The sequence below is a fragment of the Lactuca serriola genome, chromosome 1, assembly GCF_051521515.1.
Source record: "Lactuca serriola cultivar US96UC23 chromosome 1, Lser_US96UC23_V15, whole genome shotgun sequence".
Taxonomy (NCBI): Eukaryota; Viridiplantae; Streptophyta; class Magnoliopsida; order Asterales; family Asteraceae; genus Lactuca; species Lactuca serriola.
The window spans coordinates 93,469,779-93,541,867 of record NC_136408.1 but is presented as its reverse complement, the minus strand read 5'-3'; the positions used below and the strand labels follow the sequence as shown (position 1 = coordinate 93,541,867).

Sequence of the window (72,089 nt, the reverse complement as noted above, 5' to 3'; positions counted from 1 at the left end):
TATATATATATATATATATATATATATATATATATATATATATATATATATATATATATATATATATGGAGATATAGAATATACATTACAGCCCCACCTAAGCTTATGTACTAAACCTCTAAACTATGTCGTTTTAACTTAATAAATATACATGGTTCGGTTTTTACTTGGAAAATATATCATCCCATAGAATATTTTTTTCTTCCATTATTGTTTAACCATCTCCGTTTTCTTTCATCCATTATCGTTTATTACTCGGTTTGTACCCAATAACGAATAATGAAAAGAAAATCTTTTGGAAAAAAATTGTTTCCATGAAATCGCGTAGTGTTTTTGGAAGGATATAATTTGTTAGGAAATCACATAGTATTTTTTTTGTTTAGGAAAATCATTTGCTATTAAAATGACATAGTTTCATGAGCTTTAGTACCTAAGCTTAGGTGGGGCTGTAATGTAGATTCACTTTTCCATATATATATATATATATATATATATATATATATATATATATATATATATATATATATATATATATATATATATATATATATATATATATATATATATCATTACCTATATGTTAAAGAGTTGCATTCATGTCCACGTCGATGTGCTGATTTCGTCCCCCAATAAAAAGGCTTGGAGACCATTCTTAACGTATACGACCATTTGCAACAGTTTCACACTGCCTCATCATCATCTTCAACTCTTCGTCATACTTTTCTCATGCTTGCGTCTACATACCACCGCCTCACCATCATCTTTACTGGCCTCATACTTCACTGTTGGGTTTTCTTCCTTCTCGACATTTCCTCCAAAGCTGCTCGCCAGCGCTTGCTTGGTTTCAGGCGCCTAAGTCAAAACGTGTTGATTTCTCAATAAATCTAGGTTACACCACTTTTCCTACATACGACACCTCTCTGTCCTTGACTTTCTTTATCTATACCCTTACATCCTCTGCTTATCTCTTCATCTTCACACCTCCACCATGACTCTTAATTTTTTACCAAACCATGATTCCTTCTTCAAACACGAACCCTTTTTTGGGTCGATTTGCGCTAGAGACGGCTCTCTGGGAATTCTGATATCCCTCTACCTGTGTTTTGTTTGAAGTGTCCGCTTTTAATTTTAGGGGTTTTTCAATTCTTTCACTATCAAGTACAGGTAACAATTCATCTATTAATTTTCTCAGTTTTTATTTTTTCTTGATGCTTGATTGAGGTTTTCACCGTCTTCCTTCTCAATTGGGATTATCGTCGACAACAAAATAGATGTTGGAGGGGAAAGAAGAATCAGGGGAAGACGAGATAACAAGAAGGGGGAGGTGGGGTCAAAATGTTGCGCCTTCAGGTCAACTGAAATTCTAAAGTTTCTTGAGAATTTGAATAAAGGAACGTATATGTTTGTCTTTGACAATATCAATTTCAAATTATTTGTAGGTACAGTTTTTTTTTTTCATTTTTATATTTTGCATAACGTTCTTATTGGATGGTAGACATCTTATGTGGATGTGTAGTAACTAGCTTTAATTGATTTAATGTTTGTCATTTGTTGATTTTGATTTCTTGTTTTTTATTACTTATGTCAATAGAAATTGAAGCAGTTGCATGGCTTTTGCCACCTGTTGATTGATCAAGAGGGATCCTGTTTCTTTTCACCAAATGTAAGGTGTGTATCTAATTCTTTAAAGTATGGTAATTTATTATTTCATTCTTTGGAAGAGATGCCTTTACTCGAACCATCAAGAAAAATTTAATCCCACCTATCTTCATCTATAACAAATTCAATCAAATTACGAACACTTCCTCAATCCAACTCCTAAAACAATAATAATAAAAATAATAATAACACTCCATTTTGTGCTCTGTTTCATTAGAATGTATATATTTTATTTCGTAAATTGATAACACATTACACTTTTTGTATTTTGATTGCATAAGCCGATCAGATTTCTTTGTGGAAGTTGATAAACTTATATAATTATTTTGAAGATACTTGATATCTGTTTGTCAAGCATTAGTTTTTTATGTTATTTTTTAATTCTGGAGTTTAATGGAAATTAGATGTTGGAGTAGCATTACAATTTCATTGTTTCACACCTGAACAAGCATCACCAAGGTGTTTCCGTTGATTCTTCATAATAAAGAAACAACCAAGCAACCTTTTTCTAAGTTGATTATAAGGCATGATACTTTTTTTAGTTTCCTTTATCATTGCTGAGTTTTATTTTTTATTTTTTATTCATAATTTATTATTTTTATTTTTATTTTTTTACTTTGGTGTCGTCTTTTTTTGTCGGTCTTGCTACAAAAGTAATTGATCGGGCTAAAACTATCGAATGTATACAAAGATTTCTACGATTTTTCCTAAATTCTCAAGTCCAATGTATATTAATTTAATTATTTAGTAATACTTATCAATGGTTAAATGCATATAGACGCAGCCACATTTCACATTTTTTTGACAATCTATGCAAGAAAATGATTTTTGACATGAATTATGACCATTGGATGTTACAGGTCGAGATGAATGATCCTAATGCCGTTACAGGTTGACATGAATGATCCAAATTCCAAAACAATCACCAGGATAGAAGCAATTTACAAACTTTGCAAGGAATCTATCACCCTTACCAAGATATATTTTGAACTTTTGTCTTTCTCTTTCATTATTTCATCAGGCTAAATGTAAGAAATAGCAACATACTTTAGTTGACTTGTGTATTATAGCATTCTACTTTCATTTCTTTTCAGGTTCTTTAGAAACAATAACTAAAAAACCTAATTAGAGGTTATATTCTCGGTGAAATCGTGTCTTCCATGGAATCACTTAAAACTAGCTTATTGATAAATTCTCTAGGGTCGTGATTATCACAGCCAGCCTAAGTTTCCTCGGTTTTAAATTTAGGGTTCAAGCTCTAAATTTTACTCTTGAAATTGATTTTGGATTTTTTTTTTCTTTGTATAGATTTCAAATCAATGGTGAATGATCAATAGAAGATCTCTCCTGGTTTGTTTTTGCTCCTCTTCGTCGCTCCTTGTTTCAGACATATCACGTCTTCCCGTTCTTTCTCTCCTACAAATTGCATGTATGTTTTTGGTTTCTCTACTGCTACTTCTGATTTAACTCTCGCTCTACTTTATAAAAATAAATGACAATGATTTAAAAAGGGTTTAATCGAAGGGTAATGAGGTAAAAAAAAGAAAGAGGACAATAATTTTGTGTTCTTCACTTTTTGTGGGCTTTGTTGGTTATGAAGGAATTAAAAGGAGTTTTGAATAACAGGAGTATAAAACAACAATTATTCATCATGAAAGTATTTGCACTTCTAATATAAAAACTTCATAATTTATTAGGTTAAAGCATCTACCACAATACCACACTAAACATAAATATGTAAGTTATTTATCTCGATAATTATTTATCTTACACCAAGTTCCATGCCTACTTGCTTCTCCAAATTTTATTTCTATAATCCTTAGTAATCAAAATTAGCTTCTGCCAAACCCTACCAATAATCAGTTTAAACAAACATCCGAAAACCCCTTAGTTGTTGGTTGCACATGAATAAAATGAAACTGAATGTGGTTTAAATATATTGAATTCCATTATGTTAACATCCTAAAATAGAAGATAAACCCATTTAGGTTGTTTTACCCATAACTTATTCGAAGGATACTAACTTGGCTTAATCTCTACAAATTTGATTTGATCAACAATTAGATTTGAGTGATTTCACAACAGTCATAGTACAAATTTTGACATCCAGGTGCATAATTTTTTCTTTTGGATACAGGGGGCTCTTGAGGATAACATGGTTTTCTAATGTTGCTAAAAAAGCCGTGAATGCTTGAGTTTTTGGTGGCTATAGCATCACCTGACAATTTCAAGGTGTAGGGTGATCCCTCATAGTCTCATATATGACATGCTTTTCTAATGTAATTATGATTATTTTATATTAACCTTTTAAAAAAAATTACCAACGGTTTTTAAGTTTTAAAAATATTTCATTTACTTGTGTTCTTGAATAATAGAATCTATGCTCTGTGCCTCTGTTCTCAAATAATCATGTGCAATAATTTGTGTATTGTTTTTTGGTTCATACTTTAGTTATTCAGATCTTGTTACTTGTCTTTTGTGGTGAAGAAATATTGTTTTTTCCTTATCTTTTTATTTCCTTTTATATCTTTTAAGACGAAGCAAATTCATGTAATCACGTATTTCCTTTTAACTGCAAGAAGAAAGGATGCACGCCCCATGAAAATCAAAAGGAACAAGGACGTGGTCAGTTTAAAGTCTGTTGGTCAAAGTATCTTTACACTTTATGTAGCTCAACTCTCTTGGATATGCAATTATTTATTAGTTATATTAAGATATTTAAAAAAAATACTTTATACAGGTGACGTCAACATTTGGTTAACCAAAAGGACTACTTGTTGATGAGATCAAAGCATGAGCAATTGAAACAATAATTGAAATTATAGAAAACGAGATCAACAAAAAAGATGGAAATTTATCCCATGACATTATCGAGATTCCAAATGACAAAACACCTAAAGATTAAAGAAGAAAAGTGTTTTTAAGATTTAAGAACAAGAGAGACTGAATGTGCTGGGGAACATAGTTATGGCATGCTTTCAAGATGCAAGAACAAGGGAGTTATGTTTTCAAGCTATAATTTTCTTCCTAATGCATCACAACCAAGTTTGGGTCGGAAAAAATTGATATTGTTTACATCTGCACATCAGGCTTGGTTTCTCAGTTACTTTATTTGGATATGATCAAAGAATCTTATTTATGTAATGAAATTAAATAGTCCATGATAAAATGTATCTATAAAGTACAGTGCTTTTCTAGCATTCACCACTTTATTTTTTGTCAATAGTTTAATAAAAACATCTCTACCTGTATAATTTTGTGCCATATGTTTACCATGATTCTTGTATTTAATGCGGGAATGAGATCCTTTCAAGAGCTCAGTTGCAGTGGTTCTATATATATACGGAAGACTATAATTCAATAAAAATTAATTTGGTTAATGAAATCTTCAGAAAACAAAAATATAAGTGTAAAGACGGTATTATTACAAACGTATGCATATAAATGTTCACAAATAACATTATGTGATGAAGATTGTTTTGAAATTTCAATTTGTATTTTCCCGTGTCATATAGAGGAAAATAATATAAATTTTCTATAACATCAAAAGATCTTTAAGTAATTATCATGGATTTTGGTTGCAGTAATTAGTTTAAATGCAGAAATAGCAAACCTTTGGTCCATGTTCCCATTCCTTATATGTGATAGTTGTTTTGCCTTCATGTCAATGTTGGAGACAACAATTTCCAAAAGTATAAAGAATTAGAAATCATATGGAGGGCCGAGAATAAATAAAAGCACCTACATATATACGTATATAGGAAGACCTTCATGTGAATCCCATTATTCAAAAAATCTACCATAAGCTTTAATCTCAAGTTCTATAGTCTTGAATACTACATGTATGGCTAAACAGCCATAGGAAGACCTTCAATTTGAATCGCCACATAACATCTAAAATCAAGCAATTAAGAAGTGTTGAATATATACTAATAAACTTGATTTTATGGACCTGAAACATGCTTTAAAAAAGAAATAAACTCTTTCCTATGTAATATTTCAAATGAATACATGACCGTTTTACCCTTGCTTCCTATTTGTACAATCTAGGTATTTAACAATAGACTAATGGCATGCAAGGATATTTAACAATAAGTGCAGATGTTCAAAGTATAAATATATGCTTTAAAAATTATAATTATTTACTATATAAGTAATATGAAACATTCCATTTATAAAGTATAAATATCTTCCATTCTATTATTCTGAGCAACAAAAGAAAGCTAACTAAAAACTCAAAATGTCATTAAAAACGTATTTTACCTAAAATCACATAAAAATAGCTTATTGATTAATTCACTAGGGTTGTGATTATCACGGCCCAAATAAGTTTCCTAGTATATATATATATATATATATATATATATATATATATATATATATATATATATATATATATATATATATATATATATATAAAGAGAGTAATTTACTGAAATCGTCCCTATGGTTTGGTCAAAATTGCACGTTTGGTCCCTAACTATCTTTTTGCACTCGGATCGTCCCTATTGTTTGATTTTGTTGCGTTTTTCGTCCCTTACATACATAAAGTTAGGGACCAAACGTGCAATTTTGACCAAACCATCGGGACGAAAAACGCAACAAAATCAAACCACAAGGACTATCCGAGTGCAAAAAAAAAAGTTAGGGACCAAACATGCAATTTTGACCAAACCATAGGGACGATTTCAGTAATTTACTCATATATATATATATATATATATATATATATATATATATATATATATATATATATATATATATATATATATATCAAGGTTGTAAAAAACGTTTGACGTTAGCTAGTCAGTAGACTAGGGTTAAGGGATTATTCGACTCGGCGGGGATTAATCGCAGATCATTAATTGCTAATTCGTTGAATTTTAAAAAAAATTATATATGACTAATATCATAACAAAGCTCGTAAATATCATTAATATCATAATAAAATAAGTTAATATGATTAATACGACAATAATCATTCGTCAAATAGTTTCTATTGTGTTAGAACTTATTCAAAGTGTTAAAATTCCATCATTTTCTACTATTTCACACATTTTGTAGGTAGGGATTAATCGTTACGCGCCCTCTAATCAGTCGCCTAGTGCCTAGGGATTAATCGAAGATTAATCGGGAGCTAGTCGGGATTTTTACAACAGTGATATATATATATATATATATATATATATATATATATATATATATATATATATATATATATATATATATATATAGCTTCCATTGAGATTACTGGGGAAAAAAAAAAGACATCTTCAGATACCTCAGCCACATATTTTTCATTTGTTGCTCCAGCGCTCCGGCGTTCTCGCACGGCAGGAGAGTTATAATTATAAATGATTATTCAGCGCCGTTTGTTTATTTTTCCCCACCACTACCTACAACTCTACCACCAACCGACCCCACCACTGCTACCTCCAACACCTATACCACCGCCTCCTCTACCACCACCACCTTCTCTACTGCCAACCACCATAATCATATATGATTACTTAATATGTGAGCATACATATATTTATAATCATTAATGATTAGACATATATGTATAAACATCTATAATCATATATGGTTATATTGTTGGATTAGGTATCTAAACCCAGAACTGTAATTGGTATGTACTTGAATTGATAGTAGCACAGTCATTTTCGGTCGCCCTCAAACCTAGCAACTGGACAAGGAAATTATGAAAGAAGAGAGATTAATTTATTATAAGATTAATAAATTAATATAAATAATTTATTAATATGTTATGAGATTAATATATTAACTAGAAATCATAATTTTTGATTAATAGTTAGCCAGAAATTAATTGGAATTAATTTTGGGGTTAATTGTATTAATTATAAAGTACAAGGACTAGTTTGCAATTATTATATAGTTTGATGGAAGGTTCCAGAACCTCCGTGGAGGAGGTGGACGAAATCTATAGGGGGGAGCCTAATGATTTCGTCCAAGGGCCTTGGATAAGACTTCTAGATAAGCTTGGGCCCTAAGCAAAGGAACATTAGGGGTTTCCCTTAAACCCTAGCTGCCTCAGCTATATAAGGAGCCTCCTTGCTCCTAAATTTCATCCATCCCTACACCTGGAGAAACCCTGGCCGAAAATTGCATACTCTTTCCTCCTCTCTTTGTATAGTTTCCTTCTTGCTAGTTCTTGGGTGTGATTCCATTAGAGGCATTGCATTTGTGGTGCTAAGCTTCCAAGAAGATCAAGATCAAGGATTACCAATTGTTTATTATAACGACTGAGAGGTATGTGTAACCTCCTTAGGGTTCTTGTTTTGCAATTCAATGTTATATGTTCAATTGTTAAAACATAGATCCAAAGTAGGTTGCATGTGAACTTAAGAATTGTTTTTCTAGTTTATTTGTTTTACATAAAACCCATCGGTGGCATCAAAGCCATTGGTTTTCTTTTAAATTGAATTACTATAATAGTTGAATTGCAAATTAGGGTTTATAGCTATTAAACCCAAAAGGCCATGTTTTTCCGTTTTAGGGTTTTGGTTTGAGGGATTTTCGAAAAACCCTAGCCTCCATAAACCCCAATCAAAATTAGGGTTACGGTTTTGAAAACCCCTAGCCACCTTCCTTAATTTCAAAATTGCCTTAGTTTTTTTAGGGTTTCTTGTTTGGATAATTATTACTTAATTGGATTAATTGGATAATTATCCTATACTCTAAATTTTTGAAATTTAGAGGGTTTAGGATTAGGATTAAATTAATTGTTTAGTTTAATTAGATAATCCTCCCAAGATTTAATAAATTAACTAAAAGCTAATTAATAGATACTTATTAACTCTAGTTTTTGGTTTATTTTGAATTTAAAATTAATAGTCTAATTTTTCGAAAATTCATATAAACGTTAAAGTTTTAAAAGGTTTAAAACACACCTTATATATATATATATATATATATATATATATATATATATTAAAAGTTAAATATTATATATGTATAAGAATTGGTCAGTCGAATCGCTAGTATGCCTCATTCACGCAGCTAGTCTATAAGGGGGTATAAATAAATTGCCTATAAAATGGTAGTTGAATGGGTGTACACTCTCATCCACCGCTTCCTTGATTAGTGGAGGGTCCTTAGCAGAACGGATTTGATGGAACAAGTTAATCTCATTAAGAGTATAATGTTATTAATAAAGTACTAGAACATTATTTTTACAAAAATCCCAACTCTAGTTAACCAATGAAATTGCACATTACACTTTATACGTCGTTAGTGGAGCGTGTGTGGTTAACCAACACACTAATAGGGACTAATAAAGAGTCGTAATGGATATCTCATAAGTATCATTGTTGATTAAGCATGTGTGGTTTACCAGCGCATCAATAGAAGATGATAAAGACAATGAGGTTACCAAGCACATTCGCATGGTTATTCACATCTTGTTTGTGATCCTCGGTATCCCAGTCACAAATAGAAGAGCATAATCCGAGATTAAAACATGCCATTGAATAGTTTCAATGTATCTCAAAAGAATTAAGAATTTCACTTCATTTCATTTCGTCTAATGGTGGAGTTGGTGAATTGTCATTCACCTACCTTTATGAAATTTACACTAGGATCTCAACATCCCATTTCTAAGTTGTGAATTCTCATAGGTGGATCCTAACCTTAATATCGCATATTTGGATTATTATATTGAGGTATCTTGAAATCTAAATAAAACTATCTTTCTTTTTAGATGTCTATTCCTGGAAACACTTCCGCTTCATCATCCACCAAACAAGGTTTCTCTTTGCTCTCCATTTTCTCCAAAGTCGTTATGGATGGCACAAACTATAAAGACTGGATGTGTAACATAAAAATGGTGCTTCTCTTTAAGGACAAAGAGTATGTCCTCGAGAAGGAGCTCAAAGAGATTGATGAAACCAAAGCCACTCTCGAAGAATATGATGCCTACAAGAAGCATTATGATGATGCAACCAAAGTGGCTTGCATCATGGTCGCAACCATGTCTCCCGAATTGCAAGGGTACTATGAGGACTACTGGCCCTTTAAGATGAACAAGGCCCTTATGGAAAAGTACCATAAATGAGCTCGTCAAGAGAAGTTCGAGGTAGTCAAATCACGCATGGCTTGAAAAATGAAGGATGGGGAGTCGGTTGTCAGTCATGTGCAAGGAATGCAACGCTACATAGAACGTTTGGTCAAGCTCAACGTACAATTTGCTGAGGAATGGGCCATTGATAAGGTCTTGAACTCATTGCCTGATTGTTATGGTCAGTTCATCCTAACTTACCATTTAAACAACACTGAGCAGACATTGACCCAATTGCACAATTTGTTGCAAACAGCTGAGGCGGGAATGAAGGGTAAAGCATAGCCTCTACTCCTACTAGTGCTCCCATCATGGCTATTGGACAGGGAAAGGGGAAAAAGAGGAAAGGTCCTCCTAAGCAAAACTGGAAGGGCAAGGCCTAAGCTAAGTCATGTAGTAGTTGCCCAAAGGCCAAGCCCAATGTTGTCATTCCCCATGCTTCTGATCCAAAGGATGCTGATTGCTTTTATTGCAATGATAAGGGGAACTGGAAACGAAGTTGCCTAAAGTATCTGCATGACATTAAAGATGGCAAGGTGAAGCCATCTTCAGTAGGTATTTATACTATTTCCTCTAATAACTCATTATCTTCTCATTCTTGGGTCCTTGATACAGGATGTGGTTTTCACATTTGTTCTGATTTGCACGGGCTAAAAGAAAGTGAGGAGGTGGAGTGAGGAAGGATAAACTTGATCATGGGAAATAAAAAGTCTTCACCGGTAACCAAGATCGAAGTTTATCAAATTTTGCTTAATAATGATGTTATATTAGATTTATTGAATTGTTGCTATTCGTCAAAAATAACGAGAAACATTATTTCATTTCATGCATTGTTCAAATAAGGTTTTAAGTATTCTTTTAATGATTTGAATGGTTCAATTTTGTTTATAAGAATGGCAGTTTGTGTTTTAAGCTTTACCTTGTGATGGTGTGTATGAAACAGTGACTTGTGTTGATAGCTTAGGTAATAGTGTGTTTAATATTGACTTGTCTAATAGTGTAGACAAGGCATGCTTGTGGAATTGTTGTCTTGGGAACATTAACAAGAAATGCATAGCTCAACTCCAAAATGATGGAGTGTTGGAATCATTTGATCTAAAATCAGATGATATGTGTGAATCTTGTCTTTTGGGAAAGATGACAAAATCACCTTTTCACGGGATTTTGTGAAAAAGGGGAAGGTTTGTTGGACCTCATACATACAGATGTGTGTGGACCCTTTAGATCAACCACACAGGATGCTAATCGATTCTATGTGACTTTCACTAATGATTATAACTGATATGGTTATATCTACTTAATCAAGAATACGTCAGAAACCTTTGAAAGTTTCAAAGAATTTAAACATGAGGTCGAGAATCAATTCGGCAGAAAGATAAAGGTACTTAGATCTGATAGAGGTGGAATAATTTCATAATTAACTCCTCCTAGGACACCACAGTTAAATGGTGTGGCTGAGAGGCGTAATCGCACCTTGTTAGACATGGTTTGTTCTATGATGAGTCTTGCTTCACTTCCTATTCATTTTTTGGGGTATGTATTAGAGACTGTCGCCCACATCCTCAATCTTGTCCCTACAAAGAAGGTTTCCGAAACACCTCATGAAATGTGGATAGGGAAAATTCCCTCGTTAGCACATATTAAATTATGGGGTTGTGAAGCTTTCGTGAGACGAGAGAATCACGACAAGCTAGAAACTAGAAGTGAGAAATGTGTTTTCATTGGTTACCCAAAACAATCATTTGGATATTTGTTCTACAGACCTAGTGCAAATGTGGTCTTTGTAGCACAAAGAGGAGTCTTTATAGAAAGAGAGATCATATTCAAAGAGGACAGTGGGAGTACCATTGACCTTGAACAAACTCAAGAGTTAGCCAATGAAGGAACCTTAGCTGACACTAGCACTTAACGAGAGGAAACAATTCATGTTGAACCAGCTGATAACTCATTACCTCTTCGAATATCCACTATGGTTAGTGTGCCACCTGAGTTATATGGTTTCTATATTACTTCAAAAGGTAACACATTTATTAGTGATAGGACACTGGTAAATCTGGATGAACCAGCTACTTACAACGAAGCAATGGCATGCCCAGAGGCTTCCAAGTGGAAAGAGGCAATGGACAGCGAGATAAAGTCCATGTATGACAACCAAGTTTGGAATTTGGTTGATAATGTAACAGGTCATAAGACAGTTAGGTGAAAATGGATCTTTAAAAAGAAGACAAACATGGATGGAAATGTGCACACATTCAATGCTCGACTGGTTACAAAAGGTTTCACTCAAACCCTAGGGGTTGACTATGATGAGACCTTCTCGCCAGTAGCTAAGATTAAATCTTTTAGGATATTGCTCGCCATAGCTGCCTTTCATGACTATGAAATCTGGCAGATGGATATCAAAACTGCTTTCCTTAACGGGAAGTTGGCTTAAGATGTTTACATGAATCAGCCAGAGTGTTTTGTTGATGCAAAGTTTCCCAATATAGTGTGAAAGCTTGAGAAATCCATTTAAGGGTTGAAACAAGCATCTCGCAACTGGAATCTTTGCTTCCATGAGAAATTCAAAGAGTTTGGTTTCTCTAGGAGTGAAGATGAGTTATGTGTGTATATCAAGGCTATTGGGAGTATAGTGACTTTTCTGGTGTTATATGTCGATGACATATTACTCATTGGTAACGACGTTCCAACCTTGAAAGATGTTAAGTCTAGGGTTGGAAAGTGTTTTTCCATGAAAGACTTTGGAGAAGTTGCCTATATTCTTGGGATTAGAATATTGAGAGATAGAAAGAATAGACTAATTGAACTTAGTCAGAGCACATACTTGGACAAGGTACTAAAGAGGTTTAGTATGGAAAATTCCAAGAAGGGAGAGCTACCTATCTAGAGAAATACCAAATTGAGTAAGACCCAATGCTCGAGTACAGATAAGGAAATATCTAACATGAGTCATGTACCTTATGCTTCCGCTGTCGGATCGATCATGTATGTTATGACATGTACTCACCCTGATGTGGCCTTTGCTTTAAGCATGGTCAGCCGTTATCATGGAAATCTAGTTAGAGCTTATTCGATAGCGGTTAAGAATATACTAAAGTATTTGCGAAGGACAAAGGACTGGGTCCTTGTACTCGGTGGCAATGATACTTTGAGAGTAGATGGTTACAATGATGCCATCTTTCAAACGGATAGGGACAACTTCCGTTCTCAATCTTGCTTGGTATTTCTACTGAACGGAGGAGTAGTTAGTTGGAAAAGTTCCAAGCAAGATATGGTGGCTGATTCTACTTGTGAATCAGAATACATAGCAGCAAGTGAAGCGTCGAAAGAAGCAGCTTGGTTGAGGAACTTCATGGAGATCTCAAAGGCGTTCCAACCATTCAGGAGCCGATGGAACTGTTTTGCAATAATGAAGGGGCGGTTGCCTTAATAAAGGAACCTAGAGATCATGGTAAAACTAGTCATATCGACAGAAAGTATCATTTCATCAGACATAGAGTAGAAGAAGGCCATCTTGTTGTAAAGAGTGTATCATCTGAGGATAACCCAACAAATCCCCTCAAAAAGGGTCTGAGTAGGGTTAAGCATATTCAACATGCTCGGAGCATTGGACTGAGAGACGATACTAGTTTTAGTAGTAAGATTAGTTGTATTCTGAAACTTGTAACAAAGTAAATGTAATTGACTTTTGGTGATTAAATAATAAAGTATTATTTATAAGTTTGTTTCCTGCCTTCTGTCAATTGTTTATCATTGTGTTTCATATTTTGCATGTTTTACTTCCCGAATAATATGATTATTCAAATTCCACAGGCACTCGTACTTTTGGAAGTAAATAGTGAATTAAGATTGTCATGAATTGGATTGTAGATGGTCTAAAGGATTTAGACATAGAAATAGAGTTGCTACAATGTTCATGAGTACTTAGAAATGGAGATTTCAGTATTGGATAACTCTCGCTCAGAGTATTACTTAATGGAATTCATCACGAATAATACTGAGATGATAATATCTTATAATCTTGAAGCGAAGATATTGAAGGGTTTTGAGCATTCTAACACTCATATGGTGTAGTTGCAACCCTAGATGTTTTAGATCTATGTTTTCTCTATTATACATGCATGCATTCAATATTCCAAAGCATCATCCTAACTAGCATACAATGAAGCATAAACAACATGAAATACAAGTTAGATGACATACCTTTTAGTGTAGTTGGAAGCCTTGAACCTTTAAGAGCTTAGCACCAATAGTATGAAATGCCTCAAATGGAATCACAACATATCTAGGACAAAGGATAACTTGAGAGCGGAAGTCTTACACTCAAAATTGGCTATGGCTCTCCAAGAACACATGCATAGGCCGATTTCATGAGATAGGGGTTTCTTATGTAGTGTGGCAACATTAGGGTTACACCATGTAAACCCTGATGTACATGACTTTCCATATTCTTCAGGCTCCATGGGTTTAAATCTCTATGGATCATCCATGGGTCACCACATGGGTTTAGCCCAACATAAAGAACTGTGGATCATAAGCCCACATTATGAGAATGAATGATTTACATAATCAATCCCCATATATTTAATTAGTCTCTTTTGATCACAAAATTAGTTCCAAATTAATTCTTGATCAATATTAATTAAATAATACTATTTCATATTAATATATTAGAACTGATAACATATTAATAAATCATAAATAACCTCTTCTCAAAAGTCCATCCTATCAAATTTTCCTGATGATATGCAACCCAAATGGACCATGCTACTCTCGGGTCAAGTACATACTAATTATAGTTATGGACTTAGACACTAATCCAATAGATATATGGGTTGTAATTTACAAGTCGGTTACACATTGGTGATACGTAAACGCATCAGTAACTTGACGTTATAAAATGTATTGTCATGTGTAGTTTAATGAGTAGAAGATGCTAGCATATGAGTCAACGTTTATTCATTCATTTTTCCATAACAGGAAAAGCAATATGAGTGGGTCCCTCTATGATTTGGTGTTGACTTATGTGTTGGACCCAACCAAGACTAAATTGATGTGTTCAATTAGAAGTCCTATATCATCACAACTCAAAATCGGGAAACATAGATTCTGGACAAAGGAATTGATTGCATTCCAGGTCTTATGTCTAGGGATATCTTGCAGAATGAAGAATTATACGATCACTTATCCTACGACACGTAACTGACTGGTCAGAGTTCGGCAACAACTTTTGGAAGCTACAATTTGCTGGCCGGTTTAGAAGTCATACTAGCAATTATAGTTACAAACTTATCCAAGTGGGAGACTATTGGATTAGGTATCTAAGCTCACAACTATAATTGGTATGTACTTGAATTGATAGCAGCACAGTCCTTTTGGGTTACCCTCAATCCTAGCAACTGGACAAGGAAATTATGAAAGGAGAGAGATTAATTTATTATAAGATTAATAAATTAATATAAATGATTTATTAATATGTTATGAGATTAATATATTAATTAGAAATCATAATGTTTGATTAATAGTTAGTTCAAAATTAATTGGAATTAATTTTGGGGTTAATTGTATTAATTATAAAGTACAGCGACTACTTTGCAATTATTAAATAGTTTGATGGAAGGTTCCAGAACCTCCTTAGAGGAGGTGGATAAAATCTATATAGGAAACCCTAATGGATTCGTCCAAGGGCCTTGGATAAGGCTTCTGGATAAGCTTGGGCCCTAAGCAAAGGAACGTTATGGTTTTCCCTTAAACCCTAGCTACCTCAACTATATAAGGAGCCTCCTGACTCCTGAATTTTATCCATCCCTAAACCTGGAGAAACCCTGGCTGAAAACTACATACTCTCTCCTCCTCTCTCTCGATAGTTTCCTTCCTATAGTTCTTGGGTGTGATTCCATTAGAGGCATTACATTTATGGTACTAAGCTTCCAAGAAGATCAAGATCAAGGATTACCAATTGTTTACTATAGCAATTGAGAGTTATGTGATACTAAAACCCTATTTTTTTTTCGAAAATAGTCTCCTCCTTAGGGTTCTTGTTTTGCAATTCAAGGTTATATTTCAATAGTTAAAACATAGATCCAAAGTAGGTTGCATGTGCACTTAGGAATTGTTTTTCTAGTTTATTTGTTTTACATAAAACTCGTCATATACCTCTCCTCCATATAATCATTTAAGATTCGGTATACTTCGTTGTTGTCGGTACACTAGAATGTTAGAGCAGCAAATGAGAAATATGTGGTTGAGGTTAAATCTTAAGATCTCTATCTTTTTAGAATTTCAAGTGAACCATCATATATATATATATATATATATATATATATATATATATATACACACCTTATAAAGCATATTTGATCAAATGCTGAATTTTAAGTCATACAAGCCCTTATGCAATATATACAACTATTTTATGCATTTAAATCTTATTTAGTCAACAAGTCAAGGAAATAAATGATAGGAATAAGATTTAAATTTAAAAGTTCAAACGTGAATACTAACCTTATCTTGACCAGTCTTTTAGATGGAGTCTTTTTCTTTTTGACTGGGTCTTTTTTATTTGAGGTTCCCCTTAATCGGCTACAAATCGTATTTTTAATCGGCTACAAATCGTATAAAATAAACGTTCCCCCACCTAGATTTGAGTACCACCTTCAACTTCCGATGAACCTCACAACACCACCTTCACGAACCCTTGTTGTCTGAATGTCATGTACGAGACAAACACAAGCTCGTCCGTAGTTTAACTTACTAAATGACAATGATTTGGTGATGCTATGGGTATGCTTTTTTCTGAAAGAGAGAGAGAGAGAGAGAGAGAGAGAGAGAGAGAGAGAGAGTTTATATTTGTGTTCATGTGTGTATTCGACCTAACCAACGTTTAAAGGCACTACCATTCGCCTCAAACACCATCATTTTATCATCGGTTGTTTGTTTGATTTCCCAGGTTTCGTGTGCTTCCCTTTTAATCTGGTTTTCCTTTGATTTTATGTAACAACGAGACTTTCTTGTGGATAAATGAAAGCTGAGGTTCCAGGTATGTGGGTCTGTAAAGCAGATATAGTGGTGCTTACATCTCCGACGAAACCCCTGGTGTCCGAATAATCGGATGAACTTTTCGTTTTTCTTTTGCTCCTCTCACCTTGCTCTTGGATTTACAACAACCGGTGATGGTTTTTTTTTGACACTTACAATTTTCGGTTTTACAGGATTACAAGTTTGATTGGGGTTTTTGTGAGCACTTGGTAACCAAGCAGGGACGGATCTAGTATGGTGCCAACGGTGGCACCGGCAACACCTAGTTTTTCCCGACGTAGTGCAAAATTTTCGATTTTTTTTCTTTTTTCTACTATAAAATGTGCCATCGGCAAAACCTACTATGGATCGGCAACATCTATTACGGACCAGCAACACCTACTACAGAATCATGGGTCTGTCCCTGTAACCAAGTTTGAACTTTGTTTGCTGCACCCTTTCCCATATATCTCGGCCCCATCCAATAACTATTTGAATTCGTCCACGACAATGCATGTTACTCCATCTCCACTCATAAGAGGTAAAACACTCATGTTGCTCTCTCTCCCTGTATCCATTAGTGGGATATACTAATTACTATTTTTTTCTGCTTTTTGTTGTTAGTTAGGTTACTGAGAAGGGAGTCAAATTTTTATTTCTTCAAATAAGAGAAGGGTGTGTTTGGTTAACCCTTATTCTCTAATTACCAATTTGAACAATGTTTCTTTGTTTTACATTTACAAATCTCTGATTTTGAGATGGAGAAGGACTGTGGATTTATATTTCTTTATTTTGAATTTATATTGATGTTTGTATTGACCCATCTCCACCGCCATCTACGCTCATGTCTCCACCTTATGTTGATGTTAGCTGTTACGAGACTAAAAACATCTTATTATACTTTTTGACTCTAAAAGTTGATAAGATTTTGATATACTTCTTCGTTTGGTTAGAATAGTCTAGATGTGATTTGCAAATAGAAAATGTTAGTGTTTGTTCTGAGCTAAAATTGCAAATAAAAATATCATGATTTTATTTGGCAACTTTGGAGGTCATGTATGAAAGGAATAAGTTTGCCATGAACCTAACCATTATTATTTTAGATAGATATGTTTCCTCTGTCTAATGTCTTGAAGTCAACAATCTCTCCAATTTCTTAAATACAGATACCATTGGCAATCTTCTTACATGTTGTGTGAATTGGATGGTTTAAACCAAGATGTTTGCGTCAAGAAATCTACACCAGCAAAGTGAGATCACTAGTTTAATGCAGACTATCCACTCTAATACGTTGATTAAGTGCAGGTTCTAAAGAAGGTTCTTTATGAACCAAAGTTGCATTGTAACATTAAAAATGAAAATAGGATTCCATAGTATGGTTTCTTATTCTGGTTTAAGGCTAAAAATCACCTATGGGTTTTATGGAGCATACTCTTAGGATTTAGCTTCATATTCTCATGGAAGAAAGTAACTTTTTATACGAAGTAAACGAAACCTCTTTAATAATGCTAATATCAATTCATAACATATTTTGCCTTCCATGATTTGATTTCTTGAAGCAACTATAATAGCAATCAAAAGTTCACAACTGGCCTATTGAGTAAGAAGTATGCTTCCATTCAATAATGCTAAAAGTATTAATATTCAAACAATGCTACTTTTTAAGGAACGGAAATAATTGATACATGCATTTTTGTTGCAACGTCAAACTAAATAAAAGTCATGTCTCATCAATTAAGTTAATTATTTTCACCTTAATTTCACTTATTGTTTTTTATACTGACAAAACTAAAATAATAAATCTCATCAATTTACTATCAAGAACCGGTTTTGTTATACCATTATTAAAATACTTAATATTAATTGAAAATTGGCAAATCCAGTAGATATTAATCAAATATAAAGTTTAAACTTATTAAGTATATTATTATAAAATACAAAAAAATAAATTTTATGTTAAACATCTGTGAACATGAACCTTTCTTTCAATGTTTTTCATAGCAAAAAAGAAAATAAAATAATAATAAAATAGTGTCTTAAACAAAGTCAAATTATTATTAATTTGCTCTTATTTTTAAATAAAGACTATTACCATTATTATTATCATTATTGTAGACAACCCCTTTCCATTCTCGATAAAAAATTCAAAGAGGCATAATCATTGATTTTCTATCATCCACCGCTATGGGTGCCACTGCGAAATTTGTGGCTATATTGTGCAAGGTAGTTAATTTTTATTTGTTGAAATGAAACTATTTGTGGTTTGTACACAAGAAACCATTGTTCATTTTCATTGAAAGCCTATATGACACATACGAAAAATAAAATAATCAGCTGAAGTACACTGTCTCCGGAACAATTCAAAAGTAATAGTGAAACCCGACAACCATTTCAAAGGTAGTGAAGTCTATACATTAAATGTAGTGTATAAAAAATGTTACACGATTAATAATGCATAATCAATCATGTGTCCATGTACATTTGTAAAAATCTCAACTTTTCATTTGTAGTTTTTATTGATTCCATTTGTAATAGCATGAATCTTATTTATAATTGTTTAGATGTAGTAAACTATTTGCGCAAAAGAGCTAATCACCTATAGAAACTCGTTTCTGAAGAAAAAAAAAAAAACTAATCACACCCGTCGCTTGGCGCGGGAACACGGCTACTGTGTGTGTGTGTGTATATATATATATATATATATATATATATATGTGTGTGTGTGTGTGTGTGTGTGTGTGTGTGTGCGCGCGCGTGCGTGCGTGTGTGCGTGTGTTAGGATTATTATTATCATTATTTATTTTTTGGATTATAAGTCAATCCTTATCGAAGCACCATCAACCTTCCAATGATTTCTTTGGAAATATAGAATTCAATTATGATATCAATAGCTCAAGAACATTGCATTTTGACTTCGGAAAGTCAAACAATGCATCAAGAACAAATATCATATCACTACAAGATTAAGCCTCTGTCCTGACGACATCTATTCCGACGAAATCCCGACGACATCTATTATAACGACGGTGTCACCGGTAAAAATTCCATTGTGCCGAGGGCATGTCGTTGATATACTTTTCTGCTTACTTTGACCAAATAGCATTGACATGGACTCTATTCCGACAAATTGTCGTGTTCATAGGTGCGACGGGAATGAAAAGCATTTTGGTGGTATACCGAAAACCTATGTTGACGTTTATCGTCGGTATAGGTTACGAATTTTATGATTTTGATTTATTTATTTTCCTTGGTGCAAGAATTAATAACGACGTTGTTTGGTAGAGAGTTATCCCGATGACATGTTGTTCGGATTAAAAATGGCGATATGTGTGACAACTCTATGCCGGCGACATGTCATAAGCATGGGGTTGTAGCCTAATTTTTTTGTCTTCACATTATTTTCACTGATTTGATTGTTTGTCGGTACAAGAATTACTAATGACTTCGTTTGGGTTTTCTCTATTGCCTCAGATGTAAAAACCTCATTTTATTCATTCATCATTTCCATAAACAAATAAAATAACATACTGAACATAATAATACCCCAAAATACAACGATTAAAGAACTTACAGGGAAAGTAATCGGAAAATTGATGTGTACCTTATAAAGCCCCATCAAAAACTCGCAGCAAACCTGTAACACACCTAGTTCAAGCAACCAAAATTGATTTAGGCCTAAATGTCGGAAAACAATAAGAAAAATCAAACGTGATTGAAGATTATGAACTAAATCAGAGCGGAAAATCACCATATAGCTAATATATAAACCAAAACAAATCTACTTTCAAAGTAAAATAAAAGTATTTGTAAAGAAAGTACATTACTATTTCAACCCAATCTTTTTTAGCTATTTCTATTTCCAGATTAAAACTAATGTAATATCATCCAACATGTGAGTTGAAGAAACTTAAAAAACCTGTAAAATAATAGAAGTGATTGAAAGACATTTTATCGAACACTTGTTGTGCACAAAAAGTTCATCCAAGTTTGTTAGACAATTAAGAGTCATAGAGGTTACCACTCAAGAAATATACCTTACAGACACATTTTAGAAGACTATGTTGCAATAAGAACATAAAGTAGGATTTACATTGGTGTAAAAACATCTTACATGTACCATAATCAAAACTTACAACATTTATCAAGCATAAACTCAATAGAACTATTTTATATGAAATTCTAAAAGAAATATATACCAATCGATGATGATGGGTTGACATCATCTCATGAAACATGAAATCCAAACATTGATCGTCAATTATAGGAAATCCCAAGACATAATCTCTAAAACCCAAACCAAAAGGACAAAAAGGATGTATGTTTATGCTTTTACCCCTTTTCCATAGTATCATGATCTTTTTGGAACTTTCATCAAACAACTGTCAAACATCAGCAAACAAAAGTCTCCATTAAGAAATTAAGACTAATTATTGTGATCTATGTCGTGACATAATGGTAAACACAAAAGAAAAGCATGACAACCTTATAAACTACTTGCAATAAAAACAATATGCTACAAACCTAGACAAAATCCCTTAAGACTATAGCAAAAAAAAGGGCAAAATGGAAGGAAAAAGATCATGTAGTTGTAAAAATATCAAAAATTGAGCATGTAAACTAGTAAAAGTCGATGGCTATAATCAAAATCGGAATCCGAGCACAAATAGGAAAATAGAAGTAGATCTTACTCAATTTTCCTTCCTTCCTAAGCACTACAAAAGCAAATGTTCCTTTCTTCCTTCTTGAAAAAAGGCAAAGCGTTATCATTTGAAAAAAAAAAAGTGATTAAATCAATAAACAGAAATTTGGTACCTGTCATCAACCATCATAGCTTATTTAAAACCTAATAGAATGTTTTTTTACAGCTCTCTCGAAGATGTCAACTAAAATTGAAGTAACATGACTAACCAGCTATCGCATCAACTTCTTCAACAATAGCTACCAAAATTTGAAGTACAAGAGAGAGATAGATAATGGCGAAGGTGATGGGAATGAAAGATAGATATAGATCTGAGTGATAAGAGACGGAGATTAGGGTTAAGAATAGAAATGACAAACAAAAATCATAGGAGTTTACGAAATCACCTGACATAACTAATTTGAGCCTACCATCGTGGCAAAATCCTTGGCAGAAGCATTTACAATGTTTGATCTTCACTGCAAGAGAACAACCCTTTAATATATATTTCATAATTGATATATAGGCGATTTTAAGAGCAAATTGATTGAAAAAAAATCTAAAAAATAGAAAACGGATCAAAATTATCATTTCAATGCCTAAAATTAAGTGAAACATGATTTTATGGGATTTGATTACATTTCATTTATTTAAAGAGAGGTTACAGACGTTTAAAAGAAAGACAGTGAATTGTTTATTTTAGGATGACATCATTAAAATGATCTCATTGCTAAAATTAATCAAGGAAAGACAATGAATGACTATGATTGTTGAAGGTGATGTCATTATGTTTCTCTTTTCATATATATATATATATATATATATATATATATATATATATATATATATATATATATATATATATATATATATATATATTTTCCTATCTAATAAAAGAATAGTTTTATCTTCCTTTTGACATGTGTCATCTTATTAGGCCTCTTAATTAATGCATATTTTATTCTCCTTTTGCCATGTGTCACCATATTATATCTCCTAATTAATGCATGACATTTGTAACCTATTGATTTTCCATTTCAATTTTCAAATTTTAAAATTTCCACTCTAATTACATTAAATTAAATAAATATTCAAATAAACTAATACAAATTGTAAAGTGATATAATTTCACATATTTGTTTAATAATTTTTAATTTTTATTTTAAAAGTTTAATAATTATATAACCATGGTTTCCACGGGTTATAAACTAGTATATATATATATATATATATATATATATATATATATATATATATATATATATATATATATAGGTTTATTCTCCTATCGACAAGTGTCATGCTATTAGAACTCTTCATTAATATTATATGTCATCTATCATGCCACTTGTCAACTTATTAATTATCAATTTTAAATTTCAAATTTTAAATTTCTCACTCTAATTACATTAAATTACTAAGTGACTCTCAATTTTAAATTTCAAATTTTAAATTTTTTCACTTTAATTATATTAAATTAATAATATTAGATTAAAAAATAAAAATAAAATTAATAAAAATTATAAGGTGATATAACTTTACATATTTATTTAAACCAACGATTATAATTTTATATAACTAAAAAAATATCTCTTAATTAAAAATTTTATTTAAAATAATTAATTAATAATTTTGATTTTTTAATATGAAAGTTTAATTAGCTTTAGAACCTTGGTTCTTACGAGTTATAAACTAGTTGTAAATGTAATGATATAATTGAAAAAAACAAAATACAATGTATAATTAAGAAAAATAAAACACATTGTCAAAATCAAATTTTGGTAAATCGTAGTAACTTTATTACAATTAAGAAAAAAATAGTTATCGGGAGAACAGAAAGAACATGTCATTTGTTTGATATTTCAACAAAATTATAAATATAATTACATTATTAATTAAGAAAAAAAAAACTCAAGTGTCAAAATTAAAATTTTATTATAATAATGTGACTTTCTTACGATTTGTCTTTTATATACTCACTATCATTGTGTATACTTTATCCACTTAGAGCTTAAAAAACATAGGCCTAAACTATTCAATCTCTCAAAACTAAACAAAGTATACATGTAATGAAGATGAGAAAACGTAATAGTTACGTTATACAAGAAATTCCATATAAAAACCTGACAAATTTACAAATGTATTGACCTTTATTCAAAAGATAAGTTAGTATAAATCCTAATATTTTATCATTGTAAAATACCATCGATCGGAAGAAATTACTCACTTTACAAATTTATGAAATCATCGATTTTTTTTGGAAACGGCAAATATGAAATCACGGATTGTAACATGCATTTAGATGAAAGTGTTTCAAGTCTTTGATTACGCTTCATCTTTTCAAGAACATCCCCGTCCATTTTTTTAAACAGTACTAAACCATGTAGATGAGGAATTCTATATATGTGTAGGAAAATAATGATTTTTTATTACATAAAAACAACTACAACATATTATATACGCACGTATATATAGTGTACACTGGTTTATACCCGTGAGAACGAAAGTTATAAAATTAATTAAATTTTCATAGTAAATATTCAAAATTATTAATCAATTATTTTAAATATTTTATTAATTAAGATATATTTTTTTTGTTATATAAAATTATAATTGTTGATTCAAATAAATATATGACCTTATAATCTGTATTAATTTTATTTTAATTTTAGTTTTAATGTAATTAATATAATGTAATAAAAATATGAGAAATTTAAAATTTGAATTTTGAAATAAAGAATCAATAGATTGACAAATCACATTACATTAGGTAGGAGGTCTAATAATATGATATATGACAAAAAAAAAAAAAAAAAAAAAAAAAAAAAAAAAAAAAAAAAAACATATTCTTTTACTAGGTGTGAGACGCATGTATTACATAAGTTTATTTAAAAAAAAATTAAATATGAAATTTTAACAATTTGAAAAGTTTGAATTTATAAGAAAAATTAGAAAAATTTTAAATTATTAAAATTAATAAAGCTTTAATGTATTATATACATTACATATATAAATTTTTTCTAATAAATACCTTATATATATATTACCTTACATATAGCAAAAGGGTTAAGTTATTTTGTTTTCACTATCTATTGTGTGCATGTATGACTGATTCTGGACCAATCATTTTAGTTATTTTAAGCAAGTAATTAATGCATATTACATGTTGAAGATATAATGAATATTAATTACATCTTCAGCATTTAATATGCATTAATTACTTTTTTAAAATAACTAAAATGATTTGTCCAGAATCAGTCATATATACACACAATAGATAGTGAAAACATTTGAACCTAACTCTATAGCAAAAATTTCTTTATTTATTAGGTAGAATTAGAATAGGTAGAAGAGATGATAAATAACTGTTACCAACTTTTGAACCAAGGCAATGGTTGATGAATAAATAACTGTTACAACTCTTGGAGAATTAACTGTCGTAACTACCATCAATCAAGAACCGTTACACAATAAAGATAGCTAATATCTTCAACAACATCAGCAATTAAATCATTAATTGTAAGTATGAAATCAGTTACAGATGAATGTAAAAAAGCTTTGTTCTTTCGAATAACATGATTCTTCAATTCAATTTTGAAGCTAATTTGGGAGATGATTTCATAGATATATATATTTCGGAGAATATTTACGCCTACTTTTTAGCACCCAATCCAAGAAGATTAGGGAACCCTCAAATTATCATCCCTAGATTTTCGAAACTTCACAAATGAAAATAGTGATCAATATCCCTTGATGATCTCCACAAATAAATGATAGGGTAGCAATGTAACCTGATTTATAGGTCCATTCTTTCAAATATTTAATCATCATTCATCTTTTCAAGACACGACCCTTATTTATTCTTTAGAATCTCAATATCCTTATTTCAAACAATAAACCATGGCGAAACATAATAAGTCCCTCCCTTTTGTGTTCATCATTTACGTCACCGCATTTCTGTGCATTATAAAAGTAGGTGCCGGAGGCTGTTTCTGGTCAAGTGGGTGGTTTATCAACGTTTGCAATTTAATCCCAAATGAAAAAGTTCTTGTTCATTGCAAATCAAAAGACAACGATATTGGTGGCGTTCAAACAATTGGATGGAACGAATCCGTTCATTGGCAATTCTGTGAGAATATCGTCTCTCCCAGTACTCTTTATTTCTGCCATATTTGGTGGGGAAATTCCGAACAAGTTTTTGATGTGTTCAACGGCCAATTGAAACGTCAGTGTATCGAGAAAGAGAAGAAAGACTACTGGAGATGCACTTGGTTGATCAAGAAGGATGGGTTTTACCTCATAGATCGCACTAATGGTGGTCACAATGACGTTAAAAAGTATGATTGGAAGCCCATTGGATCCGCGTAATCCTGTCTTCACAAATTTATATTTCGTTTTTCCTAAAACTCCAATGTAATTTTGGACCTAATTAATAAAACTTGATCAAACCTAAGGAGGAAACCCTGTCTTTTATTCTTAGTGTCTTTATCACAGCAAATGCTGCATGCAGAATGCAACTTCATGTTAATTACGTTGGCATTTTATTTTTCTTTTTTGAAATAGTGGAAGTGTTGTTCAAGGGAGGGGATGTTGGTAGATGAAGGTCGGAGATGATGCGCCTAAATGTGGTGTTAATGTGAGGGTGATGAGGGTGTTTTTTTTTTCTCCCATCTCGTTTCTCTTCTCTTGTCTCTCTTCTCACACCTCTCGTCTCTCTTCTGATTAGGGCTTGAAATGAATTTATTGATAAATATTGATTGTTGACACTACGTAGAAGCATTTATCTGGAAAGCTAGATAGATGGTCTGAATAGACATATAAAAATTCAAATTCGATTTTCGTATGTTGAAACAAGAAAATAGTATCTTAATGTTGTCATTGCAGCAAGGCCTTTTAAACAAATGATAGTTTGAGGTTAATGAGTATCTAAGTAGTAATCAAGGGGAAAATGTCTTTCAGTTAATACTCCAAAAAAACACACAAACAAGTACACGAAGCAATAACTATCCCATAAAATCTCAATATCGTCATGATCACATGCCAGTTTTTACTTCACCAAATAATTTTGAGATGTCTAGAATCTCGATGGACATTCTAGAATTTCATTAAGTAGGGTCTCACAAACCTGTATTTTAGAATCTCAGTGTGTATATCGAAATGATATTTCTAGACTTATTTCGTATTTTGTTAAGTTAACAAGAATTGAGTTATTTTCATTGAAGCTGGAAAACAAAAACAATTTGGTGGTTGTTTTTTACAACAAATAGAATTTTTTGATTTTTTTTTTATCAAAAGAAGCAAAAATATTCAACAGTTAAGAGTGAAATAGGGTTAATATATGAATGGGAGATGGGCATTGGAGAAATAATTTCAGTAAGAAAAAAAAAAGTCAAAGATCTGAAATTTACAAAGAGGGCGCAATGTTTAATCACCTGGGAACCATTTCTACAATTTTATAAAACAAATTAAAAAATTTGTGTAGTATATAAGGTGAAATCCACTTCTAAGTGAGGTGCATACTAGCCACTAGTTCTTAATTACATCGGCCACTGCTAGAAGCACATTCTTCTTCTTCCAGATTCTTATGTTTCCCTTTTTAATTGTAAAACACAACCTTCCTCGCCCACCTCTCTCTTTTAAATATTCAAAAAGGTTTTTAAGGATCAAAGTAGATGGAGAATGTATATTGTTTTGCTGCAAATATTGCTTCGAGGGCTAGGTACATCCCCAATTCATCATTCCAAGTATTTTTTTTATTTATTATTTTTTTATCAAATAAACATACGATTTATAATCTTACCAAACTTTCTCCTATTGTAAAACTATAAGTTTCAATACCATATCAATAAGATTTCATAATTTTAATGTTATATATATATATATATATATATATATATATATATATATATATATATATATATATATATATATATATATATATATATAGGTTCAAATGTGAATTAACAAATATTATATGGATGTAGGGATTAATATGGGTCAAGTATTATTTAATTTTAATAAATAATTAATTAAATCTTCCACCCTTTAATTTAGACAGATTACTTTATTTAAAACTCTACTGCCTATTTCATCCACACCCACAAAATCGCCTCCCGCTTCAATCGAAGATGTCAAGATCGTCGGCACAAAATCACCTCCTGCTTCTATCGAAGATGTCAAGATCGTCGGAGGGAAGTTCTCAGGTGCGATGTCCGCTATTCCGAACGTCGTGATCAATCGAGATCGTCTCCGGGGTTCGAAGAGGTTGAAGAGACAGAGGGAAGAGGGGAGGTCGTCGTCTCCGGGGTCGGCGAGGCCGAAGGGGAAAAGCAGCGCAGGGTCTGCTCCGGCAATCAAATGTGAAGAGAAGAGAGAAGGCTGATCCGAGAGGGTCAAGGCAAGCAGCAACAACACACGATCTGGGGAGATGCGAAGGAGGTTGCTGCCCTCCTGACCACTGGGTACCTACAACCTCTTGACTAATCGGAAAGCCCTCCTACGACAGTATTGGACAGCCCACGAAGATGAAGAGGAGTGTTGCTCCGATTGATAGCAGGTTCTCTTTTTCTTATCCTTTGTCTACATCTTTACATAATTCTGAGTTTTGGTGTCCTTAATTTTTTCTTAAATGTACCAGTTGAGTCGATTCTTATATGTGTACACTTAATTCTTATGCATAGCAATTTCTATAGAGTTGATGTATTTATGTGGATTTATTTGTCTGTATATATGCATAATGGTGTTTCTAAGTGTGTTAGAAGACAATGAATGAACCACATGAATTCTTGAAAATATAGTGATGTTGTTTTCTAAAAAGGTCATAACCCACACAGCTTTTAGTAATTGTAAAGTTTGAAGCTGTCAAGTTTTTCTTAATTCAGCCATAAAACTTAATTTCTAAACCACACATTTTCTTATTATTTGTATAATCTTATTCCCATGCTTTTTTCTGTTTTTTTTTTTCAATATAGGTCTTTGTTTACTCGTTAGTTGAAAATCTAAAGTCAAAGGAAATAAATCCCCTCTAGGAAGAAGGAGACTATTCTTATAGAATGAAGATTTTTTCAAGACTTACTTACCATGGAGCTTGTATTCTTATAGAACTTGACAAAAATTCAAAAAAATGACATTGTATTTTTATAGAATATAACACTAAAAATTGTTTTGTTTATTTTTAGACCTTAGATTCTTCAATAATATTAAAAATAGATGATTATTCTTTAAGAATGTTGTTATTCTTCAACTCATGGTTCAAAACTTTGTTATTTTTCAAAATGTTCATTCAACCAAAATATGTATTCTTTTAGAATTTGTATTCAATCAGAATATGTATTTTAAACTTTTTGTCCACATTCATCCCTACATTCACACAATACTTACCATCCACATTATAACCTAGCCCTATATATATATATATATATATATATATATATATATATATATATATGTGTGTGTGTGTGTGTGTGTGTGTATGTGTGTATGATGCGTACATGGGTAGTTATATGACAAAAGAAAAGAGATATGACCAGCGGTACAGTACAAACCTTATTAGATCAAGGATAAGTATTTAAACACAAAAAAAAAAATAATAAGTAAATTGGTTAAGGTTCATGTTAACAGTGATAAAGCAACAACACCACACTAACAACAATCAAGAATTGACTCATTTTGTGTATAAACGTTCAATTAGATTCAAAAACTATTCTAAAATCGTTATTAAAAGATACTTTCCTGTTACAAATTTAGCTCCTTGTGTAGGGTTGGAAAAAGAAAAGTAACATAAATCTAGGAAAAAGAAAGACTAAAGAAGGACCAGAAGTTCAAAAGCAATTAAAATACATTTAAGAAAGCATTAATAAGTTTAATTAGGAAGACTCGTCAACTCCATTGGGCTGCATCAAAACTAGATGTTTCCTTTTAACTATTTTGAACCCAAAATAATAATCTTAATCAAGCCCATGATGAGTTGGATACATGAAATGGGCTAGTCTAGTACTAGCTGAAAATGACACGGACACTCTTGTATTAACTTCCTCTACTTCCTCTAGTTAGGAAGGATTTGCCCTCAAGTCTTCCAATGTACAATTTTCTAGACAATGAGAAAGATCTCCAACATTGAAAGTTGTTGATATGTTTGTATCTCCTAGAAACTCCAGTTTTAAAGCGTTATCTTTGATCCTTTCCAATACCTTATATGACCCATGTAAGAAACTAAAATTTTGAGAAGGATGACTTTTAGTCAAAGATCGACCAAAAGGGTAATTTGGTCATTTATGAGAATAAGATGAGAAAATGAAGTTGTAAATTAACGAAAATTGCCAAAAAGAGTTTAAGTCACTTAGAAGATGTTACATAAGTAAGATTAAGAGAAAAGAATGCATGAGAAGATACATTTATGCCCAAAGCTTAGTGAGTTTCCCCCAAAATACCCATACACACAATAATACATATATAATCACAAAAAACATACTATGGTCCAGTCAACCATCGGGTTGGAATATCTCAGGCCCTCAACCATCCAGTTGGAATGCCAACATACTATGTGTCCAATCATCCTCGAGATGGAATACCCCAGGCCCACAACCAACAGATTGGATTACCCACATACTACGAGTCAAATCATCCTTAGGATGGAATACTCACGGCCCACAACCATCGGGTTGGAATGCCCAGGTCTATTGGTTTTCGCACAAGGTAGATAAACCTCAACCATCAATCAAACAAGTGCACAGATAACAGATAACCAAATAACAGTCTATAGACAGACAAACTGATCTAACCGATTCTAACCGCATATAACATCCTATCTACCAGGATACTGATCTAACGGATCATAACAGCATATACCATCCTATCTACCAGGATACTGATCTAACAGATCATACAATACTCAAGAATATAAAATATCCGGATAACAATCCAAAAGGGTTGGCCTTGGTGCCTTAGACCCTTGAGTATAGTGAGGAAACTTACCTCACAAATGTCGATCTCAACTGATGAACCGAACTCCCGAATCGCTGACTCCCCAAAAATCCCAAACTATCCAATAATGAATATTAAGTCAATAAATGGGAATATAAATCTTGACCAAGAGTCCTACAACTATTCATAGTCCATTTTGCCTCTTTCCCAAATTTGGGCCAAGGCCCAATGCCAAATCATGATCCACAAGTCTACATATGCAAGGCCCATTATTGGCCCAATTTTCCAAATTGGGCCCAACTCCCTATTTGGGCCTTATTCCAAGATTCATATTCAAAATTGGCCCAAAACACCATTATTCAGAAAGCCCAGCAAGGCCTAAGTCTAATTAGTCCAAAAGGTGGCCCAATCCCAAAGCCCAACTTGCAAAAGCCCAACAGGGGGTCGTACGTTGGGCGTACCCCTCTGGTACACGGGGCGTACTCCATCTCGCGTTGACTGAAAAACGGGGCCATTGACTCGATACGCGGGGTGTACGCAAGTCTATACCAAAACTATCTTAAGTGCTTAATGGCTTAAGCACTTAAGCCCATATTTCAGATCCATCGACCAAAAGTGTCTTAGAATCATAAACTCTCGAACTTTATCACTTTGTACATCCATAAAGCTCTTTATCCATGGTCTTAATCCATTAAGACCTTTCTACTACATGCATGGGACATCTTAAGCCATTGGGGCCTCATTTTTATCACTTAGGACCTCTTCAAGAGTCTAGAAGGACAGTTTATTTCATCCAAATCATATAATGCACCCACTTTGGACTTTTGGGACAAGAAATGGTTCCTTAAAGCTAAAATAGCAAGATCTATAACATACATGCATAAAGTTTGAAGCTTTTTACCTTCTGGAGCTTCTAGGGCACCAAACAACTTCAGATCTACTAGGTTGTTCTTCTTCTCCAACTCCTTGATGTAACACCTTCTTCTTCAACTACTCAAAAGACACACTATAAGCTCACACACTCAAGGAAATTATTAATGTTTGGGGAAAACGGCTCTAAACAGTGGAGGTTGAGGTAAGAGAGGTTTATGAGCTCATAAGGTTGTTTATATAGCACTCAAACCCTAAATATTAGGGTTTCCACCTGACGTCAGTACGCCCAGCGTACTAGGGCACGCCTAGTACGCTCAGTGTACCTTATGTACGCTTAGCGTACTCTCTTGATTCCTAAAGTTGCAACTTTAGCCCTTAGGCTTCTCACGGGCTGACTCCTTTAACCCCCAGGGACTACAAATGACAAAATAATAATGAAAGAGAGGGTTCGGAAATACCAGAAAAATCTCGGGATGTTACAATTCTCCCCCACTTGACCTAGACTTCGTCCTCGAAGTCTGCGGTGGTAAACAGATCCGGGTAATGCTCCCGCATCTTAGACTCTGGCTCCTATGTCCACTCAGATCCCTTCCGATGTCGCCACTGCACCTTTACCATAGGTATATCCTTATTGCGCAGAACCTTTACCTTCCTTTCCAAAATAGTCACCGACTGCTCCACATAGTTTAGGCGCTCGTCAACCTGAAAATCATCCAACGACACGACCGCATCCTCGTCCAATATACACTTCTGCAACTGGGAAACGTGGAAAGTGTTGTGTATATGACGGAGCTCCTCCGAAAGATCCAATCTGTATGAAACCTTGCCAACGCTGGCAATAACCCAAAATGGTCCAATGTATCGGGTACCCAACTTTCCCCTCTTTCTGAAGCGAATCGCACCCTTCCAGAGTGAAACCTTCAGTAATACCATGTCATCCACCTGGAACTCCAACTCAGATCGGCGTCTGTCGGCGTAACTCTTTTGCCGACTCTGAGCGGTCTGCAGTCGCTGTCTAATCTGTTGAATCTTCTCGGTAGTTTGCAAGACTACATCCGTCCGTCCCATTACTCTATGACCAACCTCACCCCAACAGACTAGGGTGCGACATCTCGCCCATACAACAACTCAAAAGGTGGGGCACCAATACTGGAATGATAGTTGTTGTTTATTGATGCATTAGATGATAGATTACGGTGAATTAAGTATTATGGGATGCCTAATTCATCAATTGAATGAGATTAAAAGATAGAGAATGAAAAGATAGATTAAGGATCCATTAAGTGCTTATGTTGACATTTAAGAGTCAAAAATCTTAATAGGCTAAAACAAGTATTAAGAACGTGTATGTATGTATGCTTAGGCCTTAGAGCAAGAAATATGGATCCAGGATGCATAAATTGAGGTAAAGAGCCAAAGTGGGATAGTTATTCGTCCATAACTGATAAGGTGAGTTATATCTCTCACTATCTCTCTTCATATGATGTTATACATTCTTTACATATTGATAGTTTCATTTTTATTAATTCTTTTCATAGTTTATTTTTAGTTAAAACCACCTCATTTTAGTTAATCTTCACGCATATTTTCTCTTTTTGTTATTTTTCTCCTTTACCGGGTGCTTTCTAGTCTTTTGAGCTTATTTGCAGGATTTGTCGAAGACTATTTGTTATTGGAGGTTTGGAAGGAGTGCGGGACTATTGGAGGCTTGCAATTTGTTCATGGACTTGAAGTGGTGCAATTGGGCTTGGTGTCAATATAATCAAGAAGCGCGTCATACTTAAATTCCGAGCGGGACGACGAGAATTCGAGATATAGAAGATTAAAGGAGCATTGGAGCATCTTGGAAGAGTTTAGAAGACATAATTGGGCTATCAAGAACTTGCACAAACGGGCTGGACCATAGATGAGAAGAGTAATCTAGAAGTGCTAATTAAATGGGCCAAAAAGCCCATTCAGCAGAATCCACGCGGTCCGCGTGGATTTACAAATGGTCCGCGTGGATCGCACTGTGAAGAACCCGAATTTTAGCCTTTTGTCTCTATATGGGGAAAGTTGGTGGCAAACTTTTGGGCAACTTTTGGATCCGATTTTTGACCACTTTTACTGAAGTTTTGAGAGGATTTTTCATTATGAAGAACTTGAAGAACACATTCCACTTTTTCTCTCTAAGAAGCTTTGGAAGATTTGAAGAATATTTGGAAGATTAGTGTAATTTCCTTTCATCTTGCATCTAAGACAATGTTTGGTATCTCTAATCCCTCTTGTTTTTGTTTAATCTTAGCCATGCTTGGCTAGATTTTCATTTGGTTGACTTGGATGTAATTGCTTGAATGTTTTGGTTATTTTGAAGAACTCCATGAACTTGTGTTGAATATTTATGATTATATTTTCTATGAAAACTTCCTTCATGTTTATATATCTCTAGTCATGAATATTGATATATGAATGTTATCTTTGTTGGTTAAATTCTTGACTAAGTAATGGGTCTTCAATTTAGCAAGCAACAATTAGTTTAAATGTTTGTTTTCATTTCATTTTGACTAAAAAAATATTTTCTCCATAGTGGTAATGAAAGCAATAGATTACTCTTTGGATTTGGTGACTCTTAAAACCCAATGCTAGTTGATTTTCACAAAATTACCATGCTTCATTAGTTTTGTGACTTTGATTTAGGAAATGTGCTATGAGCTTCTCTAGTCATTTTAATACAAAAAGAAGAGTTGAGGCAAGTTATGCTTATAAATTGCTATGGCCAAATTAGATTATAACCACAAGTATTGCACCTTGGTATTCTCATGATTATTTAACCAAATGTTCAAGTGATGAAAGTCCAAAGTCAACCATCTTTCTTTTATTGATTTTACATCAAACTTTTCTTTTGTTGATTTGTGTTTTTAAATCTTAGTGCAATTCTAGTTTTCTTTTAAACATCTCAAAAGATCAAAATCCCCCATTTTACTTTTACTTTTGTTTTACGAGTACTTAAACAAGTGATTTACATTGAGATTTAAATTGAACCAATCTCCGTGGATACGATCCCTTTACCACTATACACTATTTTAGTGTGTAATATTTAGGGTATTTATTTTGTTGGCCTCGACAACCACCACATATGTATGTATCTTGGAGCTTGGGGCACTAAGTGAATATCCCCATGTAAAGAGAAAAAGAAAGATGGAGAATTTTGTTACATGCTATCTTGGTGTGTTGCTAACCACCCTAGTATAGGCTTTTTCCAGTTACCACTCCAGATATCACGCTACGCAGAACTGACAGAGCTTGATTAGAAAACCTTACTAGGGAGTGAACCTCGGTACTGCGCTCTGATGCCTAAGTTAGATGTCATGTTTAGGTCATGATCTGAGTGAGAGTGCTATAAATTTATTACCCCTTTCGGAGAGATCGGGCTTTGTCTTATAATGAGGCTTTCACCAGTTCATGATCTTTCCTTTTAGGCCTTGCTTTGATCCTAAGGTCGCAAGGGTAAGACCCTTTAATAAAATAAGCTTTCTTTTTCTGTGTTTCATGTAATCTTGCTTTATAAGTTGTATACAGAAAGTAGGATGGTTCCATATGTACGTGGTCGGTATATCCTGATGGGCTGAATACCAAACCGTATTTATTTGTGGGTTATAGATCTTTATCAAATCGAGTCCCTTGGCCGACCTGGCTTTGTGTCGATTGGTGCCCATACATTGAAAGTTGTTGATATGTTTGTATCACCTGGAAATTCCAGTTTGAAAGAATTATCTTTGATCCTTTCCAATACATTATATGACCCATGTTAGAACCTAAAATTTTGAGAAGGTTAACTTTTAGTCAAAGATCGACCAAAAGGGAAATTTGGTCATTTATGAAAATGAGATGAGAAAATGAAGTTGTAACTTCAAGAAAATGACCAATAAGAGTTTAATTCACTTAGAAGATGTTATATGAGTAAGATTAAGAGAAAAGAATGCACGAGAAGATGCATTTATGGTTAAAAGGGTAAAATGGGATTTTTATGTTTTTTGGGCCAAGTTTATGACTTATTAGATGAAGACCCATATTTAATCAGTAAGAAGTGAATTAATAGATGTGTCGAGTATGTTCCCACCTTCGCGTGGATATAAAGAGCATCGAAAACAGGTAAGAAACAAAGAAGATATGAGGATTAGAAGTTGGAACAAAAATGTCCCAAAGTTGGAATGGAATCGGCTAAGGTAAATGTTGACAAGTAGTTTCCGTGACGCAGAAAATATATATCATGGCACGGAAAGCAGTTTTAGAGGCCATTGACTTCGGGTCAAGTGGTCTCCACGGTGCGGAAACAAGATAGATTAAGAGTTGTTAAGTGAGTTTCCCCAAAATACCACCACAACACATAATCATAGATATTACAACAACAACATGCATACAGAACTTTCAGCATGTCTGGATCTCCGTACCGGGCCTTCAGCCTGTCTAGACCGTTCTCCGGGCCTTCAGCCTGACTGGTTCGCCTCACAGGCCTTCAGTCTATCTGGGCCGCCCTGGGTTTGTTGGCCTTTTACACACAGCAGGACCGCCTCAACCCAACCAACCATCACATATCCACATATAACATAATCAAACATATCTAGCATATACAAGTATTCATACAAGTCTAACAGATCACTATAGCATAACAAGCATACAATAAACCATGATAACAATCCAAAAGGGTTGGCATTGGTGCCTTCAACCCGCAAGTACAGTAAGGACAACTCACCTCACTCTAACGAATCTCACTAAAAACCTTCGGCTGTTGGCGCACAAAATCCCCGAACTATCACAACCAATAAACATCCAATTAATAATTGGATTACCATTCTTGACTAATACCCATTCCTAGATTAAATGGCCACTTCACCCTTTCCCTAATTGGATGAAGACCCAGGCCCAATTCTTGATCCAAAAGCCCAAGGTTATTCAAGACCCTTTATTGGCCTAATTTTCCAAATTGGGCCCAAACTCTATTTTTGGGCCTTACCCTAAGGTCCAACCCTTCACTTGGCCCAAAACACTCATACTCAGATAGTCCAATAAGGGCCCAAGCATCCAAAGCCCAAGAGTTGGCCCAAAACTTAAAGCCCAAAATCCAAAGTCCAACAGAAGGCGTACGTGGGGCGTACATCGAGCCTCGCATTGACCCAAAACGGGGTGGCTGACCAAGTACGTGGGGCGTACTCCCCCTTACGCGAGGCGTACCCTCGTAGATCCAAAAGTCTCATTTTGTGCTTAATGGCTTAAGAACTTAATCTCAAACTACAGATCCATGGTCCAAATGCACCCTGGAGCATAAAAGTCTCCAACTTTATGACTTTACATGTCCAAAAGTTCTTAATACAAGGTCTTAATCAATTAAGACCCTTCTACCAAATGCATGGGACACTTCTAGCCATTGGGACCTCATTTTTATGACTATAGGCCCCTCCAAGGGTTTGAAAGGACGACTCAAAACATCCAGAGCATGTCATGCTCAAGATGGAGCATTTGGGACCAAAAAGAAACATAAAAAGGCCCAAATATGAGATTTATCAAATAAACCATTAAAGGTATGAATTTATACCTTTAGATGGTGGAGAAGAGAGCCAAACTTCCAGATCTACTCCTTGCCTCAAGCTTCTTGATGCACTTCTCCTTCCTCTAAAACACCAAGAACACACTTTAGGGATCTCATTCTCACTCTAGGAGGCTAGGGTTTTGCAAAAACGGCTATAAGACTTTGGAGGCTGAAAAGGTAGGGATAAATGAGCCATAAGGAGGCTTAAATACCCCCACAAACCCTAAAACTTAGGGTTTCCATCAGACAAGAGAACGACCAGTATACATACATGTATGCCCAGCGTACTAAAGTGCGCCCTAGTACGCATAGCGTACCCATATGTATGTTTAGCGTACTTCTCCTGGCCCCAAATTTACAAATTTGCCACTAGGGCTTCCTATGACTACTTCCGTCCAATCCAAGGGCCAAAAATAGCATACATTAAAACTAATGGATGAATTTAGAAATACATGAATTCTCGGGATGTTACATATTGGGCGGTTGGTTGAGGCGGTCTTGCTTTGTACGGTAGGCCAAGATACTCGGGTGGGCCAGCGGTGTGTTGTAGGCCTTGCGAGGTGGGCCAAACAAATTAAAGGGTCATGTGTGCATGCATTGTATGTATATTGTGGTGTGTGGTATTTTGGGGGAACTCACTAAGTTTTGGCTTACAATTGCATTAAAAAAAATTCAAGTACCATTGATGATTGTGGAAGGCAACGACGTGACTATACACACTCATCAGTAGCAGTGGAGATTCCAAATTTTTTACATTACTCTGATTTTAAAACAACTGTATTTTGAAACAAAGGGTTTTCTTAACTTTGGTTTTATGAACATGATGTTTTACCTTAATTAAAAATGAAAAATTATGCTGTGAATTGATTAGATGTAATACAATAAAGAAAGTATACAATGGAGATATAATGGAATAAGAAATATCGCATAATGATTCATGAATTTTTTTGTTATATCTAAATATAATCTATAGTTTTACCTCTATGCTATACATATTTAAGTTTTTAATTATTATATTCAAAAAGCTAAACATGATAAAAGTTTATTAAAACCCAAAAAATATTATAATTAAAAAAAAAAAAAAAAGTTATTTTATAGTTATTTTTAGGAAATAAAATAGTAATATATTTAAAATTGTGAAATCCCCATAAAAAAAGGTTTTTATGGATAGAACTACCTAAATACAAGTGCATTATATTAAGCCATAATCTTTACTTCCATTTCCTAGCGAAATGAAAAAAAATAATGGTGGGTGGTTGCAATGACGGTTGGTGGTGAGTAGCATTAATAATGGTGGGTGTTGGTTTTACGATAAGCAATGAGGGTATTTTGTAATCTGTCATTTTCCTTGATGATAAATGATATTTTTCATCCAACTTTGGAAGGAATCCACTTTTCTCTATATGGTGAAAATTTTATTTCATTTAGGAATCTCTTTCTCTCTTCTAAGTCCAACCAAACACATGAATTCGAGGGAATTGGAATCTTTTTCCCTCAAATTCAATTGTTTTCCTATCAACCAAACGAAGTATGATCATTTGATGAAAGAGCTAAATGTAGTATAACTAATAGGTGGGCACAATTTCTACAAATGGAGAACGGAAGATTGGTGAGCTAATTGCGAAGGCCATGGAGAAAGTTGGAAAAGAGTCTCATTGCAATTCAAGCAAGTTGCACTTTTTAGTCCTTTATGTGATTCAAAAGGTGTCATTCAAATGATTAAATTTGATTTAGTTGCAATAATTTATACTAGTTGTTGCATTAAACCAATGAAAATTGGAAAGACATTGCGCAATGAGTTAGAAGTTGGAGGAATGAAAATGGACTGAGGCTACATATCTCCACATTTCATCATAAATCCAAAGAATAAAAAATGCATGAGTTTTAGTTTTTTGAAAATTATTCTACCATATTCTATATCTTTTCACCTTATATATGAACAAAACTATTAACCACATGACACAAATAGGAACTAGAAGACCCACTTGTTCTAATCCATGAAAAAATAGTTCAACCATTAATGCATTGATCAAAGTGATAAACAAACTTTTTTTTGACTATGTGAAACACTTATACAATATATTATAAATCCACAAGCACTTATTCAACACAAAATGCATATTAAAATTCTATGAATTGTGAAGTCTCAAGCATACCTATAAAGATAATCAACTCTATTTATCCCTAGAGTTATCCCTAAAGACTAAATGTAACACAAAACATTACACGACCACACAAAATATGACTTATTTCATTCAGTCACTTCCTACAAACCATAAACAAACGAACCCTTTGAGTTCAATTACTCATTTACCCTTACGCTTTTGCATCCCACCACAATCACTACAATACCATTTCCCTTTCGGTTGCTCTTTCAGACCAACACACCCATAATGAAACCACTCAATCTTGCACTGCAATTAAAACAAATAATCATCTCATTAAATTAATATCCTATTAATTAATTAATAGATATGAAAGAAATACATACATCAGGATTATCACATGCCACCATCTCCCCATAGCTCACTTGGTTGCAGAAACAATATGTTGGCTCATTAGGATCCACGGGCAGATCCAAATCCATACTCGGTGCATTTGCAGCTGCTGCCGCCGCTGTGGCGGCTGCCCCACCTACCCGACTCCTGAATAGAAACAAACAATTTTCATGTACACAGTACACAGAACACAGTGTTTGGCATGCATTGGACTGATGTAAGTGGGACAGAAGCTGCAGCTTTTTTGTTCAATCTAAAAAGGTGGGACATGGACTAGCTAAGTATCCATCTATTGTGTGTGTAAAAAGACGTGAATGCCCTCCACATCACTATTCTTGAAATTAGAGCTAGAAAGTTTGTTTAGTCATGTCCCATGTAACAAATGATGACTAAAAATATATTCAAGAAAGTTTGCATAAAAAAAAAATATTTACTTTTTTCGTCCTCCTCTACCACCTTCACTCTTTCCTGTTTTCCCATTGCCATCAGGGTTCAAACCAGTTGATCCAGCTGCAGCAGCATTATCCTTTTCTGCATTAGCCATTGAATGTCAGAAGCCAAATGTGAAACTGTGTGTGTGTATGTGTGTGTGTTGACAGATACTAAAAGGAAGAAGAAATTACCACGGCGTTGTTCTTCTAGTTTTTTGAGATACTGATCAAGTTGTTGAATATGAGCATCCACCTGAAGAAACGAGATTTAAAAGATTGTTGCCTGTTTTGGTTAAAATGAATATGTAAGAGAGAGGAAAAGCGTGATGAAAATGGTACCAAATCATATGCTTGAACAGCAAGAGTAACTTTTTCATCAGCAATTCTGATAGCATGTTTTTGCTCATCTTGTGCCTCATCTGAGAATTTATTAAGTGAAGTACCTGGTGCAATGTTTCCAGATTTAACTCCCTCTTTAAATCCCTCGATTTCCTGTATGCAATGTAATTCATTTTGCCTTTGAATATCTGCAGATAGTAGTGATCCATGAAAATATATCGATTCAGTTAGTTATAGACTTATATCTTATAATGATACTGAATAACATTTGATCTATGTGCATAAGCTAAAAGTATACCTTGCAAACTTTTATCCAAGTCACGTAATAATGCATACTTCCTCTGTAAGATGTTTGGCAATGGCTCCAAACCTGAATGAAGGAAAGAAATTAATGGACTTGTTACAGACAACCTGATAATCAATGATGTTATGAAGTGTTATTTGCCTTAAGAATGAGATTAGTTCCTAAAGTTTCATTTAAAGCGTACTATTTGTCAATCTTGTTCAAATTGATGTCTTATTTACATCGAACATTAAAACACAGAATCGAACTAAACACACAAACGCACAAGCAGAATCCAATATGCGTAGTTCATTGACTATCAGAATATCCAGATAAGTTTATTTCTATGACACCTAAGTAAAACCCCTAAAATAAAAAATTAGGGTTCGAGTGAATTTTAGGTTTTTGTCGATCAATCTGGAAAATTCATGAGGAGTTCAATCTTTTGCTAAGAGAAGATATTTTATTGCAGTAGCAATTTGAATTAGAAAAGGGGAAGGAAGATAAGGGCTTACTAGCTTGAAAGTCCTCGAGAAACGACATTTTTTTTGCGAAGGAAACTTTTGGGGAAAACTATGATTCGTTGGCCGTTTGAAAGCGCGCCTAAAATTCAATCGTGCCCTAATATAACGCTAACTATGGAATCGAACAACAAGAAAGTCACAAAGTGTTGGATGTTGAATCACCACCAAATTTCCTAATTGTTGCAATTTGATATTATCTTAGAATTCAATTGATGATGTGATCGGAGAGAATTTCTATCCAGTAGATTATAGATGCGTTTTTCATAAATTGTTCAAAAAGAGTGTTGGGATATAGAAGGCTAGGTGTTTGATAAAAAAATAAAAATAAAAAAAATAAAAAATAAAAAAAGCGAAAAATTTTGGGGTTCAAAAGAGAATAGGTTTTTGAAATGAATAGGTAACCAGGTTGTTATTATGATATTTCAATCTTATGTTTAGATTTACGGGTGAACATATTAATCTAAAAACCGAACCAAAATCAAGTTAATCAAAATAACTGAATCATATTTGCAGATCTTCAATCATATTAATAAGGTTATAAATATTAGATTGTTCATTTTTTTTATAACAATGTACTTTATGTTTTTCAATTTTTTAGCAAGGTATTTTTTATTTTTATCTCATTTTCGACCATTATGATTAACCAATATTAACCATTAACCAACAAAAAAATGTTAATCAAAACAAATATTAACCAATACCCATTAGCTACCAAAATGCATTAACCACTTATAATGGTTCGGTTTTAGCAAAAGTCGAACCAAACCATCTCGTACACAGCCCTATCTAAATTATAGAAAATTCAGATTATAAGGATAATCCTTGAAATAACAGTCTTATATCAAGACATTAATATAGCGCCGTGAATTAGGGTTTTAGGATTCAAACTCTTTTGATATTAAGAACAAGTATCAATCAACATTAAATATTGATTTTATCACATAAATAATGGATGATAGTTTCAAGGTAAATTATGAAAAAATATATTCCGAAAATAAGATTTTTCATAACATTTTCCTTAACAAACAACCAGGGGCCTCTTAGATCCGCTAGGGGGTTGCCCCAAGACCCCACAAGGAGATGTAACCCCTTTGACCTTGTCATTTGATCAAACTAGATCAAACTTGTTATATACAAGCGTGTCATCCACATCTTCTAACTTGTAATAAAAACAAGATGTGAACTTAATTGTTAATCTGTAAATTCTATTATATTAAAATGATCTGAAATAATGTTTTTATTTGATAAAAATAAAATTCAAATTTAACCAACATGAAAAATAACTTTAAACTTGTTTGAATGGTCAAAAAATACCATTGAAACTAGGATCAAGAGGTTGGTAAGGATTGTTTGATGGGACACTTTTTACAAGGTTTTTCTTAAAAAAAGCTGGAAAAAAATGTATGAGAAAGTCTTAAAACGGGTAATAAAATTTTCATTTTTTTCAAAAAACCATTGATCATCAAATGCCATTTTTTGACTTTTTACTCTCTCTCTCTCTCTCTCTCTCTCTCTCTCTCTCTCTCTCTCTCTCTCTCTCTCTCTCTCTCTCTCTCTCTCTCTCTCTCTCTCTCTCTCTCTCTCTCTCTCTCTCTCTCTCTCTCTCTCTCTCTCTCTCTCTCTCTCTCTCTCTCTCTCTCTCTCTCTCTCTCTCTCTCTCTCTCTCTCTCTCTCTCTCATGTGTAATAAAGGAAGAACGCATAGTTGAAGGTCAAAGTCTTACTAGCCACTTATGTAATCTTTATAGATCATCATGCTAGGTTTCTGACTCGCTTAACGCACTTTCCATTGTTTAATTTTTTTTCATGAACAGAACACACTTCATGGCTTAGAAAAGTAACTTTAAAGCTCCCTTTTTGTTTGAATACATCACCAAGATCAACATGACGAAACGCTCGAAGAACCATTTGCCCGGTGCTTTTATTGTAATCCATAATCTTCACTAACTTATCAAATCCATCGACCCTAAAAGTGTGTATATAATCACCAACTAAAGTTGTGTATTGATGATCTGTAAATGTTTTCCATGTCAATTGTAACATCTTGTCTTTTTATATAGAAAATAACATGTATACTAGGGGTTACTTGCCCTAATGTCATGTCCAACGAAACAAAAGAACGTCCCACATAAAAAAACATAGAGAGATAGATCAACATCTGTATATGAGGTATATAACAAGATACAAGAAACTATCACAAATATAAAGTGTACCGAAAGTACAGCTAAAAAGCCATGAATGCCTAATGTTCTCCAAAACTAAAATCGGACTTCTAAAATATCCAAAAGATGTGCATCATTTTCCAAGGATTAACTAACTCGCTTCTCATTCACACATATGGAATACATGTCAAATAAAATCACACGTAAGACAAAATTGTCTTATAAGTACATGGTTTTATGACACAAAGTAGCATATCAAAACAAATACCAAGTAAAATATCATATTCATATTACAATATAAATATACAAGTGAGTAGATCATACCCTAATAATAATCATGTAACAAATGCCAAATACATAACAAGTCCCAAACAAACTTGCACTTGAAATGATATATATATATATATATATATATATATATATATATATATATATATATATATATATATATATATATATATATATATATATATATATATATTACGGTTAACGTCCGTTTTTTCCCTATTTGAGATAGATAAATCAATGGAACTTTGATCCTCGGTTCCTGCTTGGTCTAATGTCTGGGTGCGTATGGCGGCGGTACACTGAGAGCACCTTTCAAGTCGGTTGAAAAAGAAAGAAAAAAGGCTTTCGTCGTCTTTTTCCCGCTTTCACCTTCGATTGCGAAGGGCTTTTTTTCCGGTTTTCAATTCCTCTCCGACAATGTTTGGACTTCACGTGATGGGAAGGCCTTCACGATTCGCATGTCGATTTTTATCACAATATGATCGATTATAAAACAAGATCTACACTAGGATCTTACTATCTTAGTAGTGAGGCCATATCTCACAGCTCACGACACTATCTCAATCTCATCCCACCTTTTTTATCATTGTTCTATCATTAAGCTTTAGTTTTTAAACTTTAGGAAATTCTTCATATTTGCTCAAATATCACATGGATAGCCTAAATTGTTTTCCGATTAGCTTTAAATCAAGCTCAATTCATATCAAAATCAAGCATTGCAGATCACATGTAATCTCATAAAGCATCACAACTCCATACATTCATCTTGAATTAGGCGGAGCATCATGACACACATGTAAATCCTTTTTGTGCTCTAGTGCCTTCAATTGTATCGTGGTCGTTATGATCTTGTTTCTTTTAAGATGGTTTTTGCCTAACTGTTGCGGCTTGTATATAGTATTTGTTTACTACATAAGAAGTTAAAGTTGATTATATTCTTAGTGTCAACATCAAGTTATAATGGATATTGCACACAGAATAACTCACGAAGCAAATGTGAACTAATTTATTGTGGTAGGACTAGGATCTTCCGATCCCAATCCGATTCGATCTTACAATCATGGTTTTACAAAACGTAAAACGATCTTAGTGTCATATTGCGATATGGACATCTTTGCAATCAACACACTTTTTTTATTTTGGATTAAAATTAAAATAATAAATACATGGTTTGAACAACCTCCTATGTGTAAAAATAATAAACTTTATTAAAATAAAATCATATAGTTTATTTTTATCGCCTCTAAAAACAAATATTTAAGTTTATTATTCTTTTTCGTTAACATTTGTTTTTCTTAATAACTTACTTTTCAGTATTCTTTTTCGTTACATTTGTAAAAATAGTAAACTTTATAAAAATAAAACCATATAGTTTATTATTTATTGCCTCTAAAAACAAATATCTAACTTATGAATGACCCATTCTCCATTCATCTTCCAACGACCTCGTATCATGGTTTTGTTATAACCACTACAACACATAACTAAAGGTACTACAAAGTACAAATTAATTGTATAATTTCATCTTATTGATTAATTATCAACCACTAGAAAACCAATTAAACCTGAAACATAAACTTAGATCATATTAAACAATTTTCACAACTAAAACTTATAACTACTCCATCATCATCTTATTAAACCTGCAGTATAAAAACCCACACCTCCATAACCACCATTATCATAGAAACAACCTCTAAAACCTACTCTTCAAAACCCACAAACCATCTCAAAATGTCAAAACATTCATCAACAACAACCATATTCACAATTCTCATAATCATAGCAACCATTCATCCAAGAATCTTAAACGTATCAGCAATCGACCCCACACACGAACCCGGGGTCCATGTTTTCGAGCTATACATGCACGATATCCTAGGTGGAAGCAACCCCACAGCTAGACCCGTGACCGGGCTCTTAGGCAACATATACAGCGGTCAAGTCCCATTCGCTAGACGCATCGGATTCCGTGCCCCATCGGGCGGAATCGCAATTCCGAACGCCAACGGAGCCATTCCAACCATCAACCCAAACGGAATCCCACTCGGAACTGGCCTAGTCGGAACACAATTCGCAAACCTAAACAATAACAATAACAACAACAACATTCAGAACCAGATCGCAGCCCAATTGGGCCCCGATGGGCTTGGGCTCGGGTTCGGCACAATTACAGTGATTGATGATTTGTTGACCGCTAATGCTAAACAGGGTTCGCAGACATTGGGGAAAGCACAAGGTGTGTACGTTGCCAGCTCAGCAGATGGAAGTAGACAAATGATGACGTTTACGGCTGTGATGGAAGGAGGGGAGTATGGTGATAGTATTAACTTTTTTGGAGTGTACAAGATTGGAAGCACGATGTCCCGCTTGTCGATAACGGGTGGGACCGGGAAGTTTTTGCACGCTTGCGGGTTTGCTGAGGTTCGATCGCTTATACCCGCAGGTCAAATTGTGGCTGATGGGGTCGAGTCTTTGTTGAGGTTGACTGTGCACCTTTCTTACTAAGACCGCAATCAACCGTTCAACAAAGTTTTGCGTGTTTGTATACACGTGTGTGTGCATGCTTGTGTGAACAAAAATCGTCATCTTATTTGTAACTTTTGCTTGATCAATATTACCATTATTTAAACAATGATCCATTATAACAACCAAAGTGTCGGTATATCTTATATCGATGCAACACAGTCTTATGTTGGAGTTCATCCTCTTGCTCTTTGAAGAAAGAATCTTGAACTATCTTAATGATCAAACTTAACAAAAGCAAACAAGACAATAATAACTACAAAAGATTGGTAATTCATTTTGTCGAATTTCACGAGAAGCTAGTGATGGTAACACGATCAAGAACAGTGTCTTGATCGAGCCTATGGAGGGAATCAATCAGATGCATTCTCAGTGACGCCGGCCCTTTTGCCAATTCCATTCCGATGTCGCCGGCCAAACCAAATACAGAAAACGCAGATGCCGTGGCTTCAAAAGCGTGTGTTGGGTCGATTGCAACAAAAGCAGCAATAAGAGCAGTGACTGAACATCCGCTCGCCGTTATCTTTTGCATCATCGGAACTCCGTTATGTGCACCGACAACTCTTTCACCATCTGTAACAAAGTCAATCGATCCTGAAATCGCAACTATACTGCCGCTCGATTTCGCTAAAGATTTCGCGGATTCAATAGCATCACTGGATTCGTGCAAGCTATCGGCACCCTAATTATGTAAAACAACTAGTCAGACCTAATTCAAGGATACCCAGATAATCAAGAACCCTAAATTCGTAGCTTTTCAATATATTGGAGTGAAGAAAGAGACAATTTTAGTATTTTACCTTGGTGGAACCAATGGAAGCCATGGAAAGAGCAATAATCTCGGACCCGTTTCCTCGAATAACAGTAGGTTTAAGTTCAATAAGCTCAAGACATGCCTTTAATCGGAAGCTAGAAGCACCAACGGCAGCTGGATCGAGAACCCAAGGCTTGCCCAATTGATTTGCTAGACCGGCGGCAGCTTTCATGGCCGGCAACCAATCTGGGGTGAGGGTTCCGACGTTTATAAGGACGGATTTTGTATGAGGAGTGAAGTCTGGGATTTCGAGAATCGAGTGGACCATAGCTGGTGATGCACCGGCGGCTAAGAGGGTATTGGCCATTATATCCATGGATACGAAATTGGTGATGCATTGTATTAACGGCGATTGTTGCCGGAGAGATGAGAGGTACGTCCATGATTTTAAACCCCATGAATTGATAACTTCTTGCTGTTTCTGGTCAGCCATAGCCGCGATTTTCTTCTACCGACAACAAAATCTCGACCTCAATCTAATGGGATGATGGCGTCATACACTGGTTTGACCTAAAGAATCATTTTCTATTTTTTCCGCTTGGGACGGTGATTTACGACTGTTATTTGGGTAAAACCTAATTCTCCTATTTGACAATTGAATTGTATAATTTGGTTTATTTGGTTAAAATATTAGCATTTTTGGATTTATACTCAATGAATTATTATTTTAGATTTCGAATTGATTTTTGTTTATAAAGTAAAAACCGAATAATTTAAAATAAAAGAAAAGTTTTATTATTATTTATTTATTATATATTTATAATTATTTATTAATTTTGTATTTATTTTATCAAATATGTTCAAAAAGTTTCATCTAATTAAAAAACACCAATATGTATTTTCTATCAAAAGTTTTTATTTATAAAATATTAAACTATAACATACCTTTTTAATAGTTGTTTATAGATTTTAAATCAAAACTAAATAATTTGTTTTTTTTGTTTCTTTTATAAATTTGAGTAATATTATAATGGGATGATGACATCATATAGTAGCTTGACCTAAAGAATCATATTCTTTTTCTTCCACTTGGGATGGTGATTTAAGCTTTATTTGGGTAAAATTGTAACATCCATAAAATTTAAACTTTTCAAAACAATCATTTTTCTATAGAAGTGTTTACAAAAACCGTCGTTCCCAAAACATTATTTAAAAATTAGAATCTCTTTCAACATAGTTTTCAAAACATTCACATTATTAGAGTTTTCCAAAAATCATAAGTCCAAAACGTGAGGATGTGTACGGTCACGCTTTCACCTTGCAACGATCCACTGAAGTACCTGAAACCATAAACCAAAATTGTAAGCACGAAGCTTAATGAGTTCCCCCAAAGTACCAACACCCAACCAGATAACATATACAAATAACAGCATACATATAGGGCCTTCAGCATGATGAAACGCCCCACCGGCCTACAGTCCATCTGGTACGCCACAGAGCCTTCAGTCTAACTAGAATGCCCCATCGGCCTACAGTCTATCTGGTATGCTCACAAAACCTTCAGTATGACTAGTACGCCTCACCGGGCCTTCAGCCTTTCTGGACCGTTCTCCGGGCCTTCGGCCTGACTGGTACGCCCTACTGGCCTTCAGTCTATCTAGGACGCCCTGGGTCTGTTAGCCTTCAGCACAAAGCAGGTCCGTCTCAACCCAACCACACACACAAACCATGTTGACATATACATAATAGATAAGCATACATATAATGTACCAATATAAACATTATCGGGTTTGTTGATTGGCAACACTAAGCAGTACAGTCTCAACCCAACCCCACTACATCAACACATGCTACTGGAAAACATATAGCCAGAACAGATATCAGACAGATCTAACAGATCATTAAGCATAGCAACTTCCTATCTACCAGGATACCGATCTAACAGATCATAACAACATAGCAATATCCTATCTACCAGGATACTGGTCTAACAGATCATAACAATACAATAGCATGCATAACATGATATCAATCCAATGGGCAGGTATTGGTGCCTTCGACCCACAAGTACAGTAAGGACAACTCACCTCGAATGCAGAAACTCCCCGAAAGAAAGTCCTTAGTTGTTGCCCTGCCGGCATCCGAGCTATCAAAACCAATAACACACCCAACTAGCAATCAGGTCCAACGCTATAATCCATAATCCATACTTTAGGTAAAATGACCATTTTACTCCTGACCCAACATACACCAAAACTGAGGCCCAAAACCAAAAGATCCACAAAGGCCCACTAATGGCCCAATTTTCTAAATTGGGCCTAACCCCATATGGGTCTAATCCTAAGCCCCATATTTTCCTTAAATCCAAATTAAGTTATCACAAACACCCATCAGGACAAACTTGGTCAAAAACATACATCAAAAGTCAAAGTCAACGATCCAAGTTGACCCAACTCGTCGAGTTGTCCTTCAATTCATCGTGTTTCTCATCAATCTGCACAGATCGAAAAAAACCAAGTCAACTCGCCGAGTTGACCAACCAACTTGCCGAGTTCCTCTATCAATCTGAAAATGCCGGGGAAAACCGAGCCAACTCGTCTGTTTAACCAACAAACTTGCCAAGTTCACCAGAAATCCACCTCTTAACACATTAAGCACTTAATCCATTGGGACATGAATCCAAAAAATAGATAAGACTTCCTTGAGCTGGAAAACCACGTAAAGTTGTCAACTTTATGTTCATGCATGTTTAAATGAAGCTCTTAAGCTTGGAACGGACTTAATAATTGACTTAATGCATGCATGACACCAAAATCCTCATAAAGCTTGCACCTTTAAGCTCAAGGGTACCAAAACCAACCCAAATATGGAAGAGCAACCCATAAAATGACATTACGCCGTCATTATCCCCAAAGAGAGACCAAAACACCATAAAACCCAAAATAAGAAGATCTAATCAAATATTAAATAAGGTTAGGACTTTATACCCGATATGTGTTGGAAATGGAGCAAAGAACCCAGATCTAAAATCTCCTACTCGAACCACCACTTTGCACCAAGCTTTTCTTCCTTCAATGATCTTTAAACACACCAAAACACACCCACAATGAGCTCACAACACTCAAGGAGGCTCTAGGGTTTCGAGTTTAGGGTTAGGGCTATACAGGTTGGAAATGAGGCCAACACTTGGGACTTAAGGTGTTTAAATAGGGTGCAACACCCTAAAATTAGGGTTTCCTTCTGAATGGCCAACTTGCCGAGTTGAGGCTCTTCAACTCATCGAGTTGCCTCATTAAACTTCGCAGTCAAGCCAACTTCTACTCGTCGAGTTAGGCTCATCAACTCGTTGAGTAAACCCATTAAATCCCCATGATTTCTCATATTCAACTCGCTGAAGCTAGTAATTAATAGTGGGTAACTGGTATCCGGAAGCTGTAGTTTTTATTTGTTATATGAATGTTTGGCTAAAGTAGTTAGAAGCTTTTAAAATATGTAAAATTACATAAAATGATAACTATTATATATATATATATATATATATATATATGATAAAGTTTTTTAAAAATTTGATATGAAATTAGGGTTTTAGCAAATACAACTTCATGAATCTGATAAATATAAAACTGGTTTTCCTTTTGGACATTACGAACGAAATATTATGCCTTTCGGATTAAAAAATGATCCTTTTATATTTCAAAATATTATGAACGATATTATCATTCCTATAAACAAATTTGCTATTGTTTATATTGATGATGTTATTATCTTTTCAAAATCTGTTGACCAACATTTTAGACATTTAAACATATTCCATTATCTCATTTATAAAAATGGTTTAGCCGTATCGGCAACAAAAATGCATCTATTTAAAGATCAAATACGTTTTTTAGGACATGACATCATTAAAAACATCATTAGACCAATAACAAGAAGCTTAGAATTTTCAAGTAAATTCCCTTACGAAATTAAAGATAAAAAACAACTTCAACGGTTCTTAGGATGTTTAAACTCTATACATGAATTTTTCAAAGATTTGGGAATTATATGTAAACCCCTTTTATAATAGATTAAAAGATAATCAAGAACCACGGACTCAAAAACATACTAATATAGTTAAACATATTAAACAAAAAATTCCAACATTACCATATTTAAATCTATCCCATCCAAATGCAAAAACTATAGTTGAAACTGATGCTAGTGATATTGGATTTAGAGATATATTAAAAAAATAGATTCAAAAGATGAACAACTAGTTCGATATTTTTTTTGTGCCTAGAATGATACCCAAAGAAACTATTCAACGGTCAGAAAAGAAATTTTGAGCATTGTTCTATGCATCAAAAAGTTTGAAGATGATTTATTTATGAAACAGTTTTTATTAAGAATTGATTTCCAATCTGCAAAATCAATTTTAGAAAAGGATGTTAAAAATATTATTTCCAAACAAATTTTTGCTAGATGGCAAACCCTTCTAGGCAATTTTGATTTTGAAATAGAATTTATTAAAGGAGAAAATAATTCACTTTCAGATTTTATTTCTCGTGAAATTTTACAAGGCAAATGAGTTCTTCCTCTTCACCCTCCAAAATAGATAACAAGAAGCCTATTTCTCAAAAATTTCTACCTTTTCCTCCTCGTCCAAAAAGATTTTCTCCTTTATCCCCAGAAAACAAATTTGTACTTTTTACTGATGCTCTTCAAAATAAAGAATCAAAACTTGTCACTTCTAATATTTCTCCAATCAAGATTGTTAGTCCTTTTATCAAATCTCAATCCTTATCTCCTTTGGGAACTCAAAAAATTGTTCTCTCTACTAAGACTGCATATATTATAAATCCAAATATTTAAAGAAATTAAATTCTTGAAGACTCTCAGATTTCAAAGTTAAATCAAGGATTTCATATTCTCACTGATCATCTTTTCAGTCGTGGGAAAACCTTTTATTCGAATCCTTATAGGACCAGAGAATATTATCAAACCATCCTTCAAGAATCTGGTTCTATATGTTTCACTCATCATTCCAATTCATCTGAACGAACAATTGATTACAGTAAACCCAAATTCTCAAGGTCATTTCTCTTCAAGATTGGTCAATAAATCCCCATTCTGAAAAGATTTTAGTAGGATATCCCACCTATCCAAAATATTTCTATTATGATTATCAAGAGGCCTGGTCCAAAGCATTCCTTATACAAAATTATTCACATTCTTGGTTTATCTTTTTCAATCTAAACTTTGACTATGAATACCCTAAATGGTTCGTTAATTGGTATAAGTTCATGGGCTTAATACCAAAATGTCTACCCGATGAAGTTTTGAATTAATTTCTCAAATTCAAAGAGTTATGTGTTCGACCTATCCTTGAATTTGGATATCTATTACAATTTTTCATGTTATTCAAAATTCCATGGATTATGTCATGCACTTATAATTATCAAGATGCAAAAGACATTTCTCATCCATGGCTTAACTACCAATATAGGATAAAATGGTGGGAAAAATTCAAACTTCCTCAAGCTAACTCAACAAAAGTGATCAAACATTATCAAGAAATCCATCATTCTACAAAATAAAAAACAGAAGAAATGAAGAACGCTCTTCTCCCTGATCCTGAACTAGTAGCTAGAATTCTTAACTCTATCGGTTCATCATAAGAAGAACTTCAACGTTTATTACAAGATATTCGTAGATCCCCTACATAATCAAATGAATCTATTCCAAGAACTCAATTACTTTAAGACGCTCAAGACCCGTTTGATGATCCATACAAAGAATAAAATATTCTAATTTTTATTTTGGTGTATACCTTCAATGTAGGGTATTTTGTTTCAATGTTCTTCATGATTAACAATTTTTCAAAAGTGTGGGTAAAATATGTGTAAACATTGCATGTGTAATAAACGTGTGTATAAAAATCAATTCTCAAATTCTTTATCAAAATATTATCAAGAATATAATTGCAAGTCATAATTAACTCCATTGATTAATTTCAATTATGATATGAAGACAAAGGACTTTCACCAAAAGAAGATGTTCAGGATAATTCTATAATTTCCTTATCGGCCATTACACAAGAAAATTATTCAAGAAGATATAATATGAAGACAAAAGGCTTTTATCAAAAGAAGATGCTCAATAATAACAAGATGACAAAAGAGAAAAGGAACTTTATAAAAAGAAGATTTTCAAATATAATTCTACAGTTTCCTTGTATAAAAAACATTACACAAGAAAATTATTCAAAAAGATTCTTTAATCAAGCACAAGATCACCTATAAATAAAATTGAAGTTTCTAGTTTTAGGCTATGAAAATGTTCACTCTCTCAAATGTATAGCTTATGTCTAGAAAAACCCCTAATGTTTCTATATCTACCTATAGATGTTTAAAGTCTGTAGATTTCCAGGTCATTCTTTCTCAAAACGCTTGTACTAATTGTATTTCAAGTTTATTGAAAGAAGGTACTATTTAAGAGTACTTTATTTAATTCTTGTTTTGTCATTATACTCTTGAATTCATTTTCTCCTACAAATATTTTAGTTATTTATTATGATTATTTCATTTCGAATTATTATAACAATTAATTATACAAGATTTGAAATTTTTGTTAAAACAATATAAATTTTATACAATCAAGATAATCATATTATTCAAGCTTAATTTAGGCTTTCTTAAAATCAAATAATGGTATCAGAGCCAAGAAAGATTTTTTTGGGTGGTTATGTGTGATAAAATTATTTCAAATTTGATTAATTTTGGTTTTAAATTCTATAAGAAAATTATGAATTTTAATAAGTATGATTCAAAGTCAAGGTCATTGATTGGTTGGATTAACGTAAGACACATATATAAGGACGTAAGTCGCGGTGTCAGACCACAATCATCATTAGGACGACTCCCTTCTGTTTATCACTATTAAAACAAGTAAGCTTTCTTATAAAATCTTTAAAAAAATAAATCAAATATGAGTAGTCTTTCATGCATATTATCCAAAAAATATATTCCTAGTAAAAGTATTAATTAAAAACCAGATTATGATAATAATCAAATAAAATCTATCGAATAAACTATTGGTGGCAAAGAACAAAGTTTAAATGATTGGGCAATATCAAAAACAAATATAATTACAATATATAAAATAGAACTTTCCATTATCTTCAAAATTACTCAATCAAAATGACCGAATAAACTGTGTCTATTTGTCAAAACTAACAAAATTTAAATCTATTATCATTAAAGTCTATTTTAGAACATAGACAAAAATATAAATTTCTTCATATATGTTTAGTACAAATTGCTATTAAACCTTTATTTAGAATGTGTATTGATACTCCCGTTCTCCTAATTTTAAGAGATAAAAGACATAAAGATTTTTAAAGTTTTATTTTAGTTATGGCAAAAACAAATATTGCTAAAGGACCAATTTATTTTAACTGTTATCCAAATTTTTCTATAGGATTATTCGATAAAAATATATTAGATACTTTAGTTTTAACAGTAGAAACAAAAAATTTAGAATTTAAAGATAATATCAAGCCTTTAGCAATAATCTATCGTGTTTGTTATAAAACCATAACAACCACGTTAGAACCAAGAACCCATCTATCAAGCCCAAGAAATGAAACAATTATTTTTTAAGCAAATACTAACCATACTAAGGTTTATATGCCTAAAAGGCTTAAATGGTCGGAAATTACTCAATCATGTAGATGGAATTTACAAAACGTTATTGAACCAAAGACTTTAGATTCTTCAAAACAAATTTCTAATATTATTGAACATAATGATGGATCAGTTTATATAAACTTTTCTTCTATAAATTTTTTATCATCATGATTTTCAACAAGTTCGATTCCAGAAGTTCGCACCTCAAAACCTTCATTTTCAAAATAGAGATCTTTACAACTAAAAGTTGCTGATTATACTAATTTCATTCCTAAACCACTTTATCAAGATGAACAAAATGGTGAAACTAGTTTACCTAGTCCCACTAAATCGAATTTTATAGATGAGCTTCAAAAGTTTAAACAACAAATATGAGTAACAAAACCCAAATATATTGTAATTCCGATAACAATTATAATACTAATTTACTTTAAAAAAAATTGGCAAGACTTAAGCACTTCAACAAAACACTTAAAAGAAAATCAATCAGAAGTACAAGAATTAATATCTAAAGGTCAAAATTGTATTGCAATTCAAGAAGTTAAAATAGGAAGACTAAAAATTGAGATTGGTCATTTTAAATTAGTCATAAAATGTATCAGTTATTCAATTAACTATATTTCTGACAATTTATTAATTTGTTAAATGAGTTCTAAAATACAGATTAATTGTTCTAAAGATAATCGGCTTTGGATTAACATAATAAAAAGGTATTGGAAAATGAACTCTAATATGTGTAAAAATATTCAACATTTAAAATATTCAAGATCTCACAAAAAAAACACTATTTATTAAAATTACAAACCAATAGCCATACGTATAATAAACAAATAGAAAATTTTCTCGATTAACTAAAATGGTCAAGACATACAAATAGTCCAGAAATTGTAATTTAGAAACAATAAATCATGTTTCTTCAATCCTAACCAAAACAACTTGTTAATATGGATTTTTCTAAAATAGAATATCACGTTGATTTTAATTACTTAAAAATATTTAATATTATAAGGAATATAATGATAAGAAAAGAGCTTGGCATAACAAAAAAAATTCATATTACTTAAAGATTTCTACATTTACGACTCTGGAAAGCTTATGTTTTATCAAACAAAATTTATTCTCTATTTTTTCAATGGTTTAAGTTATTTTATACTTCTAAACATAATATTGAGTATCCATTCAAAAATGACTCTAATACTCTTATTTTTAATTAAAAAAAATCCATAGACATTGACTCTAATCAAGAAACTATTTTAAATTATCCACAAAAAAAAAAAGAATTATTATTGATAAAGATATTTTAGCAACTCCTCTAGTAAAAGTTTCAAATCAACAAACAACTGAAAAATTTGTAAAATATTATATATCAAAACAATTACTTAAATGAAGTTTTAGCAATTATTGGAAAACAATTAGATAAAATAGAAGAAAAGATCTTGAAAGAAAAACATTTACAAAAGATTTTAACAAATTTAGAAATAGAAACAATAAAAATAAACAAAACGTTAAAAATATAGAATTACAATTATTCAAATGAAAAGAGAAAAAAGAAAAGGTAAGTTTTAATAAAAAAAAACCAGCAGGTTCTAGTAAATATTCAAATATTAGTTTTGTTTCTTATCCGCAGGAAATTTTAATTTAGGAAATAAAAAATTAATCAAGGGCGGATTTAGGGGGGGGGGTCACCGATGGCAACGACAACCCCTAACTTTTCCGGTCGCAGTGGAAAAATTTTCGAAAATTGTTAAAATTTTTATTTTTTCAACTATCGTGCAACCCTAACTTTCTCATGCACCCCTTACCGTGAAATTGTGCGTCCGCCCCTGAATTTAATAAACGAATTAGATAAAAGACTTTCAAAATTAAATATTAAAAATATTAATACTTTTAGGCAAATAGCAATGGATGAATATGAAAATATTAATAATGATAGCGAAATTGACATTAATACTCTTGTTCAACAATTTCCAAATGATTAAGATATTAATCAACTTACTATTGAATTTTCTAAATTTAACAAAATTAATCAATCCGAACGTAACACATATTTTACACACACACACATACACACACACACACACACACACACACATATATATATATATATATATATATATATATATATATATATATAGGTAATTCTGTAAATTGATTTCAAAAACTCAGTAGCGTTTTGTTAAATGCTAGATGAAGTAACTTTTAGATTTGGAGCGTTTTGTATAAATTAAAAGCTAAACGCTCGTAGTAACAAATGAAACTTTTTATTTAAACTCAAATGTTTTGTTAAAAGTTAGAAGCTAGAAGCTCTCAAACACTTTATGTCAAACAAACCTAAAGCCTCTACCAAGTGGCATAATCCCACATTTATTTTTAAATGGTAGCAAGAAAGAGAACCTATAATGAAACATGTTCTCTTTCTTTCCATCATTTATAAATATCAATTTGTGCAAATTCTTTGGTAGTTAAATTACAAACGAAGTGAATTGCTTTATAAATTGAAAGATCATCTACAAACATATGAACACCCGAACGTACATTTTCATTGAGAATAATCATGAAACCATGAGGAATGTATACTTATTAAACCATGGTATCTCAAAGAGGAATTAGTTTGATGAGTTTGTGGTCTCGAGACAGAAGGTTATGGTTCACGTTTAAATGCTTATTTTTTAATTGGATTCTTGTTGTTTAATTTTTGTGTTCATGGTCACATTGTTAGGGTTTCAACTAAACTGATCATTTATTTGAATTCTAGCTGTGTATTACTTGTTTGAACGTAAGATCCATAATTGTCTGTTGGTTTAACGATATAAGTAATTGATATGACCAATTTTATAGAAGATTTTGGTCTCATATCTTGAAAATATACATTATGTATTGCAATTCTCATGGTTGGTAGGGTGAACATTTAACTTAATTGGACCAGACCGGAACAAGAGCAGTTTTGATAATGTGGGCCAGTTTTTGTTTCTTCTTATAGGGCTATATCAGTTTTGGTTCCAAATGGTTTTAGTGTTATCCGTTACGGGTAAACAAATGGCACCAACACAAAATTTGAAGGGCCAAAATCACTTCATAATGTTGCCTTAGTCATATTCTTTAAATTGTTATAAGTTAGTCGGATTGACATTATATTTATCCTAACATTTAGTTTCTTTTTTGTACTTCATTTTAAACTAAATTTTCACTTTATTTGGTTACAAATTACTTGAGTTACATGCCCTCGAAAACAGGGTATCAAAAGTATTTTTTTGCTATAGTACCAAGTTTTATTCATAAATAACCAAGTTTTTCATTATATTTGGTATTTTTCTACATCATTTACCTACTCGTGAAGGCTCAAATAATTCGTCTAAACCATTGGATAGCAAGTGTTTCATAGAGTTGTATATTCAACATAACAAGTTGTACCGATTCCATCTGGGTAAATAATTGGATAATCGGGACCAGCATCAAAGACTGTCTGGTCACGTTTTTGGTCCTCTCATTTCCATTAAACCGACTCATGTTCCAAACCGTTTCGGGGCGGATGCTCGCCCCTAATGGTTAGCCATAAATTGATGTATTTTGTTTCGATCCTAATGCAAATTCAATATTAATTTTTCATGATTAAAAATCCAGGTTTCGAATTAGAATCAAGGGAAAGCTTCACCAAACTCTTTATATTCTAAGCTCATTAACAATAAAACTGTAATTTTATTTTTTTAACAGAAAGGGACAAAAAAAAACCGATAAGTATTATTGAAATTGACAAGAAGACGAAATTGTCCACGAATTTGAGAATTTAGTCAGTAATCTTGTTTTTTTTTTTTTCCCAAATAGGTATAAATGATTGCCAGTTTCTAGTCCTTTTTTTGTTAACATTGCTGATATTTTGTAGGGGTGTTCACAGTCCGGTTTTTTCGGGTTTTAGGCAATGTTATAAAACCCGGGTCGACCCGGCCGGTTGAACCGGTTGGACCGTGACCCGGGATAGAAGATGGGTTAATCGAGACCGGGTTTTTGTAAAAATACCGACCGGATCGAACCAGCCGGTTTTACCATAAACCGCGGTTGAACCGGGTATTGTGAACCGGTAAAACCCGGATTGGCCTGTTTATTAGGGCTTGGTTAATTAATTGAGTATCGATGTATCGCTCCAGGCCACAACCCACAAAAGAGACTTCGGTAGTTCTGTTCTTCGTTCTTCTATGGGAAAAGATTAAACGAAAGCAGCAAGTCGCAATCTAAAAGCAGCAAGTCGCAAACGAGTTCCATTCTCCGGCGATTCCATTCTTCTCCACAGGTGAGTTTCCGATTTCTTTCTTTTCTATGCGATTTTTTTTTGCTGCTACATCGACTGGTGTTCCTTCTCCACCTAAATCCAATGCAGTGACCTCAACAGCAACTGCAATGCAGCGACTTTGAAATCAGGTTATTTTTGCTGCTACATCGACTGGTCTTTTGGCTGTGAAAGACTGAAATCAGTTGCTAGATTTATTTTATTTTCTTCTCCAATTTTCTTTTCTTCTCTAATTGACACAAGTGATAGATTTAGTTAGTTTATTTATTGTTAATTATAAATTACAGTTCATTTATAAATTACAAGTGATAGATTTAGTTAGTTTATTTGAAATCAGGTTATTTTTGCTGCTACATCGACTGGTCTTTTGGCTGTGAAAGACTGAAATCAGTTGCTAGATTTGTTTTATTTTCTTCTCCAATTTTATTTTATTCTCTAATTGACACAAGTGATAGATTTGGTTAGTTTATTTATTGTTAATTATCAATTACAAGTGAAATCAATTACAGTTCACATATTGTTAATTATCATTGTTTCAAGGTTTTGTGACAAATTTGGTTAGTTTACATTTCATTTATTGTTAATTGGTCATTGTTTCAAGGTTTAGATTATGTAGATTATGAAATTAGGATCCAATTGACATATGTTTATTGATTATAAAATTACTTTTCAATGCAGTTAGATATGGAATCAAGGGAAGAACAACCATTGCAAGCACAATCTCAAGCTCAATCCCATTCTTCGGTTCAATCAAATGTACGAACAAAGACGGATATAGCATGGGAACATGTTACTCAAGTCGTTGATGACAAGGGGAAAAAGGCATGGATATGTAACTTTTGTCAAAAAGTTATAGGTGGTGGTGGAATAAACAAGGTTATGAAACATCTTGTTGGTATTAAAGGTAAGGTAGTAGCATGCCCAAAAGTTAGTCCAGAAGTGCGGTTTACAATGCAAGGAAAGTTGAAAGAGACTGCCCAAAAAGAAAAAGAAAAACGCACCACTAGTGTTACTATCTTGGATGATGATGAAGAGATGGAGGAAATAGAAATGTCAACTGTGAAAAAGGGTAAAAGGAAATCTACTTCAAACTTGCATCCATTTTTTACAAAAGGTATAAATGATCATTCCCAACCCACTATCAAATCTGCAATGCAAAGTAAGGCAAAAATACATGATGTGGATTTAGCTATTTCTATGTGGTTTTATGATGCATGTATACCTATGAATGCTTGCAACTCTCCTTTTTTTCAACTTATGGTAGATAAAATAGCAAGTATTGGTTATGGGTACAAAGCACCTAATTATCATGCTCTGAGGGTTAATTTATTGACAGATGCAAAAAAGTCAGTTTCATTGATAATTGATTCGTTAAGAAGTCAATGGGTTGATGCAGGTTGCACAATTATGAGTGATGGGTGGAGGGATGTTTCACAACGACATTTGATTAATTTCTTGGTTTATTGTCTGAAAGGGATATCATTTCTTAAATCTGTTGATGCATCTGATATAGAGAGCAATGCTATAAATTTGTGTAATTTGTTTGCTGAGATTGTTGAAATGGTAGGAGAAAAAAATGTGGTTCAAATGGTAACTGATAATGCTGCTAATTACAAGCTTGCTGGTACTAAGTTATGTGAAAGATATCCTTCTATTACTTGGTCTCCATATGCAGCGCATTGTCTTAATCTTGTATTAAAGGATCTTTCAGAATTGGATAATGTGAAAAGTTTGGTCAATCTTGCATCAAGGGTTACTATTTTTGTTTATAATCATAAGTGGCCCTTGTTGGGTCAAAATATGGTTTATACTTTACTTTTCTGGGCAATTGTATTTTTCTGTAATATCTTATGTGTTTACGGTCAAGTTTACGGCCAGGGAGGTTTTTACGGCCGTAAACCCTATTTACGGCCCATGTTTACTCGGCCCATATTCTCATGTATATATATAGGGGTGAGGGGTGTGAGGATTGATTGATGAACGAGAGAAGAGAGAAACTAGAAAGCATTTTATGTGTGTGAATCTCTTGTATCTGGATCATAATTCATATCAATACATACAAGATTCATATTATTCTTCTTCTCCTTCTCTTCTATTTGATCTCACATCATCCGTTTGATTAAGATTCCGCACCATCAAACGGATCTGACTGATACACAGGCAAATTAGGGACTTACAATTGGTATCAGAGCCAAGTTGTATCAATCAATTTTGTCAGATTTGGAGCATTATTTGATCTTATTTTCGAAATATTCTTGCGTTTTTGGATAGATCTCGCAAAAATAAGGGGGGTTTGTTCTTTGTGTTTTTCATAAAAAAAAGGGGTTTTTGATCGAGTTTTGGAGCTTCAAAGTCGAAAAATCGGTGTTTTTGGTCGGAGTTTGCGGCCGGCGGCTAGGGTTTTGGAGTTCACGGCCGGAAACTGTTCACGGTCGCCGGAGTTTGCGGTTGCCGATTCGGGTCGTCGGAGTTTGCAGTCGCCGGGTCGGAAGTCTTCTCGGTCAGCAGCATCAACGCATCAGTGCTTCGCATTTAAAAAAATCCCACGCGATTTGAGGTTGCCAAGGATCGAACCTGGGACCTCCAATTCATAGTCAGCAGGCCTTGCCAACTCCAACAACAGATCCTTTGTAACTTAACTCCGAAATTTTAAACTTAACCACTCTTTGCCGCTTCCAAGTTTCGCAAATTTCATACTTTCAGCCCAAAATTCAATTTCTTTTAGCTTTAAATTCCTTTTTCATCCAAAATTAAAAAAATAATAATAATAAAAATAAATAATAATAATAATTATATAATTAAAAAAAATTATTATTTTTTAACTTTTATTTTTGATTTTTTATTTAAAATTTTGATTTTGACTTTTCAAGTTTGACTTTTGAGTTTAATTTTTTAAATTTGAATTTTAAGTTTGACTTTTGAGTTTAACTTTTTTAATTTGACTTATAAGCTTGACTTTTCAAGTTTGACTTTTGAGTTTAACTTTTTAAATTTGACTTTTAAGGTTGACTTTTGAGGTTTATAATCAAAGAGTTTGACTTTTAAGTTTTATTTTAGCTTCTAGTTGTGCTTTTAATTGATTTTAAGTTTACGAGGGAATTGAAAAACATGAAAGAGAGTCGTCAGGAGATGTTAAGACAAAATTTCAACATGTTCGATTATATCCCTGGAGAAACCCTGAAAACTCAGTTGCAGCGATTTACTACACTTACTACTGAGATGAATATAGTTGGGGTCTTCTTGACCAAATCTGAGATAAACAAAAAGCTATTGAACTCACTTCCGAAATCGTGGGATATGAACGTGGCTATCATCAAGAAGACAAAAGATCTCAATCATCTTAGTCTTGCTGATGTAATTCAAGAACTTGATGTTTTGAAGTGTAGAGAAACAATGAGTTCTGAAAACATTCCGGTCACTGAAGTTACATGTACTCCAGCTTGTGAAGCCACGATTAAATTTCTTCGGGAACAAATTGATTTATTTAAAAGAGAAGTTGAGGACCTGAGATATGAAGGGTATCAACTCAGGAAAGGACAGAAACCCCTGAAGGCTGAATTAGAAGCAAAAACTAAGGACTTTAGGAAACTTCAGGAAGAGTATAACAACAGGTATGAAAATTATGATTATATTAAGAGACAACTTGCTGATGTAACTGAAGAACTTGACGCTTTAAAAATTAAGTGTGGAAAAACAGACGTTAGTTTTAAAAATTATACTGCGTGAAGTCAGATAGTCGAGTCCTTATATGAAACCCAATTAAAATTCAAAGAAAATCAAAACAAGGGTTTGGGGTATGATAGTGTACCTCCTCCTTATAATAATAACTACACATCCATCCCTATGACACAGGACGAAACTGACAGGCAGCCATATATTCGATATGGCAAACGAGCTGGATTTGTGTCAGGAGGAGTTATTAATATTGAAGATACTAATGTTGCTACTTCATGTGCAGGTAAAGTAGCAAAAGATGAGAACAAGGAGAAAACCATTGAACAAACCAACATCTCCTTGAACTCTGAATCTGTTGCTTCGAACTCAACTGCTTCTGATCAGCCTGCCATTGAGAAATACATGCCACCAATTCCAACGCAACATAGTTATTGTGGCAAGTGTGCATGTGGGAACAACAAGAGACAAGGCAAAGATACGCCACCAGGGGCGGGAAGAAACAATTTCCCAGTGAAGAAAAAGACTTGTTTTCACTGTGGAACACCTGGACACATTGCCAGAAATTGTCCTAATCGCGCACACGTTCCATACTATGCTCAAGGCTGGCAGAACGCGCCAAGAGGGAGATACTTCAAAAGAAACCCCTCGAGATCAAGATCATACATTGACGACTGGAATGCCAAGAAGGCCAAGAATTCAACTCCCAAGGCCAAGAATCAAACCCACAAGGCAAAGAATCCGAATCCCAAGGGAAAGAAGGAAATGTCGGTCAAGAAGCCCAATCCAAGAGATGCTCCAGTGAAACAAAGACCGGTTAGGTCAAAGTCATCTCGGCAGCCAGCTTCAAGTTCCAAATCAAGTGTCGAGGCTCCCATCGGATCGAACAAGAAATGGGTTAAACCGGAATATAGATGGTTTCCAAAGGTGAAAACTCCCAACTCTTCTAATGACTCTAATATTTCATCATCTTCTGCTTGTGATAAGCAGGATATGTCATGGGAAAGAGTAACCTACATTGATGAAAAAGGTCGACCCAGTTTCAAAATGGACTGGGTTCCAAAGACTAACTAATTTCGCTCTGTGTCGGAGCAGCTATGGAGGCATATCATCAGACTTCGGTTTGTTGGTAGTAGCTGTTCTAGGCACATGATAGGAGGCATCTCTCAATTGTACAACACTCAGAACATTGTTTGGGAGAATGTGTCCTTTTGTGGGAAAGGAAGAAAGGAAGAGATCACAAATGGGGTTAGTGCTTAATGACATGAAGAATTTTCGGATCTATTCTTAGATTATGCGTGCTGTTTTCAGACCTTCTGAATGCAGATTCAATCGGTGACTTACGGTTTGAGTTTCTTTTCTATACTCCTGAGTTTTTCTTAAGCTGATTCGCTTTAAAGACAAATTTTTGTTTTAAGATAGTTTAAATTTGTGCAGGTACTTTTGTTTCTCTCCTATGCACAAATTTAGGGGGAGAAATAAAAACAAAACAAAAATTAGAAAACTTTCAAAAATCCAAAAACATTAGAAAATCAAAAAATCAAAAAAAAAAATGTTGGTTATGAAATGTGCTTGAGGGAAATGTACTTAGGAAATTTATAGACTTGACAAATCTTGACCTAGTTAGATACATTTAGCCTGACAATACGACGCTCGGATAGGTTGAGCAGGGAGATATATATGGGAATCTACTCGTCACATAAATTGAACCTGTACTTGGAACCGTGGTTTAACTCTTCCTCGGTGTGCGGATTCTGTCTTTAATTCTGGTTGGATGGGGCGACTGGTAAATTCCGATAAATTAGGTCTGTAGAATATCATTTTCTTTCTTTCTGTCTGTTAGTCATATGTTATCTCTTTTGCGTGACTTATAATCCGACCTAGTACACAACATATGCAACTTTATTTCTCTGTAGGCTATATATGTGAAATACTTCTTATCTGTTAGCCATATGCTGTCTCCTTTGCGCGACTTCTAATCCGACCTGGTACACAACATATGCAACCTTCTTCTTCTCAACCCCTCTGAAGTAGTAAGTAATAGAATTCTAAATCTCTCCTCTCTCTGAATGGTTGTCTGCTCACCGGGTGTAAGGAGTACTCTGGAAGTTCTTGATGGCTGGGGCATATCTGGAAGCGGGAAACACGTTCCAGTACACTTAAAATTGAACACATACAGATTGCCTGTAGATCTCGCTGCTCAATTTAGGTGGACAACAATATCCCTGGTTGTCGTCAGATGAATGGTCCTTAAGATATAGTATCTAAGGAATTAGGATCAGATATAATTTTTAGGAACTTAAGTTCACCTTGTCTTGTATCACATAGTATGTCCTAAATCAGTCACAATTTTTCGTGTTTAAGTAGACAACAATACCGACGATCGACCAGACAAAGACGTGAAGATAGAAGGTACCGACAAGTGGATAAAGGTTTTCTAAAAACTTTGATCCCAAATCACTCTTAAAGTTAGATATCATTTTTATTTTTGTTAAATTTGTCATAGTTTCTTCTAATTTAAATATTAGGGGAAAATTAAAAAAAATTAAAAATAATGAAAAAAAATCAAAAATATTCAAAAATCAAAGAAAAATATAAAAAAAAATTAAAAATTTAAAAATACAAAAATAGTGTTATTTCAGTTTTATTTCTTGTTCAAAAACAAAAAAAAAATCAAAAATCCAAAAAAATCTGAAGAAAACCTCAAGTGCTCAAGATGAAGTCATTCATTGAAGATTCATATGTTCATCCTGATGCTGTGAAGAAATCAAAGGTTAAAGCTGAAGCCAAGCTTCCATTGAAGATTGACAAGAAGAGCTAGCTACCTTTTAGGGGGAGCTTGTTGGGTCATTAAGAAAAGAAAGTTATAAACCAAGGGGGAGATTGTTGGGTCAAAATATGGTTTATACTTTACTTTTCTGGGCAATTGTATTTTTCTGTAATTTCTTATGTGTTTATGGTCAAGTTTACGGCCAGGGAGGTGTGTACGGCCGTAAACCCTGTTTACGGCCCATGTTTACCCGGCCCATATTCTCATGTATATATATGGGTGAGGGTGTGAGGATTGATTGATGAACGAGAGAAGAGAGAAACTAGATAGCATTTTGTGTGTGTGAATCTCTTGTATCTGAATCATAATTCATATCAATACATACAAGATTCATATTATTCTTCTTCTCCTTCTCTTCTATTTGATCTGACATCATCCGTTTGATTGGGATTCCGCACCATCAAACGGATCTGACTGATACACAGGCAAATTAGGGACTTACAGCCCTTGAATTGGTTAAGAAAAAGACCCGGTTAGAAAGAAATTATCCGTCCAGGTGCTACTCGGTTTGGTACCGTGTTCATAGCATTGCAAAGTTTGTATGACCATAAAGAAGATTTACAAGCAGTGGTCATATCTAATGAGTTTAAGAAGATGTTGAAAGTGGAAAATGCGGTTGAATGTAAACAGATTGTCTTGAATGAAATCTTTTGGAAGAATTGTTTGATTACAGTGAAAGTAATGACTCCTTTGTTAAAGCTTTTGCGGTTGTGTGATTCGGATGAAAAACCTGCAATTGGTTATGTTTACGAGGGAATGTATCGGGCAAGAAGAGGGATTAAGGAATTGTTTAAGAAGAAGAAGGAATTATATAGGCCTTACACTAACATAATTGATAGTCGTTGGAATAGGATGTTAAGAAAAAGTATTTATTGTGCGGCTTATTGGTTGAATCCTGTTTTTCAATATGATCATGCAAATCTTTGTAAGAAGAATGAGGTGTTTCAAGGCGTTCTTGAAATGGTTGAAAAGACTTTTAAAGGTGATGACGTGTTAAATATTACATTGAATTTAGGGAGGTTTTGTGATGCTCAAGGTACCTTTGGTAGATCTAGTGCCGTTGCTTCTCGTAATCTTACTCGTCCAGGTATGATTTAAATTTAATGTGTCATTATTATATATAAAATATTGTATTTTCTAATATATTTTTTTTGCTAACTATATCTTTTGTAGATGAGTGGTGGAAGTTATTTGGCGGAGATATTCCAGTTTTGCAAAAGTTTGCTATTAGAATATTAAGTCAAACGACATCTTCTTCCGGTTGCGAACGTAACTGGAGTGTATTTGAAAGGATTCACACGAAACGGAGGAATAGATTGGAACATCAAAGGCTAAATGATCTTGTATTTGTTCATTACAACTTGCGTTTACAAAATAGGTATGGTAACTTGCTAAGATATACTATGCTATAAAATGACCAAGTTATATTTGAGATTTTTTTGAATGTTTTTGTAGATTGAAGGTTGATATGAGGTCTTACGATCCTGTTGACTATGAAAATATTGATAAGACGGGATTTTGGGTGGTTGAAGAATAGCGCGAAGGAGAACTTAATTATGATGATTTGGAAAATATGCTTGATGAGCAAGAGCATGAACCGGCTTCTGAATCACAAGGTGACCATGTTGATCATGAAGTTGATAGTGAATTTTAGTTACTAAGTGACCGCGAGATCGATGCTTATAATACTCCAATTTCTCAAGATCCATGATTTGGTTTGGTCGTAACGTGTTTGGATTTGTCTACAACTATGTTTTCTTTTGTTATTTATACTTTATGTTGTTGTTTGTTGTGTTAAGATTGATCTATAACTTGTTATTAATACTTTATGTGGTTGTTTGTTGTGTTAAGATTGTTTTTTGTGTTTAGATTAAACTTTGTTGACATCAAATTATTGGTATTATATGTCTATGTAGTATGCAGGAAAGCAAAAATATATGAAAATAAAAAAATGCCATAAACCGGGTTGACCCGGCGGTTGAACCGGTTGACCCGTGAACCGGTCATCACACCGGGTCAACTAAAAACCCGGGTTTTAAAACATTGGTTTTAGGTCAAACCGAAGCCAAACCGTTACTAACGGTTTTTGTTAAGCAAAAACCGAAGTCGAACCATTGAAAATTTAAAACCGAACCAAACCAAACCGTTACTAACGGTTTGGCTCCGGTTTGGTTTCACGGTTTGGGCTTTTTAGGCTCATTTTAGTCGAGTGAATTGGTGACATGGCGTGGTGTGACAACTGAAAACGATAGAGAAAACAAGAGAAACAGAGCCTTTGCGTCTTTGCGAATTACGTACTCGATTAGGGCAAGCTGAAACGAGTAAGTGAATCACGAATTCACGATTGCTTGGAGGTGGACGATTTGGGCTTCATTTACTAATTACCAGATAAACAAAAGAAACTACAATTGGGCTGTAATACTTAAATATTGTGGGTTTTAAAGTTTATTATTTGTATATAAAAATTAATATATAATACAAAAAAATACAATTACATATCAAAAAATAAATTAATATATATACAAATCCTACAGTCTTATACGGTTTTAAATCTTAAAAACCGTAAGCCAAACCGTTCAATACGGTTTGAAAAGTTCGAAACCGCAAACCAAACCGTAAAGAAAAATACAAACCGTAAAACCAAACCGATGACCGGTTTGGCCGGTTTCACGGTTTCAAACCGAACCGCAAACACCCCTAATATTTTGTACTTTTATGTTAAAAAAATAAAATCATGAACTTATTGAGAATGAACGTAGAATACAGGGCATTTTGTTGAAAATTTCCCTAGAATAAATTTGATAACTTTTTAAACTTAAATAATTATTAGAAAAGAAAAACTAGTTGTTTAAACATATTAACGACTAAACCCAATTAAGGAAAACAATGTAAACATATTCTCGTTAATATCAATCATTAAAAAGATGGAAAAGAAAAAAAAAAGTTTGCAATGAACTAGAAGTTTATATAGTGTTCAAGGCAACAGAAAAATAACTTTAGAATTCCTATTAACAAGCCAAAAAAAGAGAAATAAACAATCGAAGTTAAAAATCAACTCGACTATGCTCTTGGGCCATGGGCCCGCTCATCCTGGGATTGGGCGTGGTATGAGATTAGTCAAGTTCATGATAGCCTAACAAATGAGTGTTAATGGTAGGCTTTGGGCTTGGCTTGCTCATAGTGTTAGTGGTAAGGCATAGTTTTATAGTCAATAAAGTACTTATGAATAAGCTATTAGCAAAAATAAAAAAAATTGAAAAGAGACATACAGAATTAATTGCCAACCTTTTCAACATATGTTCTAAGATCCGACCGATGTCTCTTAGGTGTTTGTTTTTTTGAAACAAAAATTTATGAAGTTTGCGTACCACCTTTACAACCTTCTGCAGCAGAAGAGATGAACCAAATGGTTGCTGACTGTAATAAGAAACGTGTTTGTTTTTTAACATCTGTATGTTACTGTAGATATTAAAAAAATAAAATAAAATAATTTTATATACCAAAAATAGGTTTTTAATACCGAAAATTTAATAATGTATGACATTTCAGCAAGATTTTATGATATTTCAACAAAAAATAATGATATTTTACTCTCCCTAAATCCGCCCATGGGTTGGACGAGACAATACAAGTGCTGCCACAAACAGAACATGCGAAAATGTTTTTTTACTCTGAAGACTTCTAAAAACAAACAACTGCAAGATAAAAACTGTTGCGCATGTGTTGTGCTGCGCAACGCAATAAAAGATCTGAAAAAGTCTTTTTTACAAAAAACAAATAGTACCTTACACTCGTTACCATTTTTTTGGACGTCATACAAATAAACCATAAATACAAAAAAATTATAACATAAACCAATAACCAACAAGTGGGACATTTCATGTCACTTGTTTAGATAATCGATTTTGATACAATTTAGAATTTATTTTGACGTCCATGAAAATATTGCCTTAAAGATCTCAATGACAAACACGTGGCAATAGGTTTAGATCCGTCTCTCCTATTTTCTTGTTATCATCAATCAGCTTCGAATAAAGAACAAATACTTGGCTTATGATTTCTAAACTTTAAAGCATCACGATGTTGAAATTACGTAATATTTTTAAGGTTTCTGAAGATCTTATCTTCAATGACACATCCCTATTGTCTTTCTCAAGAAGGCCTAGAGCATTTGTCACCTCTTCAAAACCTTTACTCAAGGTAAAAAATTCAGTTTATCATGATCTTGCTCTTATGCACACGTTGATTGAATTATCATTTTGTATGTCGATGAAAAACGTAATATGAAATAAGTTTTTATTGTTAAATTGCATGTTTTGAGTTTTGAAAAAAAAACAAGGAAATAAAACGTTGTGAAAATCACAGAACACGGATGAGAAAGTGGAAGAAACATGTGCAGAGGTAACAGAAGCAGCTGAGGAAGTTAAGGAAGGATTCGAGCAGGTAATTTCGTATGAATATATTACAAATATTAATGTTTAAAAAGAATATAAAAACATAATAATTAAGAGCTTATAAGTGGTTATACTCAGGTTTCAAAAATGAAAAAAGATGTTAAAGGAAAGGTATTGGAGGCAAAAGGTGGTTTGGTAAAGCGGGCAAGGGAAAATGTGGTCGATGTTGCTGCCCAAAAAGCTAAAGAAAAAGTAATAAAAAATATCAAATGAGGAACCTGATGTATGTATCTCTTGAATGTGTTATATTCCATATTTTATCAAACTTATATGTTCTCTAATTAATGCACTTTTGAATAGAATCGATATTCGACTTGTTATGGGGAGCCCTGACTTGAAAAAAGCTGTAAAAATGATTCCGTGTTGTTTGTTTTTTTTTGTTGTTACAATCCAAAAATCTTTCAGATTTAGAAAAATAGTCATTTTTGTTTGGTTTGGTTTGTTTGTGTTATAAATCAAGAAAATATAACAAATCTTGACCTAACTGCGTCTGTTCCTAATCTTTGCTTACTATTAAACAACCAGTTTTAAGTCCTTCAAGTGCTTCTTGCTTTCTTAAAGCATCCGTATCAGAGTTTTTATGGAGTTTTTTCATTAAAAAACTTTAAAAAAAAAAAAAAAAAAAAAAAAAAAAAAAAAAAAAAAAAAAAACTTGTTTTATCTCTAAAATAAAAAAAAACTTCAAGTGCTTCATTATGTTTTTTTTGGGACTTCAAAAAAACTTTCTATTTACAATTGGTTAAAAGTTTGTGAGCCCCACCAAATTAATGAAAAATCTCAATGAAAAAACTTATCTATTAGACAAAATTGTAAGAATGGTCCCTATAATATGTCAAAACTGGTATATTTTGGTCAATAAAAGTTTAGACTAGCACCGGTGGTCCAAAAGTTTCAATTTCTTGCGAGTTTGGTCCAGTTTGGTTTGAACTGTTTTTATAAAGACGATTTTGCCCTTGGTATTTAATTTTCCATTTTTATTTTATTACTAGTAATTAAAGAACAATTAAAAATAAAACAAAAACAAAATACTCTCTCTCTCTCTCTCTCTCTCTCTTTCTCTTACAACCCCAATTCCAGAGAGATATTGAACCCATTGTTATCATGGTTTGAAATCAAGGAACCCTTGAAGAATAATTATACAAAAAGTTCATCAAGAAATCATCATCGCTGCAATTTTTTAAACCTTGTTTTGTAATTTCTTCAACATGAGTTTCTCCTTATCTGCACAACAACTTCGAAACTTATATTCATCTTCTTCCAGCTTTAACTCTATTACAACAGTTATTTACACCTGGTTAACGAAGTTGAAACAAAAAACAAATAATAAATGTTCGATATCTAAATCCAAACCCCATATACCAGATCATCATCGACGAATAAGAAATTCCAACAAAACCCAGATTGGAAAAACAAAGCTTTAGAAACTGATAAGAACCCATTTACTGAATTTGAAGTGATAAATGGTTTCAATTTTCATATACAGACAATGATTAGAGAAACGACAAGGGAGTACGAATCTTACTTGAGATAGCTCGTCGATTTCTCAAGAACCAACTTGCAACAACAACAAAATCCTTTGAAAACTCCCACTTGAAGTGCTTCAATGATGACATCGATTCAGTCTCCTTCGGTTCAGAGTAAAGGAGAAGTGGATATGAGGGATAGGAGGTGGGTGTTGGCTTCAATTTCAGTTTCAGAAAGAGTAAGACGAAGCTTTTTGGTTTGGAACTTATGGGGGATCCGACAAACTTTAGGGATGAATATACATAAAACAATTTCCAGAAGGAAACCTACATACACATAAATACCTAAATCGATTGTAGATTGGATTTTGTGGGTTTTCGTTTGAGAGAGAGATTGTTTCGTGTGTATGCGTGTTCATCAGATATAGTGTTCATGAATGTGAGTGTGTGTGTGTTCTTCAGTTCTTGATTTCGACTTTAGAACAAGCACCAATGTCGGCCAACTAGGTTATGTATCCTGGTATATAAGATGTTTTTATGCTATAGTGATCTGTTAGATCTGTATTCTGATTTATAGGATGTTGTTATGGGGTAGTGATATGTAGATCTGTTTGTTTGCCTATTGACTATTTATATGTTTATCTGTTGCATATGTCAAGATAGTATGGTTTGGGTTGAGGCTTTACTGCTATATGTGTGAGCCAACAGACCGGGGGTAACCCAACCTGATGGATGTGGACCCTACGGTATATCAGTCCGATGACTGATTAGACCAGTTGCATATTAGCATTCCAGTTGAATGACTGATTGGGTCGGGGGTAATCCAGCTCGATGGCTATATGCCCGAGGTTATTTTATTCTGATGATTGATTGGACCTAGAATGCATAATTGTATAATTTTTTGGTTGTGTGTGGTACTTTAAGGGAACTCACTAAGCTTTGGCTTACAGTTTCGGTCTTATGTTTTTGGTACTTTAGATGATTGAGGGATAGCTAAGGCATGATCATGCACATTCTTCTTATTTTATGATATCTGATTTTGGGATACTCTTATTCACAATTATTACTTTTGGGAACTATGTTTTGTAAACATTTATGGTGTTTGGTTGGATTTTAAGAATTAAA

General features: G+C 33.4%; 3 protein-coding genes, 1 long non-coding RNA gene and 1 pseudogene across 5 annotated transcripts; 3 read left to right on the top strand and 2 right to left on the bottom strand.

The window, feature by feature from the left end:
• The first annotated feature begins 678 nt into the window (after nt 1-678).
• On the top strand, nt 679-4,781 carry LOC145070059 (uncharacterized). The gene is made up of 5 exons (XR_013689804.1): nt 679-1,164; nt 1,272-1,439; nt 1,592-1,668; nt 2,520-3,088; nt 3,797-4,781. It is a non-coding gene; the product is annotated as an uncharacterized LOC145070059 (long non-coding RNA).
• A 34,111-nt stretch (nt 4,782-38,892) lies between these two features.
• Nucleotides 38,893-41,139, bottom strand: ING1 (RING/FYVE/PHD zinc finger superfamily protein). Its single transcript, XM_079033257.1, has 7 exons — nt 40,859-41,139; nt 40,359-40,430; nt 40,061-40,248; nt 39,914-39,974; nt 39,725-39,821; nt 39,284-39,437; nt 38,893-39,206 (listed from the first exon to the last, which is right to left on the bottom strand). Exons 1-7 carry the CDS (start codon nt 40,884-40,886, stop codon nt 39,099-39,101), a joined length of 708 nt encoding a protein of 235 aa, XP_078889383.1. The 5' UTR covers nt 40,887-41,139; the 3' UTR covers nt 38,893-39,098.
• Nucleotides 41,140-44,989: 3,850 nt separating this feature from the next.
• On the top strand, nt 44,990-45,951 carry LOC145095353 (dirigent protein 16 pseudogene; annotated as a pseudogene).
• LOC145095349 (hydroxyethylthiazole kinase family protein) lies at nt 45,907-47,207 on the bottom strand. The gene is made up of 2 exons (XM_079033248.1): nt 46,643-47,207; nt 45,907-46,524 (listed from the first exon to the last, which is right to left on the bottom strand). Exons 1-2 carry the CDS (start codon nt 47,087-47,089, stop codon nt 46,132-46,134), a joined length of 840 nt encoding a protein of 279 aa, XP_078889374.1. The 5' UTR covers nt 47,090-47,207; the 3' UTR covers nt 45,907-46,131.
• A 5,708-nt stretch (nt 47,208-52,915) lies between these two features.
• On the top strand, nt 52,916-69,803 carry LOC145070049 (uncharacterized). 2 transcript variants are annotated; one of them, XR_013689803.1, is made up of 4 exons: nt 52,916-53,059; nt 69,155-69,247; nt 69,413-69,490; nt 69,580-69,803. XR_013689803.1 is itself a non-coding variant. In XM_079016973.1 (3 exons), the coding sequence occupies exons 1-3, from the start codon at nt 69,128-69,130 to the stop codon at nt 69,712-69,714; spliced, it is 333 nt and encodes a 110-aa protein (XP_078873099.1). In that variant the 5' UTR covers nt 69,007-69,127; the 3' UTR covers nt 69,715-69,803. The 2 variants fall into 2 exon arrangements, 1 of the variants encoding a protein (XP_078873099.1); XM_079016973.1 differs by lacking the exon at nt 52,916-53,059 and having other exon boundaries at nt 69,007-69,247.
• Nucleotides 69,804-72,089: the final 2,286 nt, after the last annotated feature.

Bases quoted from the DNA above. Each gene is read 5' to 3' on its own strand.
- ING1 (XM_079033257.1), bottom strand. From the start codon at position 40,886: ATGTCGTTTCTCGAGGACTTTCAAGCTA. The intron at 40,249-40,358 runs GTATACTTTTAG...TACTATCTGCAG, and splicing joins CTTGGATAAAAGTTTGCAAG to ATATTCAAAGGCAAAATGAA. The intron at 39,975-40,060 runs GTACCATTTTCA...TCGTTTCTTCAG, and splicing joins CTGTTCAAGCATATGATTTG to GTGGATGCTCATATTCAACA.
- LOC145095349 (XM_079033248.1), bottom strand. From the start codon at position 47,089: ATGGCTGACCAGAAACAGCAAGAAGTTATCAATTCATGGGGTTTAAAA. The intron at 46,525-46,642 runs GTAAAATACTAA...TTACATAATTAG, and splicing joins CTTCCATTGGTTCCACCAAG to GGTGCCGATAGCTTGCACGA.
- LOC145070049 (XM_079016973.1), top strand. From the start codon at position 69,128: ATGTTGAAATTACGTAATATTTTTAAGGTTTCTGAAGATCTTATCTTC. The intron at 69,248-69,412 runs GTAAAAAATTCA...TGAAAATCACAG, and splicing joins CTTCAAAACCTTTACTCAAG to AACACGGATGAGAAAGTGGA. The intron at 69,491-69,579 runs GTAATTTCGTAT...GGTTATACTCAG, and splicing joins TTAAGGAAGGATTCGAGCAG to GTTTCAAAAATGAAAAAAGA.